Consider the following 72,089-nt stretch of genomic DNA (forward strand, 5'->3'; position numbering starts at 1 on the left):
TAATACAAGGGACCCAAAACCGAGGTTCAATACTTTAGAAACAAAAACCATGGACCAAAACCATAGGATCAAAACCGTCGGACTAAATACCATGGATCAATCATAAAATTTCCCACGTGCGCGCGCTTCTCTGCATGAAAGTGTGTGAATTTGACGTCCGCACTTTTTGTTCGGAGAACCTGCGGGTATGTCCGCACTTCTTGTTCGGAGCACCTGCGGGTCCGCTGCTTTTGTTCGGCGCATGTTTGGTCAATTTAGTGTGATCTAAATTGCTATTTATAATGTCAACGCGGGGTTCGTAAACTGACGAAGTGAAGTGTACTATATGTACTAGATAACCATTTCTTTAATCTTTTGTCGTTTTTGAGTTTTTTAGTTTATTTTTGGATTTATCTTTCCCTAATGTGTGATGGTGAGAGTGAAAGTGAAGTATGAAGTATGGACAGTGATGGTGGTTTCTACAGTGATTTCCTCAAACTTGAAAGTGCTCAAGAAGAAAGCTAAACTGAAATCAATTCTTAAGAGAAAGTAAATGCATCAAAAAGTGAACTAATGACAATGGCCCAGTATCCTTGCTGCTAAATGAAAAGAAAGTAAAAATTGAACTTAAAGCAACTCAAACCAAAAGCAAAGCAACTAATTCACACTACTCAAACTCTTCATATCCTTTACCCTTCAGCTCAATCTACCTTGTGGGAAGCAATCATGAATAAGTCAAGCAATATGCTATCTAAATGGCAAGAAATTAATTTGCATAAAAGAAACTAGTCACACTACTTTAACTCTTCTGGTCCTTTACCCTTCAGCTCAATCTACCTTGTGGGAAGCAACCATGAATAAGTTTAAGCAATATGATAACTAAATTGCAAGAAATTAAATTGCAGAAAAGAAACTAATCACACTACTTCAACTCACTTGATCCTTTACCCTTTAGCTCAATCTACCTTGTGGGAAGCAATCATGAATAAGTTTAAGAAATATGATAACGAAATCACACTACAGTTAGTGATATTCTGATTTCTTTCTAATAAAGACACTTCACTATAGAAAGAAACCATAAATTGATGAGCAGTATGATATTCAAATAACAAAGAAAATAAGTAAGCAAATCACAACTTGGAAAGGACAGTGCTGAATTTAAACTTCAGAAAATGAAAAGAACTTCAAAAAATGAAAGTTAGCAGGAAGGACAATATGATCTCATATGCCAATAGTTATCAAAAAGATGAAAATTTGCCCGGGCTGCCTAAGAAAACCTGCAGAAAAGCATTGATCAGTTGAAAATTATAAGAAAACAGAGATGAAAATCTAAACAGCAGTGAGTTAAGAAACATCAAAAGTATGTTATGTACAAGCTAATGATACAAAAACATAATAAAACCAAATGACAACTTTAAAAGGCTTCAGCGCGCAAGGGCCCTCTGCCACTTTGGCCGGTCACAAGAAATCACACGAATAAGCTCAGAAAAGTCTCCTCATATATTAAAACAACAATATGTATAAACGGTGGGGTGGCAACACAATAGTTCAGAATTTACACATAAAAAAAAACTCCTTTACAGCGTTCATCGACGTGTTATTTATAATGCCAAAATACTGAGACTAGCTAACTAACTCCTACGCTATTGACTGTATTGACAAAGACACGTAGATCCCTTCAGCCGAGATCTAGCGTAACTGTCATCATGTTTATTAAATCTCTGGAGTGGTGGCTGTTAGATTCCGGTTATAGAAGTGATCTCCAGGTGTGCTGGTGTCTTCGTGAGCTGAGGACTGTGCCACGTAACGTTCACGTGCTCAAAACAGAGATGTGCCACCACTGGACTCTTTGGTTGACTCTACCTTTGACCTTCATTGACCATGACCTTCCATGGATGATTTGGCTGCTTCGAAGGGACACGTTCCATGTATTCGTCGCCTAGAGCTTGCCCATGTGGCTCGTTTCTTCATAGGACACCTGTAGCACAGCTTTTAACAAAATAGTTGTGGAATCCTGTGCTGGCTGCGAAACCTGTGCTGGCTGCGGAAATTGACAAGTTTCCGCAGCTGCATGAACAAAAAAACTAAACCAAACAACAGTCATAAGTATAGTCAGAAAACCATGTAAAGAACTCTTTTTAAACTATAATGCAATGATTTAGCAGCTGCGTGGATGCAATGAGTGGAAAAGGAAGGCTGAGAGGGTGTATATGAAGGTGCAGGTTTGAGGCTCAACATACCCCCACTGTGAAGGTGTTGCATGTCCTCATGCAACCAAAATTGAGTTATTTCCTTCTAATCCATGTGTTCTGATGCTTCTGCAAGGACATCTAGCCCTCCTTTCTTCTTCCTTGATGCTAACATCATCCTTGGCTTCCTGACTAGGCATTTGAACTTGAGGTTAATCAATGCTCTGCTTAACTTTTTTCACTTCTTCTTCAGTTTTCTGTTCTTCTTTTGCCACAGTCCTAAATGGAACATAGTATTATCATGGAAAATCTTGTCTACTTTACTCTGCTCTTTGAGTGCTTCATTTTCTTGTATAATATGCCTATTTAGGACTTCTAACTCAAATATTTCCTGTTTCAAAGACTGAACTTGTGCATCAGGTGGCAGAGAGGTACTTGGTCCTGCAGCTGATTGTTCTAAGGTTTCCAGGTAATTGTATGCTTCTTGCTGATTAGAATCTACCTCAGGTGTCTTTCTCGGCCTGAACTCAAATTCTGGTGAAGGAGGACTGCTTTCTCTTTCCGGCCGAAAAGGGCTTTCCTCACGTGGAGGACTTGACTCAATGCTTGGTTGAGTTGGAGATTTCTCAAGTGTCTCTTTATCTAAATCAATAAAGTGAGACTGTTTTTCTTTGGTTTTATTCCCCTTCCCTTTTAGCCTAGTGCTCCTTCTTAAGTATGAACTAGTACTCTTTTCTTGTGCAGTCTGTTTTCCTCTTTGCTTTTTCTTGGTTATGGCAGCAGCTTGAAGATCTATTAATCTCTCTGACAGAGGTTGATAATCTTCTTCTATGGATTGCTCAGGGGATGGATAGACTTCTTGGATAGTCCTTTTGCCTTTTTCCTTTTTCTGTTCCTTACTTCTAGCTCTATCTTCTGTTCCTTTTTGGACTGTTTCTTGAATTTCTATTGTAGGGGAGTCTTGGATTGTAATGCTTTTTTCTTTCCTCCTACTTTTTCTTGGAATTTTTGGTGGACTGCTTCCAGAGGCCTCAGACGGCTCTTGGAAGTAGTTCCTTGTCAAGAATTTCCCCCAAGTATCCTTAGGTTTCTTCAATTGTTCCTCAATAAGAATTTTGATGAATCCATGGTGGTAAAGATGAGGTTCAATATTGCCTACATGTTTTTGAACTGTAAAACTCATATTTTTCAAACTTGATAGCAGAAAATGAGGCAAATTAAGAGTGTGGTCGTCCATGAAATTCATCATCAGTCTGACATGATACATATACATAGAGCCAAAACGACCTTCACATGTGATAAATTTCTGAATGACTAACAATAGACTAGACCATTCCTCTTTTAATACATTAACAGGGATGCCTCTTGTGAATACAGTGGTATCCATACCTTGGTTTTGTAGCATTGTTCTCCATATTTGATCTTCCACACTTCTATTTTTAAACCACCTTTCACCTTCTTGAGGTAGGCCCGTGGCAGCTGCTATTGTGGCCTCGGTCACTGTAAATTTCAAGTCTCCAACCTCCACTGTTTGTCCATTAAAGGACCTTGCAAAAGCTTTGGTCACTTCCTTGTTATAGCCCTTAAAATTCTGGATAAACCGTAGCCATCTGACTTTCTTCAGCAGTTCCTTAACTTGCGGATAACCCTCCAAGTATTTTGATCCTTCTGGCTCAGCTCTCAGTAATTTTCCCATTCTTTGTTTTAAATTCCACTGAGAGTTCTTCTGCGTGTGAGGGTTAAGAGGAAAAAATAGCTCTGTTCAGGGTTTTGGAGAGACTGTAATGATGGTAGTCAGGGTTTAGAGAAAACTGTAGTGACGACAGTTGGAAATAGAGAACAGTGAGTGAACAACGGTAAAAGAGTTCATAAAATGAAATGTAGACACATGCAAAGAGCATGATATAAGTGGAGTATGAGTGGAGTGATAAGCGGTTGAGTAACGGCAAGATTCCTTCGAGTCGAATGACTTTGTATGAGATCTTACATGTCTCAACAGACGGCTGCGGAATTACAGCTGGGAAGAGCCGTAGTACAATAGGTCACGTCTCAAGAGTACGGGTAATAACTAGAAGTGCAGTCACATTTGAGTTCAAACTCGGAGTAATCATGAGACCGTTAGGGAGATAAATGCAAGGTGTGTGGAGTGACATCACGGAATAAGAGTGATAGTGGGCTAATATATCAAATCATTGCACATAGGAAAGCCTGTTATGGTTTAATAACTATACGTAATTATGACTTGAATTGTTATTTGATAAAGATTTTTTATCATACCTTTGGAAGCTTTGTCAATTCTTGCTCAAGGCTTCTAACCAGTTGCTTGTCTTTGATATCTTGAGATGCCCCATGTCTTTAGCTCAATTACACCTGCATTTCATGATTATGGCACTAACGGTTGATTGTATTTTTGAAAACGGAGTGATGCTGGCTGCGGAAATCGGTTCTGGCTGCGGAAACTGCTTCTGGCTGCGGAAACGGTTCCCAGCTATGGAAACTGAGACAGCACCCCCTTGTCTGCACAAAGATAGTTAGAAAAGAACTAACTGAATAAAAATAGTCCTGAAGGGGACTTTTATTGATGGAGTGAAATGGAATGAGTGAAAGTGAAAATGAAGTGGAATGAAGTGGAATGGAGATGAAAAATGAGATGGAGGTGAAGTGAAATGATAAGTGAGATGAAGTGAAGATGGAAAGAGAAGGAGAGGAGATTTTTTGGAAAATATAGAGTGTCAAGTATCCCTGATTTTCACTCTATATTTTCTGCATAAGACCGCCAATCTGGGATTGGTTTTCAGGCTTATACACATTTTTTTTATTTTTTTTATTTTTTTTCATAAACTGAAAGAAACAAAGATTAGGCTAGTGGAAGAGAAGGATTCTTCTCCACCAACCTTATTGCAACATTCTCTTGGAATATTTTGACAAACTCCTCTTTTGAAAGTGGCTTATGATAAATTTTCAATCGGTGGCCATTCAGAATAAGAGGAGTCTGATGTTCATCAATGGTCTTGATTCTTACTGCTCCATTGTTAAAGACTTTATCAATCTCATATGGCCCAAGCCAATGAGTCTGAAACTTCCCTTTGAAGTCTTTAAACTTGGAATCAAACAGTAAAGCCCAATCTCCCTCTTGAAACTTTCTCTCTTTAATATATCTGTCATGCCATTTAGTTATTTGATGTTGAACTAGATCAGTCCTTAAAATTGCATCTTGTCTGATCTCATCTAGCTCATTCAGCTGCTCCATTCTGTGCTTTTGGGCTTCTGATAGATTCATCCCCAACTGGACTGCCATCTTGAAAGTCTTGACTTGAAACTCAATGGGGAGCAGGACTTCTTTCCCATAAACAAGTTCATAGGGAGAATGTCCTGTTGTGTTCCTCCATGTAGTTTTGTAGGCCCATAAGGCTTCAGGAAGCCTTTCTGCCAAATCCCTTCTATGGAGATGAACAGTTTTGGTGATGATGCTCTCAAGAACTTTGTTTGTAGATTCCACTTGACCATTTGCTTGAGGATGGTAAGGGGTAGATTTTCTATGCTTGATTTTGTATTCTTCCACCAGCTTCCCCATCAAGTTAGATGTAAATTGACTTCCTTGATCTGTCACAATTTCTCTTGGGACACCAAAACGAGTAAAAATATCCTCAAAAAGAAATTGAACAACTGAATTTTCAGTGGCAGAAGGCAATGCCTTGGCTTCTACCCATTTAGTGACATAATAAGTGCAAACCAATATATATTTCTTTTGTCTAGATGGTGGATTAATGGGTCCAATGAAATCTAAAGCCCATTTTTCAAAGGTTTCGATGAGTACCCGTGGCTGTAATGGCATTTCATTTGAAAGAGTCGGTCTCCCAACTCTCTGGCAGCTGTCACGCCTTCTAACATATTGTTTTGCAACTTTGAAGAGAGAAGGCCAATAATATCCTAAAGAAAGGATTTTATAGGCCGTCCTCTTGTCAGCAAATTGTCCACTGCATGGTTCATCATGACATGCCTTGAGGATGTCAGGCATTTCATCTTCCCGAACACATCTTCTGATCACACAATCTAGCCCTGTTTTAAACAATTCATTAGAAATCCATGAATAATTTGAACTCTCCTGAATAATTTTCCTTTTCTCATTAGGAAATAAGTGTGGAGGTAGCTTCCATGTAACCAAATAGTTAGCAATATCTGCATACCAAGGAGTTTTAGTAGTTACTGCAAACAAATATTCATCTAGAAACTTATCCTCTACAGGAGAATCTTCGTTAGTATTTTGGATTCTAGACAAGAAATCAGCTACTGTATTTTGTTTCCCTGGTCTATCTAACACAGTAATATTGAATTCTTGTAAAAGTAAAAGCCATCTTGTAACTCTGCCATTAGTAACAGGTTTGTTCATGAGATATCTAATTGCAGAATGATCAGTATGGACAAAAGTTTCATAGCCTGTTATATAATGTCTAAGCTTGTTGATTGCATGAACAACAGCTAAGAACTCTTTTTCAGTCACAGTATAATTTAACTCAGTGGGAGTCAAATTTTTACTGGTGTAAATGGCATAAGGAACTAAATCCTTTTGACCCAACACAGCTCCTAGAGCTGTATCTGAAGCATCTGTAGAAATATGGAAAGGAAGTTTCCAATTTGGCCCTCTCAAAATGGGTGCTTCAGATATTCTTGTTTTCAAAGTTTCAAATGCAGATTGACAATCAGGATCCCACTTGAATTCACAGTCTTTTGTAAGTAATTTGAAGAGTGGAGATGCTATTTTGGTGAAGTTTTCAATAAATATTCTATAATATCTAGTAAATCCAAGAAAACTTCTAACATCTTTTTGACAATTTGGAATAGGCAACTTGGATATGACTTCAACTTTTGATCTATCAACTTTAATCCCATCTCCTGAAATATGATGTCCTAAAGCAATCCCTTCAGTAAACATCATAAAGCATTTCTCATGACTTAATGAAAGGTTTATTTCTTTACATCTTATAAGGACTTTTTCCAAATTCTCTAATTCCTCTTCAAATGAATTACCATAAACTGTAAAATCATCCATATAAACCTCTACACAATCATGAATTAGATCAGAAAAGTTCCTAGTACTGCCCTTTGAAATGTTGCGGGTGCATTACATAATCCAAAAGGAAATACTCGGTAAGAAAAAGTTCCCCATGGACAAGTAAATGTGGTCTTGTCTTGATCTTCAGGTGCTACTTGAATCTGATTGTAACCACTAAAACCATCCAAAAATGAGAAATACTTTTTGCCTGCTAAAGTATCTAATACCTGATCAATAAAGGGTAAAGGAAAGTGATCCTTCAAAGTTGCTTTGTTTAATTCTCTGTAATCAATGCAAACCCTCCATTTACCATTCTTTTTAGGTACTATAACCAAAGGAGAAACCCACCGGCTATCTGAAATTGGGTAAATGAAGTTTACATTAAGTAACTTTTGGAGCTCTTCTTTCACTATCTCCCTAAGGTTTGGATTCATCCTTCTTTGAGGTTGTCTGATTGGTCTACTGTTTTCCTCAATGTAGATGAGATGAATGCAAGTCTTAGGGTCAATACCTTTCATATCGGTATACTCCAATGCAAATGCAATAGAATGTTTTTGCAAGATTTTGGTTAGCTCTTCCTGTTGTGATTTTTCCAAGTTTTTGTTGATATTCAATGTTTTTCCTGGAAAAATCTCAATGGCAGAACTACCAAACTCTTCCATAGAGAAAAGAGACATTTGTCTAGATGATAGACACTCAATGTCAGAATCCAACTGAAATTGTGTGTGGTCATTTTCTGAAGATGGTTCAAAGTTTTCTAATGTGTTCAGAATTTGACTATCTTCACTGATATCAGAAATGGTAAAGACAGGTTGTATAGTATCTTCATCATCAACCCACTCATTATCTCCTATTTTTGTAATTGCTTTTGCTGGAGGATACAGATTGAACTTCTTTGTCGAATTACCATCAGAAATATACATATCCCCAGACCTACAACTGATAAAAGCATCAGCTGTGGCTAGCCAAGGTCTTCCTAAGATGAGAGGATGTCCTCCTAGATTACTCTTGGGAGTTAAAATCATGAAATCCACTGGATATTCCCACAAGTCTAAGGAGACTGAAATATCTTCTAATACACCATCTGGTTTAATAATTGATCGATCTGCAAGTTGCAATAAAGTAGGTGTAAAAAGAAGATTAGGAAGTTTTAGCTGTTCCATAGTATGTCTACTCATGATGTTGATAGCAACCCCTAAATCAATCAAAGTATTTGGTATTTCTACCCCATTGATATGTGTTTTGACAATTGGACTACCGGGATCTACATATTTCTGCATAGTAATTTTTCCCATCATGATATCTGCAATTTTCCCTACCAGGTGGATTCTTCTTGTATCTCTTGGTTTCCTTCCTGGTCTTTTAAGACTCAACTCCTTTATTGTTTTTGCTAGAATAGGAATCTCTTTAATGGCTTGTAACAAGGGAATCTTGATATATACATTCTTCAATTCATCTAGAAAATCATAGTCAGGCAACAAGATTTGTTTTTCCACCCCTTTGTCAATTTGTAATCTTTCAGGAAAAGGAGGTGTGGATGAAGATGCAGGTTGCTCAACTATAGGAGTTGTGGGGGTTAACTCTTTTTCTTTTTCTTTTTGAGTACTTGGGTTTTGAAGAGATGCTTCAGAACCCTTATTGGCTTCAAGAGAATCTTCCTCAAAAATGCTTTGCTTTTGAGCATTTATAGAAGGCTTATCTAAGACTCTACCTGATCTGAGTTGTACATCATTGAGAGGAACAATCATATAGGCAGGAAATTGTTGACCTTCCATCATGTAGGCATTTTGAGGGTTTTTGTTATTGGGGTTTGGCAATGGCTGAGAAGGAAGTTGATTTGACTTTTGTTGGAATGGAAGCAAGAGTTGAGAATTTGGATTCTGTTGAGAAGGTCGTTGTTGTTGTGGAAATGGCAATGATAGTTGTGGATTTTGATTTGGAAGTTGTGGAGCTTGTTGGTTTTGAAAAGATGGGGGATATTGATAAAATTGAGCAAATCTCCCATAAGGATTTTGCATACCTTGTACCCATGATTGAAAATGATTTTGAGGTTGGGACCAAGGTTGTTGCCAAGGATTCCAATTTGGTGGGGGTTGAAAATTCATAGAGTTGCTAAACCCTTGATTTTGTTGCCCCTGCCAAGGTCTCCTTGCAACAAAACAAAGAGATTCGATTGTATTTGGATCTTCTTAAAAGACAGCTTTGAGCCCAGGAATTGAAGGACAATCCTTGGTCTCATGATTCTCTGAACAAATTACACATGTTTCTACAACTTTTGCATCCAAGGGACATTCCCTTAGAGCATGTTTCTTCCTACACTTTGGGCAAAAGATGGCCAAAGCCTCATCTTCTGCTTTCTGCTTATTGTGAATCTTAAGGGTGTCTAGTTGCTCACTAAGACTCCCTAAGATGTCAGTTTTGAATTCATCAAGCATGTTGCCAATCTCAACCCTACTTACTGATCCAGTTGCAGATTTGTTTGCTCTGATGAGAGAAGGATCTCTAGGCCCTTTTTGAGTTTTAGATTTTTCCCTTGAGAGATGGACACATAACTCTGCTATATCATGAAGTGGAAGTTGAGATATGTCTCCTTTTCCCATCATGTTCAAAATATCTATCCATTCATCTCTAATGGCTTTTAATAGAAGGGCTTTCAAGGTCTCCTCATCTAAGTTACTCATTTTTGCTCTTTTCAGGTTGTATTGAAATCTTTCAAGTAAATCCTCCAAGTTTTCATCTTCTCTTTGCACCATTTTGAATACCTCATCCTTGTGATTGGTGGGCATACAATAGTTCAGGTACCTATCCAAAAATGTTTGTTTCATATCATTCCAAGTCCTAATGGATTGAGTGAGTAATCCCATGAACCATTTCAAGGCTGCTCCTTTCAATGTTGAAGGAAACAGTTTGAGTTTTTGAGAGTCTTCCAGATAATCATAAGTTCGACACACGACCTCAAACTCAAATAGAAATGTTTCAGGGTCCTCATTCCTTAACCCATGGAAGTTTGGGAGGACAGATGGTGAGATGTTTTTCATTGTGGCTCGGGAGTCCTCATCGACTATAGGAAATCTGAATGAGTTATCCCCATCCCTATTTCCCCCAATGTTACCTCTACCTCCTCCATTGTTTCCTCCTCCTCCTATACCTCTACCTCTACCAAATCCAGTTGCTCCTTCCTCTGTCATGGTAGTTTCCCTAGAGACTTCAGAGTCTTCTGGTTCTTCTACTAAGGGTGAACGAGAAGGAATTTCTCCCTCTTCTTCTTCAGATGATTCTACTTCTTCAATTACAATTTGTCTCTCTGTAGAAGGAAGGAAAGGATCTCTTTCTAGTTTAGATTCGATGGAAGGTGTGGGAGAGTCGACTCCTGCCTCTTGAATTCTAGGAATCCTAAGGCTAGGAGTGTAAGTTGGAGATGATGGAGGTGTCTCTTGTCTATTCCTTGAAGTAGATGGAGTTGTAAAAATTGAACTCTTGGCTCTAGCTAAAAACCTTCCCCTAGAATCTCTTGCTCTATGCATGTCATTTTTTTTATTTTTCTTCAAGTTGGGCTAATAATTCTCTTTCTGATCTTCCAGGTCACTCTAGGTGCAAGAAGAGAGCATACTCAAGGAACTATTAAACCAATAACTTTCTCTTTTCTGATCCTCCAAATCACACTAAGTGCAAGAGGAGAGCATACTTTGAGAGGTTATCAATTTTCCTTCCTTCAAATTTTCTTGTTTTTTTTTTTAGAAATTGGCTACCTAATTTCACTTCCCCAGCAACGGCGCCAAAATGTTTGATCAATTTAGTGTGATCTAAATTGCTATTTATAATGTCAACCCGGGGTTCGTAAACTGACGAAGTGAAGTGTACTATATGTACTAGATAACCATTTCTTTAATCTTTTGTCATTTTTGAGTTTTTTAGTTTATTTTTGGATTTATCTTTCCCTAATGTGTGATGGTGAGAGTGAAAGTGAAGTATGAAGTATGGACAGTGATGGTGGTTTCTAGTGATTTCCTCAAACTTGAAAGTGCTCAAGAAGAAAGCTAAACTGAAATCAATTCTTAAGAGAAAGTAAATGCATCAAAAAGTGAACTAATGACAATGGCCCAGTATCCTTGCTACTGAATGAAAAGAAAGTAAAAATTGAACTTAAAGCAACTCAAACCAAAAGCAAAGCAACTAATTCACACTACTCAAACTCTTCAGATCGTTTACCCTTCAGCTCAATCTACCTTGTGGGAAGCAATCATGAATAAGTCAAGCAATATGCTATCTAAATGGCAAGAAATTAAATTGCATAAAAGAAACTAGTCACACTACTTCAACTCTTCTGGTCCTTTACCCTTCAGCTCAATCTACCTTGTGGGAAGCAACCATGAATAAGTTTAAGCAATATGATAACTAAATTGCAAGAAATTAAATTGCAGAAAAGAAACTAATCACACTACTTCAACTCTTCTGATCCTTTACCCTTCAGCTCAATCTACCTTGTGGGAAGCAATCATGAATAAGTTTAAGCAATATGATAACTAAATCACACTACAATTAGTGATATTCTGATTTCTTTCTAATAGAGACACTTCACTATAGAAAGAAACCATAATTTGATGAGCAGTATGATATTCAAATAACAAAGAAAATAAGTAAGCAAATCACAACTTGGAAAGGACAGTGTTGAATTTAAACTTCAGAAAATGAAAAGAACTTCCGAAAATGAAAGTTAGCAGGAAGGACAAGATGATCTCATATGCCAATAGTTATAAAAAAGATGAAATTTTTCCCGGGCTGCCTAAGAAAACCTGCAGAAAAGCACTGATCAGTTGACAATTATAAGAAAACAGAGATGAAAATCTAAACAACAGTGAGTTAAGAAACATCAAAAGTATGTTATGTACAAGCTAATGATACAAAAACATAATAAAACCAAATTACAACTTTACAAGGCTTCAGCGCGCAGGGGCCCTCTGCCACTTCGGCCGGTCACAAGAAATCACACGAATAAGCTCAGAAAAGTCTCCTCATATATTAAAACAGCAATATGTATAAACGGTGGGGTGGCAACACAATAGTTCAGAATTTACACATAAAAAAAAACTCCTTTACAATGTTCATCGACGCGTTATTTATAATGCCAAAATGTTGAGACTAGCTAACTAACTCCTACGCTATTGACTGTATTGACAAAGACACGTAGATCCCTTCAGCCAAGATCTAGCGTAACTGTCATCATGTTTATTAAATCTCTCGAGTGGTTGCTGTTAGATTCCGGTTACAGAAGTGATCTCCAGGTGTGCTGGTGTCTTCGTGAGCTGAGGACTGTGCCACGTAACGTTCACGTGCTCAAAACAGAGATGTGCCACCGCTGGACTCTTTGGTTGGCTCTACCTTTGATTTTCGTTGACCGTGAACTTCCATGGATGATTTGGCTGCTTCGAATGGACACGTTCCATGTATTCGTCGCCTGGAGCTTGCCCATGTGGCTCGTTTCTTCATAGGACACCTGTGGCACAACTTTTAACAAAATAGCTACGGAATCATGTGCTGGCTGCGAAAACCTATGCTGGCTCCGGAAATTGACAAGTTTCCGCAGCTGCATGAACAAAAAAACTAAACCAAACGACAGTCATAAGTATAGTCAGAAAACCATGTAAAGTACTCTTTTTAGACAATAATGCAATGATTTAGCAGCTGGGTGGATGCAATGAGTGGAAAAGGAAGGCTGAGAGGGTGTATATGAAGGTGCAAGTTTGAGGCTCAACAGCGCACCTGAGAGTATCTTATTTTCTATCATTTTGAGAGCTTGAACTGAGATTTTCCACTTGAGTGAGTTGCCATCAAGGACAACATTTATGCCATAGCACCACACCTGTGTCATAATGTCAACAATCTCCCCCTTTGGACTTGATGGCAACCCCAAGATCCTCAAAGTCATTCTCCCCCTTTGTCATCAAGGGAAAAGGGTTATGCTCCCCCTAAGAACATGTTGAAAACTCTATTCTGTTGTGTTGATCGTGCTCCCCCTGACTGTAGGCCAGATCTACGAAAATGTTCTTCAAGAACCATAATCTACCATACATCATAAATGACCTTCCTATCACCAAAAGACTCTGTACATACATTCATCACCCAACCAAGTGAGGATCATCCAGAAAACAACCAAGAACATTATATCATACATCCCAGGCATAGTGGGGAAACCAAAATAGGTCGTTACATGACCTTGACAAAAGAAATATAAGACATAGAGATAAAACATTAGCAACATTATTCAGATCAGCATCCATGTTCTTCTTCTGTACTTGCTCCTCCAAGATCTTCTACCATAATGCCAACAATGCATATTTAGAAGAATATATGCTCCCCTTGAACCTGTCATCTGACCAATCCATGTACGCGTATACCCCATATGAAATTCGCGTACAACAGACAAGATTCAACAGCAAGATGATGCATCAACTACTCCCAGCTTTTTCCTGATGTATTCAAATGTTTCCGTGGGCATTGGTTTGGTGAGAATATCAGCAACTTGTTCCTTAGAGGGAACATACTCCAACTTGACCTTTTGTTCAAGCACTTGTTCCCGAAGAAAATGATATTTGATAGGTATATGCTTGGTCTTTGAATGCATGACTGGGTTCTTTGAAATGCTGATTGCACTTTTATTATCACATAGGATGGAGATAGGTGGAGTACAAGTGATTTCAAAATCCTGCAAAGTTTGCATCATCCAAAGAAGTTGTGTGCAACAAGATGCAGCAGCCACATACTCTGCTTTAGTTGTGGATAATGTTATTGAACTCTGTTTCTTGATGAACCAAGATACTATTCTGGAACCCATAAAGAAAGCACCACCACTAGTGCTTTTTCTGTCATCCACGCTTCCGGCCCAATCTGCATTTGTATAAGCATGAAGTGTGAGATCTGTATCTCTAGGATACCATAAGCCATAGTTTTGAGTTCCTTGAAGATACTTGAAAATTCTCTTTACTGCCTGAAGATGAGTTTCCTTTGGATTTGCCTGAAATCTTCCAACCATTCCCATTTCATGCATGATGTCTGGTCAGGTACCTGTTAAATAGAGCAGGCTTCCAATCATGGATCTATAAGTTGGTTGATGCACTGCTGTTGAATCATCATTTGCACTGAGGCTGCATCCTGTAACCATAGGGGTACAAACTGGTTTCGAATCTTCCATGCCATACTTCTTCAAGATCTGCTTGAGGTACTTGGTTTGAGATAAAAAGATACCACCTTCATTTTGTTGGATTTGTAAACCAAGAAAATATGTCAGCTCTCCAAGCAAGGACATTTTGAATTCTTTCTGCATCACCAAGGCAAATTTTTGACTCATAGCTTCTTCATTGCTGCCAAAGATAACATCATCTACATACACAACAAGTATTAGCAATTTGTCATTTTCAATTTTTATATAAAGATTGTTGTCTGCTGATCCTTTTGAAAATCCTTGTTGATGAAGGTATTTGTCCAAACGATAATACCAAGCCCTTGGAGCCTGTTTAAGACCATAGAGAGCCTTTTTTAGTCTACATACAAGATTTGGATCATTCGCAAGGATGAATCCATCTGGTTGCTCAATGTACACTTATTCTTCTAAGTCTCCATTCAGAAAGGCTGATTTCACATCCATTTGAAATACTTTGAACTTCTGAAAGCTAGAGAGAGCAAGGAACATTCTGATGGCCTTGAGTCTAGCAATGGGAGAAAAAGTTTCTTCAAAGTCGATTCCTTCTTGTTGAGCATTGTCACACGGAATCTTTCAAGGGTGCGGACACGACTGACCTTCCTAGAAGTCTAAGACGTTCTAATGACAAACAAGACAAAATGGAGTGATCTTTCTCTAAATACACCTTTTACAACATGAAAACTACAAGTGTTTAGGCTTACCTTATTCCAAAACGCTGTTGTTGAAGTCCGTTCTTGACGATCCGGATGAGCTCCTCCTTCAAGTCAATTCCTGCAACCACAAACAATCAAACAATTACCAAGCACTTGCATTTCATATAATAAAACATATATTCAACATGCAGACCAAGGAACACATGAAATAACTCATTAACACAAGCTATTGAGAAAAATAAACCAGTTTGTATTAATAACGAAACAAAGAAACTCTTACAACCTGGCCTTGGTGTTGTGCAAGTTCCTCCCAGGGTCCATCAAGGGTTTTCCTCTACTTTGACAAAGCTCACCCTCTCCCAAGTAGAATCAAGTGAAGACAATCTCTCCTCACAAAGGCTCTAATGGAAGACCTAAATCCTGCAGCATTTACCCAAAGAAAATGTATAGCTCCAACCTCTTCTCCTTCTGGCTCAATGCCTTTATTTATAGTGCTGTAAAGAGGTTATTCAGGTCCACTATCAATGGGATCATCCCCCTCTATGGGTGGGATAGCTCCCTTATTGATGGGATAAGTTCCCCCTTAATAGAGATACATGAACCAACTGGAGGCGCATCCATTTCATCAAACCGACCTCTAGAATGTTCTAGAAGTAACCACAAGTAACTTTTTCAAGATAAAACTCGCGCATTTTGCCTTTTACAGAGGGACGCACCTGTCCCTTAACATACAGAGCGTCCATGGACGCAGATTTTGTGAACATGGTCAGCGTCCCCGCAGGTAAGGCTAGAGAGAACCTGCGACCCCAGAGATAAACATAGTTTTTACAAGACTTTCTCTCTTCTTTGAGTTTGAGATGGATAACAGAGGCATGAGACTTGCCTAAGAGGGTAGCATGACTGTTGATTTGAGCCATACTAACTGTAAGTAGTCAAGGTGACATTTTTTAGTGTAACAGATTGCCCCCTAAAGTGCGAAGCCTGGAATAGAATAGGGTTTTGTAATTCTAGGAAGGGTGAAGCGCTTTATCATTTCAAGGATTGCCTTGTGGATGGCCTGGTTGGAACCTGCAATTTTCAACACAAAATACATGGATAAGATTATATCATCACTGAGGTAGGCATTCCCATACTCAGATTCAAAACTTTAACTAATGGACTAACTATTCTGATACAGGAATGATCTTGCAGTACATCATTTTTATAGACTTTTGTAGACACAGTATGGACGCAGCCATCTGTTTATGATTAGTCTACATAGATAATGAATACAAAACTCCTCGCAGCCTGGATGGTAGAAACTAGATCCAGGGTCTTCACTTCTACTTCCCGAATTGGTACGATTCTAGCCATGTGATTAAATGATTCGATGTCGAACATGGTAGAAACCACTTGATTACCAGTCAATGATGTAAACTGTTAACAAGCGTGAGAGAAACCACCAGTAATGTCAATGGTTCTCAAAGTACCAAGCACAACCCGTGAAATGTGAATAGATGTTTTGATGTCGAACACTTCACGGAATCCTCTGATCGAAAGTCAATGATGTAAACTGACGTCAAAGGCGAGAAACCTGCCATTGATGCATGCAGACTTCAAGGTACTGTCGATTCCTAAGTCATCTTTCTAGATAATGTGTCGATGTCGATAGAAAGCGACCCGTTGCAGGCAAGCCCGCAACACGAAATCATTGTTCAAGTTGAAGAAATGTTGCTGTAAGGACTGACTCAGGGATGGTCAAATGGATGACAAGTATTTTGCAGATGAAAGTTTTTGCTTGCAGACCTCTTGAACACATAACGACACAACAGATGGCTTGGTGACGAATAACTCAAAGTTAACCCCTGGAACCCGGTTAAAGACTTTCAAAGTGATTTGGTCAACTGTGAGGTAAAAGATTTCCCAACCCAGGTGAATGAAAAGTGTCGTGTTCAAGAGTGGTAATAAAGTTTCTTCTGAGACAAAAGGTGACAAACAGGTTCATTCTTCTCTCTTTTCCCCCACCATTTCTGGCAAGTACCTCTTTATTTTTAACAAGCTTGAGGAGGATAACATATGCTTGATTATAAGCTCATCCTTCGGACGAGTCCAACCTAGTTTAAATTCGAACCCTAGGAAGGAGTGGTTCGTTCCTGTTTGTAATTGAACAGGTCCTCTACTGTAAAAGTTTAACGAGCCCAGTATAGGAGAAACTCGGCGTTTTTCAATTTTAGAGAGTCTGAAAAAACTAAAGGAGACTCCACGTTGAACTTTTTCGTATATTTGTGTCCCTCAAGCCCGAAAAAGTATAAAATAATACCTGGGGGAACCGCTTGATCTTGCGACCAAGGAGTACTTTCATAATAGTGTCGTTGACCTGAAAAGTAAAAAGCGATCAAGGACACGTCGTTTTATTTCCTTATCGAGTTCGAAACGACAAAAACCCGGCAATCTTTTCCTGATTTTGCGGTCAGAAAAGAGCTAAAAGGGGACCGTCTTTTAATTCCGTTTTAACGAGTGAAAAAGAAACACTCGGCGATCTTTTCATGTTTTAGGAGTCAGAAAAGGGCTTAAAAGATGACTCTGATATTTTTGTTTGTGAAAAATTACAATTTCCCTCGAAATCCCTTTGTCCTGCACAAAAGCGACACATTACTCATACCTGTTTAAAATAGGCAAAAATACATCGAAAAACAACTTTTCATGGTAAAAAATGAACTAATTCATCCAAAAAACCTATAAAAAGACCTTTTACCATGTCATTTTTACCGTTTCACTGTTGAGGTTGAAAAAGGAGCTTTTGACAAGAAACTTCCCGTGGTCGCTGCGGAAAATCTGACCGTCGGAATCGAACGCCGTCTCATCCAGGTATTTTACACATCCTACTCTGCATTTCTATCCGTTTAGAATCAATTTTTAGGTTTTAGTTTCATTTTTTGGGGGGTTTTGGTTTTGGAATGCGCCTCTCGGCGGACGCAGGTGCCCTTCGGGTGACCTGCGTCCCCCGACTTTTTCTCATACGGGAAAACGGTCGGAAGACGCAGCCCGCCTTCAGGCCAGCTGCGTCCGGGCGCCCTGTGCTACAAAGCCGGGGTGCGTCCTCCGAGAAACGCGCATTTCAAAACCCCAACTCTCTCAAAAAACCACCAAAAATTCCCAAATCAATTTCTAATTGCTATTTTTGATATGCAGGGCATTAATCATGTTAGACTGGAGAGAAAGAGAGCATGTAGAGGAAGATGAAGCTGCAATAAATCATCAACCTTCCCTGGATGCCCTAAGAGCATGCGGATTATACAAATATTGGACCATACCGGGCATGAGGGGCCAGGTAAGATTCTTGGAATGGCTGGTTGAGCGATGGAACGTACAAGAACAATGCTTTTACATAGGAGGGCACCAGCTCGAGATAGAGCCCTCGGATGTATACTTTCTCACTGGCTTGCCAAACAGAGGTGAGCAACTCAGTCTTGCGGGGACTAGGCCGGGTGGCCAATCCCTTGATAGTCTCCGCGAGAATTGGTGCACACCTGGGGCTCACCATTCAAAAGGCATAGAGATAAAACACATCACTCTACCGGAACTCAAAGTCATAGCGTTCACGGTTACCAGAATTTGCGGCGCGGCCGCTTTACACATTGCTTCCGGATCCCAAATGCGGATGGCAATTGACTGTTACCAAGGCACCATTTTCAACTGGTGTGAAGCTGTGTCGGCTCATATGAAGAGCCAACTGACCAAGGCAAAGAACGGACGACTAAAGACTTTTGGATATGGGCCTATAGTCGTGAGCTTTGCCTTGGAGAGAATTCCAATGCTGATCCCTCAGCAACTCACTGTTGATATCTTGGGTCCTCAGCAGCCAAAGCTGATACGATGGGTTGCGGTGATGGCCCGGCATCCTGACGAGGGCGCGACAGTAGTTCGATTCTCAGATAGTTATTTTGACTGGTTAGAGGGCCAGCTTTTTGTGATACAGGACTTTCCGTATGCCGGAATGGATTTCAGAGGTGATCCGGACATGGTTCTTCCACAGGGAGAACAATGGGACGACAGAGGTACTTTTTATTTTCACAAGTTTTCTAGTTATGTATTTTTTGTATTTTTTATATATATCGTCTCAAAACTAATAGTAAATCTTTCAAAATGCAGATGTTGGTCCACAGCGTCCAGCCAACCTCCGGCCTTATGATAGACTACATCCAGCTGCACCGGTACCGGCCCCACAGGACGCGACAGCAGAAGTACTAGCTGAGTTGGAGCATGATCTAGAGCGTCTCACGGCAGATATACCTGAGACTACTATGGACGACATTCCTATCAGGCTTCAGCGCTTCGTAGTCGCGGTCCCTGGACCGTTTAGGAGATTTTTGCGTAAGGTAGCCCGCGCAGTGGTGTCGTACAGAGAGCACCACCAGTGATTGACTAGTCACTTTTGTAGTCACATGTGACATTTTGACTTTTTGTACTATCATTTTGCCGATCATAAGGTGTTTTAAACCTATGATCGAAGACGATGTATATATTTTTTGACACACTTCTATCTATATATATCACTATTACCGGCTTATCTTGTTTAACATATGTGATGAAATGTTTTTAAATTTACTTGCATGATTATCGTAAATGTCTGTCCAACATTCGAGAAGCAATTGCATCTGCTAATGTATTCAAAGACCTTGGAATATGTTGATATTCAATGTAATCAAATTCACGTTCCAAGAGACGCACTCTCAAAAACAACCTTAATAACACAGGATTTCTAATGGCATAAACTCTATTAAGCTGTAATACAACAAGTTCAGAATCTAACCTCACTATCAAACGTCGAATTCCAAATGAAATAGATTCGGATAATAATTCAACCACTGCACTGTATTCTGCAATGTTATTCGTTGTTTGACCGAGGCTTACCCCATGCATAGAAACTAACTCGTCAGAGGGCGAATAGATAACCCAAGCTGCGGAAGAGATATTCCGTGTATTACGACAAGCACCATCAGCAAATCCAATGTATGTTTGGAGAGGCGTCGACATCTACAATATCAAGAGTAAAACCAAGATAAGCCAGAATAATGACGAAAAACCACACTCGCTAAGCTAAGCACACTGACTAAACTAACACACTTGCTAGCTAGAAAGGAAATCTAACCTATCTAAAAATTTCTCCATACCCATCATTTTAAGCATAATACCTCTTTAGGTAAAGTCCATTTCTGGGTTTACCCAAAGAGTCCCCATCAAAATCAACTAACTCATAAGCCCCTTTTGCTAGCTTTCGCTTTACAATGTAGGGCCCATGCCACATGGGAACGAATTTTCCGGCACCTAGCTTATCGTTAGCTTGATCATATAATAGTACTAGGTCTCCTTCCGAAAAACTTCGAGGGGTTACATTTTTATCGTACTGAGCTTTCATTCGTTTCGCGTGAGTCTCGATAGCTAAAGTAGCGTCACGTCGAGTCTCATCTAATTTAGCCAAGTATAATAACCGTTTCTCCTCTTCGGAAGTAGCTGGAAGTAATTCGACAGCCATTTGAAGTGATGGGATTTCGCATTCAATAGGTAACACAGCTTCTAAGCCATAAACTAGCTGGAAAGGGGTGAAACCTGTTGAATTTTTCACTGAAGTTCGATATGCCCATAGCGCCGAAAATAACATGTTATGCCAATTCGTTCGATGGATACCAATGATCCGTCGAATCATGATGACTAGAACTTTGTTGATTGACTCAACCAAACCGTTGGCTTGCGGATAATAAGGAGTAGAGCTATCGTGGCGCAAACCAAGCTGGCTTGTAAGCTCAGTCATCATGACGTTTCGAAAATGGCTCCCATGGTCAGTAATGATTGCTTGTGGGACACCAAACCTAGTTATGATATGATTGAATACGAAAACTGCAGCTGTCTTGCCGCTTGCGTCGAATGTAGGCATCGCCTCGGCCCATTTTGTAAAATAATCAACCGCGAGGATGATATACGCATGCCCCCCGGCCGAGTGAGGGTTACAAGTAATAAAGTCAATGCCCCATTTGGCGAATGGACCAGCGGCAATTATAGGGTGGAGAGGAGCAGGTGGAGCGCGCATCTTTCGATCAAACACTTGACAGTTGTGGCATGTTCTGACAGCAAGGATACAATCTTTAAACATAGACGGCCAGAAATAGCCAGCGCGCAACACCTTCTGAGCTGTGGCATACCCAGACATATGACCGCCACATGCTCCAGAGTGACAATCATTCAAAACTCTCTCAGCCTCTTCGTGAGTTAAACAACGTCGAAAAACTAAGTCTGCCCCCCGGCGATAAAGTGTATCTCCAATAATTCTGTATTGCTGGGATCGAAACCGAATTTTTCGACGGTCTTCCTTGGAAGCTTCAGGCCGAAAGGTTTGGGTTTGGAGATAGATGATTATATCCCCATACCACGGATCTAAAGTGCTAATAAGAAACAAAGATTCGTCCGCAATGGACTCCTCTGCCACAGTCTCTGTGTCAGCACTCGGGAAATCACACATCAATTCCGCAAAAACTAAAGATTTCTTAGACTTGGACTTCTCGAACTCCAAGTCGAACTCTTGCAGGATAACAATCCATTTAGAGTACTTGCCCCCTAGCAGTTGTTTTGTCAAAATATAAATCATAGGGTTGCAATCCGAAATAACTGTAGTCTTGCGGAGAAGAATGTAGTGACGAAAACGCTGGACAGCTTGAACGGCTGCCAGGGCCAATTTCTCCACATGCGAATATTTTAACTCAGTGGGATTTAAGGTTCTACTAAGATAATATATCACATGCTCTGCTTTGAATTCATCTTCTTGAACTAACACCATTCCAATGGTGGAATGCGAAGCTGCGAGGTATAAGAAGTAGTCCTGGTTGTAGTTGGGAGGATGCAATAACGGTGCATGGGTCAACGCGTGTTTTAATGCATCAAAAGATTGTTGGGCAATCTCGTCCCAAAAGAATTGTGCGTTCTGTTTCAACAACCGTGTAAAACCTTTAGTGACCTCGGCGTAGTTTGGGATGAATCGGCGTAAAAAGTTCGCTTTCCCTTGCAAACTTTGGAGTTGGCGCAAACTCGAAGGAGGAGGCAATTTGATGATAGCCTCGACTTTCGAGGGATCGACGCGAATGCCGGCTTTTGAAACAACAAATCCCAGCAATCGACCTGTTTCTATACAGAAAACACACTTGTGGGGATTCAACCGAATTCGATAATGCCTACACCTCATAAAGATTGCTCGTAGGTGGACAAGGTGATCAGCTCGTTGTAAAGAATGAGCAGGCAAATCATCGAGATAGGGTTGCACAATGTGCTTGATGTCATGAAATGCATAAGACATCGCCCGTTGAAAAGTAGCGCCGGCGTTCTTAAGCCCAAAAGGTAATTTGCAATAAGCAAATGTCCCCCATGGACAAATGAATGCCGTTTTTGGTTGATCGGCAGGTAGAATATTGATTTGATTATAGCCTGAGAAACCATCCATGAAGGAAAACATCTCACTTCCGGCACAATCATCAATAATTTGATCGATATAAGGCGTAGGATAGTTGTCTTTTGGACAAGCTCGATTGATATCCCTATAGTCGATACAGATTCTTATTGTTCCTTGTTTTTTATTGACGGGAACAATATTCGATACCCAATCCGTTAACGGGATCGGATAAATGAAACCTGCTTTCAACAGCTTTTCGACTTCTGCTTTAATCGCAGCCGCTTTTCGAGGGTGAATCTGACGCAACCGTTGCCGAATGGGTTTAGCATCCGGGTAGGTTTTGATTTCATGAACAACAATGGCAGGATCAATTCCCGGCATTTCCTCGTAAGACCAGGCAAACACGTCGCGGAATTCTTGGAATAGGGCCTTGTAAGTTTGGATTTCTTCTTCAGTACATGCGGCACCTATATGAATGTTCTCCTCGATTCCGGGCTTCACTGAAATATCAATGGGAATAGTACGAGAAATATTCCCTAAATTCAGCTCTGAATCAGAATGTTTCGTTGGATCCTGAGCGTCTTTGACATATTCAGCGGTAAAGATAGATGAAAAATCATTTTCAAATGCATCATCCTTAGGTAAAAACGAAGATCTGTGATGGAGATCTTCCCATGGTAGATCATCTACACTTAGGATTTCGCGAAGTTGTTCGTCAGATGACACTTCTTCGGGAAACGTTATCCGTTCTAAGGGTGAGGTGAAAAGTGACTCTTCACTGACCACATTCATTTGGTCGGTTGAATGAAAGTCGGTAAAAGACATAAGAGCTTCATAAGCAATCTCATACGGACTCAACGGCATAACATCACCGAGTGAGTCTAGCTCAGAGTCAGAGGGAACATACCAAGGATCATCATAAATAATGTTTTCTGACGTGATCATATGAATTGTTGCAAACGAAGGGTCTGCATTGAGTGGAGGGAGAGGAAAAGTTCCCAGTAAACCGGAATCCTTAACTAAACCTACACCAATGTCCCTATAAGGGATTGTCGTTTTACCAACATGCTGGATAGTTTCTGAAGAGGTTGGGTCGGATGAAAAGTATGTCAGCTGATCAATAGTCACGATCTTACCGTTATGTGGAAACTTAATGACTCTGAAGACCGATGAAACGACCGCTGTCATAGCATATGACCAACTTCGACCCAAAAGAAGGTTGTAGTCTAGAGGGGCATCAACCACTTCCACATCCAGACTAACGGTTTTACCTTCGACCCCTATAGGCAATTCTTGTAGAATACCAAACGGACGGAACCCACGGCCATCAAAGGCCTTAAGGATGGTGGGGGATTGGTTCAACGAAGGAGAACCAAGCGATCTCCAACATTGAATCGACATAATACACGTAGAAGCTCCCTCATCAATCACAGTCCGATGAATAGGCCTGTTTTTGACTATCACTGGAATTTGGAAAGCCATTTGATGGGGGAGACGCGGTGTACTACTTTCTAGATCAAAGATCATTAGGTTCGGGTCCTGAACATCGACAGCTCCAATAGCCGACAAAAGCAATTTTCGTTGCGCTGGACATGATTGCAGCACTTCGAGTGCCGACATTGCTGAAGGTGAAACAGCTAAGTCTTCAACAATGTTGTAATTCTGGGCTGCTCTCGCATGTGGATTGAAAGCAGACCTTCGAAGTACACCCTTGGCGGGCGGCTTAATCACTAAGTCTGGGTTAGGTTTTTCGATCTGTAGTGGATCGGAACCAGGAGCTGAGGTTGATGGGTTAGAGTGAGAAGATTCTGCTTCCTTACCATCAACAGGAGCCTTACTACCATAATCTTGCGATCGAGTCGCAATCCTGACATGAGACATCATCAAAATGGGTTCTTCACTGGCATTCGAAGAAGAACCTATCATCTTATTCTCCTGCTCTGGAAATGGATTTTTTAACACAGCAGGAGTGGGAGAACCTTTGACTATTTTCACTACCTCGGCCCGATGAGGGCAGTCTCTCGTAAAATGATCTTCTTCACAAATAAGACAAGGATATCGAGGTTTGCGCTTTTCGTCATTGGTTTCCGACTTTTCCGTTTTCTCCTTTGGAGCCTTGTCTGCTTTAGCCTTCTTCTTTCCTTTCTTCTTTCCACCGTTTTTGGATTTGGCCGTAGATGACTCTACAGCGTGAATGTCGGCGGTAAGTTCAGGAGGAGAAGACTCTCCTGTCGGAGAATCAGGCAAAGTGATAATTGGAGTATTGGAGGTCTTGGAAGACTTCTTCTTACTCTTCGTAGTCACGATACCAATCATACCATCAGCGGCATGAGATCCCGAAGGAGCAGCAGCGATTTGGTTTGACTTTGGAAGATCCGGAATTTTCTCGTGTAACGTACCCGACTGAGTGTAAACTAAGTCAAGGTATTGTGCCTGAGCAATGACTTGCTCCTCAGTAACTACTCCGGCCTTAGCTACATCTTCAGTAATTCTTGGTAATAATGATTTGACAAACCATTCAGCTAAGATTTGGTCCGGGATAAAAACTTTCACTAATCTTCTTCGACGTCTCCACTCATGGATGTGATCAGAAATGTACGTGGATGTCGATTGTTTTAGCGAAGTTAATAATTCTGTACCATTATCGTATCTGACTGGTAACTGAAAATGAGTTAAGAACGAGGTAGCTAACTGGCTAAAGTTGTAAAAAGAGGCCCGTGGTAACTCAATGTACCACTTGGCTGCGAGACCAATGAGTGTACGCTGGAAAAGACGTAAGCGGATGGAATCATCTGAGATGGAATTTGATGCACACCAGAGGTGGTAAGTCATCACGTGATTAGACGGATCCTCTCCAGACTTACCTTCGAACTTGGGTATATCGCTGGGCAACTTATTTGGCATTGGCGGCCAGAACTGAAGATATTGAATTGGATCGTTCGTTAGGCGCGTCAAGTCGGGTAAATCTAAAGTCGCAATAAACGGTAACTGCCGGTTAGGATCTCTAAAACTCTGAGTCACAATACCAGCCCCAGGAGGAGGATATCCAGGATAACTAGGAACAGGAGTCGCATTGGGGATATTATATCCTCCTGGAAAACCAGGATTAACCGGACCGTACTGGGGTTGCTGAGGTGGTTGATAAGTGTACCCAGGATACGGTTGATACTGGTAAACCGGTTGTTGGGCAGCTTGCCCAGGTTGATACTGTCCCTGGTACGGAGGTTGAACAAATTGAGGTTGAGTAGTAACAACCGTACTTGTACCAGGTTGGCCTGCAGGCATCTGGACTGTGGTTTGAACCGTGGGTCCAGACAACGGTACAGATGTCTGAGGAGTGGTTACAGGGACAGTAGAAACCGGAGCTGCCGATACTCCAGAAGTAAGCATGGTAGATGAAGCGGTAGTTGCTGCAGCCGTGTGAGGTGGAGTACCAGGTGCAATTGGCGGCTGAGTAACTACGGAAGTTACAGGGGTCTGAACACTTGACTGGACAGGTTGCGGTTGCTGGGGTGGACCAGGAACTGCAGGTTGTCCTGCTTGAGGTACCGACTGTATACTTGGTTGCGACATCTGTTGACCCTGTGACGGATCCCATGTTAACATTCCAGGGTATTGACTCGTAACAGGTTGAGGATACTGAGATCCATAGCCGTATTGAGGATAGGGTTGATAACTGTAAGGTGCAGTCCCATATGATTGCCCTTGAGGTGGTTGATAACCTTGACCAGGGTATTGACCCGTAGGTTGATAACCTTGAGGTAAATACGAATACTGGGGTTGACCTTGACCTTGAGGTTGGTATCCTTGAGGTTGATACCCTTGGGGTTGATACCCTTGGGGTTGCCATCCTTGAGGTTGCCATCCTTGAGGTTGATATTGATACTGAGGTTGACTTTGGGGTACATATTGAGGCTGGGGTTGATACCCTTGGGGTTGATACCCTTGAGGTTGCCCCCCAGTCACGAATGAAGTACCTTGAGGTTGCCCCCCAGGCATTAACGAAGGTTGCCCCCCAGGCGGTAATTGGCCACCTTGAGGTTGGTTAATGGGAGTTGAACCTGACATCATATAAACGTCACCTATACTCAATGGTACATTACCACTGTTTCCAACTAATAACCCATGATCAACAGGTTGAGGAGATGCTCCCGCAAAGGTACCAGAAAGTGATTGATACCCAGTAGGAACAGAAGGACCGCCATGTAAAAATGATTCAGGACTTTGTGAAAACACAGATGACTGACCAGACATATTTACAGGAGAATGAATTCCTCTAGGTGGAACCGGAGTACGAGGTGTAGAAAAACCTACTGAGTTGTCTAAAAAATTGGTTAATGCAAGGTACCAAGATTCACTTCTAGGAGGACTGTAAAAGATGGATTCACGCTCCCTTAGATCAAGGGTAATTAGATCTTCAGAATCAGAAACGCCTATTTCTTCCTCTGGAACAAGTTCTTCTATAGCAATTAATCCAACAGGAAGATTTTCGGTGATAATTCTTTCTATTCTTGGTGAATCAGGAACACTAGGAGTTGGAGTAACAGGTTCGGAAATTTCAGGTTCTTCGCCTGTTTCACTGGCAGATGAAAAACTACCAGCAAGCTCGGAAACTGTAACAGCTTCGGGATTGTAACCTGTTTCTAAACTTTGGTAATCTGGATGGACTACCAAGGAAGATTCTCCTTCTTCAGGTGATCCTACTCTACTGCCACTAGGAGGAGTTACAAGGACCTTTAACCCTTCTAAATGACCCGGAATGTCTTCAGGAGATTCACCCCGCGATTTACGGAGTTTTCTTAACAAATCTATTCCGGTAACAATCTCAGGAGACTTGCCCCAAAGTCTACGGGACTGTCTCGGTAATTCCGCCACAATTAAAGATTTTAACTACAACACACGAAAACAAAGTAAAAAATTTCAAATCAAACCACCTAAAGTCTTCTAAAGAAGCAAACAAATTTGAAGCACACGCCTAAATAATCTAGAGCGTCAAACCACACACAAACAGTAGTCTTCCGGACCAAAAGCGCTAGTTGGTGATTAGGCCCAACCTCGCAGGATTCAGTACAGAAATGGTGGGTGGAACAGTTACCCCGGCAACCTGCTTAATGAATAGACTGGACCAAGTTCCTCCACTTTAACCGTCTCGAAGTGAAGCGAACCCCCCAGAAAATCCAAGTGAGTATAACCGACGTCTGCTCCAGGTACAGTGGGACCTTCCCTCCACCGTCACCTTGGGTAGAATCCTAGATATTATGGCCACTAAGGTTACCAATCACAACAATTACACCTGGGGGAACAGTCTAAACTCCGACAGCACGCAAGGGCAGAGTAGCAAGCTCCAATCCCCTTACCGGCTCCTTGACAACAATCCAAGGTTTACCGATAAGTGACCCCTGGCTCCTCGACAATGGTTAATCCGAGGTTTACCGTTTGTAATACGTACTGCCTGGCGTCGTTCCCAACGAGGGAGGAATGATCCCCTCACTGGTTCGGACACGAGCTCGTGCTTCTCCTTTAAGAGGAGCTTTCCCAGAATGTAACTGAAACAATTGGATTTGTTCTACTCAAGATAGACTATCTGTTTGGTTTTGTAGTCTTGGAGAGTTAAGTACTCACCTACTCCAAGACCCTAGCCTAAGCTATGTTGGTGCTTCAGAGCCCTAGAAAAATAAAGATTACTAGATTGATTTTAATTTAAGCGTTACTTTTAAGGTTGTTTCTTAAGTCAAAAGGTGATGGAAGTGAAACTAGTGGTGTGTTGACTCGACTCGAAACCACTACAAAATGCACCTAGAATGATTTATCCACTACTTTACTTTTTCGATGAATTGCTTAACTAAAAAGTTGAGAGAATGCAATCTTTATAAAAGCAACTTCTTAATTGAAGACAATCAAAGAAACAATTCGTTTGTCTTTTCCAAGCATAAAAACATAACCTCTCTTTACATGCACGAAAAAACTCTTTTCTTCTTTCGAAAACAAAAAGCTACTTGAAACAAGACTTTTTAAGAAGATGTTTTTGTATTTTTCTTTTAATAAAGCAAATAAATCTAATATAACCAAAAATCAATCTTAACAACTCTTAAAATCTATGAAAATGCACTCATAAGCAAACTAAAGGCAAATTTACTCTAAGCAATCTTAACGAGGCCAAAACTAACAATGATTATTTCTAAGGTGTTTTACTTGATCACAATCAAATCAAGGACTAGCTTATTGCAGAATCAAAAACTAGCCAAAACAAAACTCTAATCTTTTTGTTCTTTTTGTAAAATGGAAATCAATACTTTATAAACAAGTAATTCGAAATTTGACCCAAAACAACTCAAATGGCAAGTTGCTCACAAAAGGAGACTTTACGACAGGCCCGACTTCTAAGAAGGTTGACTAACCAGAGAGATCTAAGGCTGGACAACTTTCTACTATCAAAGTCACTACAAAGCCTTTCCAAAAATCAAACCCTAGGTCTAAACTTCGTTGAAAACCACTAAAACACTCAAAGCTCACAAAACTAGTTCAGGTGAAAATTCTTGACAGGGTACTAAAGGATCTGGGCAGAAAACACTAAGGAAAAACAAAATCTAAAAGCAATTTAAAGCAAAAATGGAATTTTCTTAAGTTTTACAGGAAGACGCAGGCAACCCGTTGTCACAGGTGCGGCCCCGCTCTGTGCAAACGGCAACAGCGCGTCCAAAGACGCACTGTGCAGTACTAAGAGGGTGCGTCCTTCTGGAAAAATGAAGAAAAACCAAATCTAACTAAATCTAAAGCTAAGCCACCCAAATACTAATTCTCACAGTCAAAAACCAGAAAATAAAAATGATTTTCTCAAAGCAAAGTTCATATAAAGGAAAAGACTCTCTCATTAATGGATTCCCCAGCGGAGTCGCCAATTTGTCACACGGAATCTGTCAAGGGTGCGGACACGACTGACCTTCCTAGAAGTCTAAGACATTCTAATGACAAACAAGACAAAATGGAGTGATCTTTCTCTAAATACACCTTTTACAACATGAAAACTACAAGTGTTTAGGCTTACCTTATTCCAAAACGCTGTTGTTGAAGTCCGTTCTTGACGATCCGGATGAGCTCCTCCTTCAAGTCAATTCCTGCAACCACAAACAATCAAACAATTACCAAGCACTTGCATTTCATATAATAAAACATATATTCAACATGCAGACCAAGGAACACATGAAATAACTCATTAACACAAGCTATTGAGAAAAATAAACCAGTTTGTATTAATAACGAAACAAAGAAACTCTTACAACCTGGCCTTGGTGTTGTGCAAGTTCCTCCCAGGGTCCATCAAGGGTTTTCCTCTACTTTGACAAAGCTCACCCTCTCCCAAGTAGAATCAAGTGAAGACAATCTCTCCTCACAAAGGCTCTAATGGAAGACCTAAATCCTGCAGCATTTACCCAAAGAAAATGTATAGCTCCAACCTCTTCTCCTTCTGGCTCAATGCCTTTATTTATAGTGCTGTAAAGAGGTTATTCAGGTCCACTATCAATGGGATCATCCCCCTCTATGGGTGGGATAGCTCCCTTATTGATGGGATAAGTTCCCCCTTAATAGAGATACATGAACCAACTGGAGGCGCATCCATTTCATCAAACCGACCTCTAGAATGTTCTAGAAGTAACCACAAGTAACTTTTTCAAGATAAAACTCGCGCATTTTGCCTTTTACAGAGGGACGCACCTGTCCCTTAACATACAGAGCGTCCATGGACGCAGATTTTGTGAACATGGTCAGCGTCCCCGCAGGTAAGGCTAGAGAGAACCTGCGACCCCAGAGATAAACATAGTTTTTACAAGACTTTCTCTCTTCTTTGAGTTTGAGATGGATAACAGAGGCATGAGACTTGCCTAAGAGGGTAGCATGACTGTTGATTTGAGCCATACTAACTGTAAGTAGTCAAGGTGACATTTTTTAGTGTAACAAGCATATCCTTTACAAACAAGTCTGGCTTTGTTTCAAATAACTTCCCCATTTTCATTCAACTTGCTTTTGAATATCCATTTTGTCCCTATGACATTCTTGTCTTTTGGTCTAGGAACCAACTCCCAAGTGTTGTTCTTTTCAATCTGCCCAAGTTCTTCATCCATTGCCTTGACCCAACATTCATCCTTACATGCCTCTCTTACATTTTGTGGTTCAGTGGAGGAGAGTAATGCCAAATAGCTTGAAGCTTCTGCAATTGTTCTTCTTGTTTGTATACCTGCCTCTTTCTGCCCCAGAATTTGAGTTTCTGGATGATTCTTCTGAACGTATCTGGATGGAGTCTTCTCTTCTATCCTTGTCTGTTCTTCTAGTGCCTCTTGAGCTTCTTCTTCATCATAAGTCTGATTGGATGTTGAAGGATAGTGCTCATCATCTTCAAAATCTTCGAACTTTACTTGCCTAGGAATGTTTCCTTATTCATCCACCACTACATCAATGTTGTCAACAATTCTTCCAAGTCTTTTATTGTAACACTTGTATGCTTTGCTGTGGGGAGAATATCCAAGGAGAATGCCTTCATCTACTCTAGGTTCAAACTTGCCAAGATTTTCATCAGTATTTTTAATATAGTATTTGCTTCCAAAAATTTTGAAATGTTTTATCGTAGGTGTCTTACCATACCAGAGCTCATGAGGAGTTTGAGTGTTGTTCACCCGGACATTTATCTTGTTTAGAATAACAACTGCAGCAAATGCAGCTTCACCCCAAAAAGTTGCGGGAGTTCCAGATTCATCCATCAGAGCACGAGCCATTTGTTGAACTATTATGTTCATCCTTTCCACTAGTCCATTTTGATGAGGAGTCCTTGCAGTAAAGAATTCCCTTCTTATTCCATGTTCTTCACAAAAATTGAAAAATTCATTTGAGGTAAACTCCCCACCTCTGTCAGACCTAAGGCATTTAATTTTGTGATCTGATTCGTTTTCAACCAAGGCTTTGAAAGATTTGAATTTTTCGAAGGCTTCGTCTTTGTGCTTCATAAGTCCTATCCAACACATCCTGGAAAATTCGTCAATGAATAATATAAATTATTCTTCTCCTCGAGGTGACCTTTTCCTAGATAGACCACATACATCAGTATGGACTAGTTCAAGCGGCCTGCTAGCTGATCCTTCCTTCTCAGGAAAGTTAGTTCTGGTTTGCTTACCAAACTGACATGATTTTCATATTGTATTGTTTGGAATTTTGATGTCTGGAAGACCATGAACTGCTTGGTACTTTCATGCTTTCATTATCTGTGAGAAGCTTAGATGCCCCAATCTTCTGTGCCATAGCCAGTGTTCATCATTCTTGCTTAGATAGCATTGATGTTGTCCTTCTTTGAATATGTATAAATTATTTGGAGTTCTTATGCCTTTGATCACTATTTTTCCTGTATCAAGATCACGAACACTACATCCATTTGATCGAAATATTACCTCAGTTCCTTGATCGCACATCTGACTGACACTCAATAGATTATGCTTTAAGCCATCAACATACATGACATTTCCAGCTTTGACCTTTTCTTTTAACTGAACAGAACCTTTACCTTTTATGAGAGCAGGGGTGTCATTTCCAAAAGAGACCTTCTTCTCCTTCTCTAAGGCACTATATGACTGAAGTTTTTCTTTATCACCCGTCATATGTTTCGAACATCCACTGTCGATGTACCATTGATTTTCTTGCCCTTCCGCATATAAAGCTATACCACATCTCTCTGGTTGTGGTTCCTTCATTCTCCATGTTTTGGCACTTGAGGCTTGCTCCTTCTAAGTTGTCTACTGAAACCTGCTCCTGCATTCAGAATCTTCATGACCAAAATTGTTACAAATAGAACATTCTATTTCATTTTCAAGAGCAGAAAAGTTATTGTAGGTTCTTTTCATGATCCCAGTCATACTCCTCTGTTTTTGAGCTTCTCTAGTCATGATTGTCTTATAGGCAACACATTGAGCTGCTTTGTGACCAAAGTTATGACAAGAGAAACATTGGCCATTGAAGAAACTCCTGCGATTATCAAATCTACCAACCAAACAATTGTAGTTTCTACTGACATCCATTCTTGAGGCAAATTGAGAAGGTTTAACCTGTGGCTAGTTGTAGCTTCTGTTCATCCTTAAGGTGGATTGCCCCTTATTTACCTGGTAGTCTTTGTTCATTCTTGAGGTAAATTGTCCCTGATTTACCTGGTGATTTCCATTGGGTCTTTGCTTACTCCTCCTTGCTGCATCAAGATAACTTTTGGAGGTGGATGGTTTCTGCGCTTGAGATGCTTCTTCATTATATCTCAAACCTGTCTTGATTAGTGAAGAACGCTGCGCATTGATAATCTCATATATAGTTTCAGATCCTTTAACAAATCTAAGATTAAGAGCTTTTGTTTTCTCAATCTCTTTTCTAAGACCCACAATTTCACATTCTAACTTTTCATGATGTTTTTCCCTTTCAGCCAGTTGGAATTGCAGAGTATCAATAATCATATTTTTCTCTTCTAAACAAATTTTGAGTTTAGAAATCTATTCATACAGACCTTCTTCATCTATAGCATCCATGAAATCATCATCTTCAAAGGCCATTAAAAGTCTATAATTATTACCTTGTTCATCTTCATCACTATTTGAAAGTCCATCATTGTCTTCATGAGTGTAGTAGCTTTTCTTATTTACATTCTGTTTATTGTTCCATCTAACAGGTTCCTTACCTTTGTCAAGCTTATCTTTATGAGGAAACTTGGCAGCATAGTGACCAACTCTTCCACAAGAAAAGAATTTGAAAGGTAACTTACCTTTGAATCTTCCAGCACCCCGTTGAAGGTTCTTGACAAAATTTGATTCTTCCTCTTCTTCTGACATATGTCTTGACTCATAGTAATCTCCTTTGCCTGAAGCCTTGAATGCAACTTATCTCCTATTTGATGGTCCTCCTTTCCTCATTTCGTAAGCAGTTAGAATTTCGTGCAGCTGTGACATGGTAAGGTTCTGTAGATTCTATTTTTCTTCTATTGTAGAAACCTTGGATTCAAACTTAGAGGATAAAGATCTAAGAACCTTTTCAACCACAACAGCCTCTTTTATTTCTTCACCCAAGTTTTTCATACAATTAACAATCTCATCTATACGTAGGAAATAGTTAGCCACACTTTCATCATTGTACATTCTGAGATTTTCATATTGAATTCTGAGGGTTTGAAGTTTTGCTCGTTTTACCTATTCATCTCCTTCATAGCTCAGAACAATCTTATCCCATATTTATTTTGCAGATTTGTACTGCATAACCTTGACGAATTCTGATTGAGATAGACATCCTAATAGAGTATTGACAGCCTTTGCATTTGTTTCATATTGCTTCTTACTAGCTGGATCTGTAGGAGTTGCTGAAGGAAAAGTGTACCCTGTATCTATGATATCCCAGACTTCTGTACCAAGAGATTGAAGATAGGCTGTGACTCTTACCTTCCAATAGACGAAGTTGGTCCCATCAAAAATTGGTGGCCTGATTGATGCTTCTCTCTCGTAGTTGCTCATGATGATAGATCTTCCTTCAAGCGATCAAGCTTCTTCTGAAGGACCTGCTCTGATACCAATTGTTGGAAATAATACTGAGGGGGGGGGGTGAATCAGTATTATCAAACTCTTTTCAATTTATACAAATATTTGCAGTTCTGACTAATGAAACTTGTGTATAATTTCCAAAGTTACAATTTAATATATTCTTCAGATGTTGACCATTAATATGTATGTCAGTACCATATAATAATGAACAGGAACAAGAAAAACAGACAATCACACCAAAGAACACCAGATATAAGGTGGAAACCCAATGTCGGTGAAAACCATCTGCTGCAATATGTCTCTATCTTCTTTCAATTAGAAACTTCTTTTTACAATAATTCTGTACTGGTGCAATCCTTTACCAATACGCAAGCTGCAACCTGCAGAGAGCTACAACCCTCTCTCATTTTCCATACTCTCCTAGAAGGGAGCTACAACCCCCTTAGCTCTTGTACTAGCTGAGCTACTAGTACGTAGGTGCTCACCTACTGAAGGCTTCAACCTTCTCTTTTCTTCCAGGGACCACGTTTCATAAATTTTCAGACTGGATCCCATTTGGGGTTTGAAACGTTGGCAGAGTGAACAAGAAACTGTGGATAATCCGGGTCATGAAGCTTCAAACATCAAGTACATGTGCATCAACCAATCTCCTTTCCACAATCAACTACTGAATCAACCACTAGCTTCTCAGAATGCAGTAACCAGAAAACAATACCAATAACCAAACACCAATTCTGAACCTAGAACATTGTAGTAATAGGCAAAAGCAGCTAAAATAAGTTTCAAGAAAAGTCTGAAACTTCACCAATAGAAATATGCGGATATCCGCACTTCGTCTGTGTCGAAACTGCGGACCTCCACACCTACACCTGTCGCTGGACTGCACACCTCCGCACTTGAACCCGTGTCTGAACTACACACCTCCGCGCTGAACCCGTGTTTGTACTGCACACCTTCGCACCTAAACCAGTGGTTCACCTGCAGACCTCTGAGTAGAGCCAATTTATTAGTCCTCCAATATGCCCCAGACTGTCAGATCCACAGATCTGATCATGCATCAAAGTAGATCTTCCTTCTAATGCTCAGATCTCTCCTTGAATTAGCTATCACTCACCAACCGATCACCAGAATTTTAGATCTTGATTTTCTTTAGATATTTCACACGCATGAGTGCACAGCCAAATGATCTCCTTTCCTTTTTATAGACAAGCCCTTACTCAAACCATGGACCAAAACCATAGAAAGCCAATACAAGGGACCCAAAACCGGGGTTCAATACTTTAGAAATAAAAACCACGGACCAAAACCGTAGGATCAAAACCTTCGGACTAAATACCATGGATCAATCATAAAATTTCCCACGTGCGCGCACTTCTCTACATGAAAGTGTGTGAATTTGACGTCCGCACTTTTTGTTTGGAGAACCTGCGGGTATGTCTGCACTTCTTGTTCGGAGCACCTGCGGGTCCGCGGCTTTTATTCGGCGCACCTGCGGGTATCTCATTTTATATCATTTTGAGAGCTTGAACTGAGATTTGCCACTTGAGTGAGTTGCCATCAAGGACAACACTTATTCCATAGCGCCACACCTGTGTCATAATGCCAACAGTTTTCTCTAACCTCCAGTTCGTTCACATGCACATGGTTCCCGACGTGGTTTGACTCCATGGTTAGGATCTGACAGCTTATGAAAACCCCGATGGTTTTCACATCTCCGGTCACATGACCATGCGGTCCCGCTGCAGTCTAACGATGGCGGTTAGGGACTGTGTTATAGTTTTACAATGTTTTTTTGTTGTTTTAACATATTAATATATGTCGAGAGTTAGACATAGGGTTTTAGGCTAGGTTTAGGATTTATACATAGGTTTTTTAATACATAATTTTCAATGTATTTGCAATGAATGTTGAAGATTAGGTCTTAGGTGATAGGTTAATGCATTAGGCTTAGGGTTTTATGTTTTAGATGTAAAATAGGATTTAATACATGGAAATTTATCAACCCTTTTACAACCGATGTCACAAAGCGACATTGGAAACTTTTGTGACATATAACCAAATGCACATTGTCAAAACAAGTGGTATTTGCAACGAAAACCTGACGACAAACCATATCGATCCTTTGCTATCAACGACACCCATGTTGACATGAAAACTTGCAAAGATGAATGATAAGACACATGTCATTGACCAATCCTGGTGGAACTGTCAATGAACACAACTTGACAGCCAGGTACAAACCCCTTTCCATTGAACGCCATGAAAACCATAAATATTACCTGAACAACCTAATCCATAACCGATACTATCAAACTGTCGAAGCTGAACTGAATTGACGACGACACTTGAACACTGATGAAGGTACTAAACACCTATGCGACTGAATCAGCAGAATCCTCCCATATCAAGATTTTGGACCACAAAAGTTTGACTAAACAATTAGTCGATGAAGGTAGATCTCCCTCTATTTCCACCTTGACCTGATGATGTACCAATACATTTGATCAATCACTTGCAAGTGATGACCCTGATGATGCTAACCATGGCACTTTCTGAGTTGGTGACCTATTTCATCCATATGCAGTATACACAACTTGTGATGATGGGCAAACAACCTGTTATCAACATGGAAATTGAATTCTTTCCATGAAGAACCATGAGTTAGTGATTCATAATATTTGAAAACAATCTCTACTAGATGTTGTTTAATACCATCATCATGTATAAAAAATCTATTTTGCGGAATGACAGAGACAATCAAAGATACTTTTGACATGAAACCAACTACTTGAATTGACATACTTTCCTGCTTCATGTTTACTAAGTGAACTTGCTGCACTGAACCTATCCAACTGTAAGGTGAAATTTGCTGCAACTTAGTTTGATTCTAAAAGTATTGATTTAGTTGTTGATTTGTTTGAATCACTTTTCCTTCATTTATTACATGATGTTTCCATTGATTAGCACTTTCCTCTGATGCATAAGTTTCCCTTAGTTGTATTGGATACTTTGATAATGCTTTAGAAAAGGCTTTGATATGAAAACAAATAGGTTTCCTCTCCACTTGAAAAGAGGTTTCCAAACTATTCGAGACATGACATGGCGAAACAATATAAGAGAAATCAAACACTGACTTTCCCCAATACTGACCTGTATCCCTGCAACTGTTAAGTTCCAAACTTAAGCTGGTTTGATTCATCCTGACATTAGGAAGAGGAGCTTTAGGCACAAATTGTAATTCATGTTGTAATCCCTGCTCATGAATAAGATGTTTGGTTTTACATAGAACTAGAATTGTTTCTATCTCTTTAATCAAACCATCTTTAAGCTAAGTTGCATAACTTAAACAAGAATCATGTCAATTGTTATGTTGATCCTTTACACACATGATTACAAACCTCTTGTTTGAACTTATTAATCGCTTCATCTGATTAAAATTAACTGAATTCAAGTGATTTTTGTTTTGATGTGCCCTGGCAATAAATTCAACCCCATCTTTCTTAATGTGATATTTATGTTCTCTCCTGTAAAATACTACATCACGATCATAAAGATAAGGACTTCCTAAGACAACTCCACATATGTCTGCTGGAACCACATCTAATTCCACTTCATCAATGTAATTAGCTGTTATGGCAAATCTTAATCGACACTATTTTGTGACTTTTATTTGAGTTGATTTATTTAACCATCCTAATGGGTAAGGTCGTGAATGATTCCGTGTTTCCAAACCCAAATTTTTAACTAAATATTCGAATATTAAATTCGCCTATGATCCACTGTCAAACATTGTGTCTATCTTTGTATGCTTAGAATTTATCCTTATGTTAAACAATTCAACTCTTTTATCCTCATGTGAAGAATTTATGTTTGATGAAGATTCAATAGTTTTCGAACTTGAATCAATATCAGAAGTTTTACCTGTCGTAACCATGGCAGTTATCCTCCTTTCATCACCTGAATCTGAACCTAGATCTTGCTAGACTGCTACAATGGCCTTCTTTTCATCCTTTTCCTTAAGGAACTTTTTGGGCTTAAACTCTGGATGAAGTTTCCAGCACTTCGATTCATCATGACCGGTTCTCTGTCAATGAGAACAAGTAGGTCTTTCCTTCTAAACGATTGCTGATTTCTTTCTCTTCGAATTGATCTTCCCCTTACTGTCACTGGAATATTTGGTTTCCAACTCTTTGGATGACTGTGATGAAAAATTGAATGGTTTAGCACCTGATTCAATATGTATGGCCTGAACACACACTTCATCAAAATCATCAGGATTAAACATGAATAATGTATGCTGCAAATATGAATGTAAATTGCCAATTTATTTTAACAAAGTTTCACATGTATCCAATGAAATACCAAATGCCAATGATTTCTTTCTGAACTCTTGAGTAAACTCTTGAACACTCTGCCCTTTACCTTGCCTCAGATGCTACCAATCAATAACAACTTGTTGCATGTATCCTGAAGGATAGAATTGTTTCCTAAGACATTTTAAAAACTTAGACCATGAAGAGATGACTTTTCCTTTACGTTTTACATCTAGCTGAGTTTTACTTTCCCACCATATTAAAGTTGTTCACCCCATTCTAAGTGTAGTTAATTCAATTTTAGTTTTGTCGCTAGAAATGTTCTGAACGCGACAATACACTTCTAACTACTTAATCCAGTTATCTAGATTTTCAGGATTCATTTCACCATCATAAACAGGTAACTCAAATTTCACATCAAGTTTCAAAAGAGATGTTTTCTTAAGTTTCTTTTTCATTTCAGATTATGCACTGGAAGAAGAAGAAGATGATGATGATGATGGAGATGATGGAGGTGAAGGAGGTTTATCAGTCTTCCCTTTACCTATGTCTTTCTTTGATGGCTTTGAAGAAGAAGCTACATCTCTCACCTTCTTGTCTTCGTATAATTCTCCCAACATCTGCTGCATAGTCAAGAATGCCTGTTGAAACTATTCTTCACTCATCTTAGTTTTAGTGTTTTCACCTACATCAGATCTTGACATGGTCGATTTATGATCGACTCGTCTCTTTCCAATCTCTGGATCTATCTTCTCAAGGATTCCTTCTCCTCGTTGCGACTTTGACTTGGTTAATATTCAATGGAAAATTCTACAAACGAAACCTACTCTGATACCAAATTATATGATTTGAAATGATCATAAACTAAAACTAATGTAGAATTGATTAACCATTAATGAATTGAATGATAACTGAAAGTGCAGAAATCGAGGAAAACTTGCTTGAGAAGAAGACTTTATGACAATTGATTAAACATAAAATTGATGCATAACAGAAGTGAAAACAGTAAAAACATAGCGATACCAGACAACAAGATTGATGATGGAGTTTTTCCCTGATGGACTACATCTCCAAGTTCGCTTTCAAGATGGGAGACCGTTTTTATTAGGAATGAGAAGAAGGTGTTGATTACACAAAGATTTGATCAGTATGAATGTGCATGCAGGCACTTCTGATCACCATCATCAGATATCCCACTGGACTAGCTTTCCAATGCCTCTTACAGTTCCCAATTCTGACTCTGAATGTTCTCGTAACACTGAAAAAAAAAACTGCCTATGACCTCCAGAATCTGCATGCAAAAGTCAGAAAACCACTCTTTGGGTTTGTTGTTGTAGTTTGTCGAATTAGTTTGTTTGAAAAACTACAACAACAAACCCAAAATAACCATAGGCTAACCACATAACCGCTGGTGTTTAGGTTAACCAGGCAGAGGTTGAACTATTGCATGTGAGCGCTAGCGGTCTAACCACCAGATGCCACCTCTGTGGTTTCCCCCGCAGTTATGGCAATGGTTGCGCTAATTGTTTGCATGTGACTATGATCCGGCAGTTATCCTCCATGGTTAATGTCAACTTTCCATTGCAAATGCTAACTCCCGGTTAACATATCTGATGTCTGTTCACATGGACATGTCCGCAGTTTTATCCACTCCAATGAGGAATGGTGGTTTGATGCCGCAGTTTGCTCTAACATCATGTTCGTTCACATGCACATTGTTCCTAACATGGTTTGACTCCGTGGTTAGGATCTGATGGCTTATGAAAACCCCGATGGTTTTCACATCTCTAGTCACATGACCATGTGGTCTAACGATGGTGGTTAGGGACTGTTTTATAGTTTTACAATGATTTTTTGTTGTTTTAACATATTAATATATGCCTAGAGTTAGACATAGGGTTTTAGGCTAGGTTTAGGATTTATACAAAGGTTTTTTAATACATAATTTTCAATTTATTTGCAATTAATGTTGGATATTAGGTCTTAGGTGATAGGTTAATGCATTAGGCTTAGGCTTTTATGTTTTAGATGTAAATTAGGGTTCAATACATGGAAATTTATCAACCCTTTTACAATTGATGTCACAAAGTGACATTGGAATCTTTTGTGACATAAAAATGAATGCACATTGTCAACACAAGTGGTATTTGTGACGAGAACCTGACGATGAACCAGATCGATCCTTTTCTATCAACGACACCCATGTCAGCGCAGTCAAACACTAAGGAATGGCTCATTTACGAGTTAATAAAAGTCAAAGATGCAACATCAAAACTTGCGAAGACAAATGACAAGACACATGTCATCAACCAATCTTGGCGGAATTGTCGATGAACACAAGTTGACAGCCAAGTACAAACCCCTTTCCACTGAATGCCATGAAAACCATAAACATTACCTGAACAACCTGATTCATAACCAATACTGCCAAATTGTCGAAGCTGAACTGAATTGACGAGGACACTTGAACACTGATGACGATACTAAACACCAATGCAACTGAATCAACAGAATCCTCCTAGATCAGGAATTCCACCTGTTAACATCCATCCACTCTTATGCCATCATGTCCATTATGTATCATCTCTGCAACTATTCTCGCATCTATTGAAGATTGATATCATATACCAATAAGAAAGGATCGAAAAATGGTGGATCAAAAGACCTTGCCACCCTCACCAAAATGGTAGAGGCAAATTCTCATGTCAAGGGGGTAGAACCCCTACCAGGCTTGATCCTTAGAGATCAAGTTGTTGAACATCATGCATACTAGTCATAGGGAATATAGTAGTACCTGATGCATCCGTCGATAGTACTAATTAACCATAACCACTTTCCCCAACTCATTGGCCAAATGAGAGGTATTTCCCAAGAGTCCTAGACTGCAAGGGTAGGATGTATGTTGTGGTATCCACAGGGGAAGGTGGACCACTCCCCCTATGCTCACATGTAGGGTATGTACTCTACAGGGGAAGGTGAACCACTCACCCTATGCTCATATAGCTCCAAGACCAGCAACATTTCCACATATCTTCTTGAAATTTAGTTCCAATGGTGTATTCACTAACTTGCATTCCACCATGCCACATCTTTCTAACAAATTCAAAATATATTTTCCTTGAGATAGGAAAATATCACCTGAATCTTACCAGAACTCCAATCATAGGAAGTAATGCATTAGCTCTAGGTGCTTCATCTCGAATTCAGAAGTCAACTCCCTCTTATAGTGATAAATGTGAGGGTTTTTACTAGTTAGAAATAGATCATCAACATATAAGACCAAAATAAGTGGCATGTCCTTTTCAACCTTAAAGTATAAGTTCGGATTAACATTGATCCTTGTAAATCCCAAATTCATGAGATAGCTATCAATCCTCTCATACCAATCCCTAAGGGCTTGCCTTAACCCATAAAGGGATTTCTTCAACCTGAATACATGCATCCTTCTATCCTGCTCTTCAAACCCCTGAATTTGTTCCGAGTAGACTTCTTCCTTAAGTGAGGCATGTAAGATTGCAGTCTTGACATCCATTTGATGCAAGCTCCATCCTTGATTTGTAGCAATTGAAATTATATATTGAACAGTGGTGTATCGAGCAACTAGTGAAAATATTTCATCACGATCAATTCCTTCCTTTTGAGAAAAACCACGAGCCACGAACCTTACCTTGTATTTTTTAGCATTTCCATCAGTGTGATGTTTAATCTTAAAGATCCATTTTGAAGTGAACATGGTCTTGTCCTTGGGTATAGGAACCACTCCCCAAACATTGTTTCTCATGATTGATTCAGATTCCTCAACCATAGCATCTTTCCATACTTGGTGCTTCATAGCTTCTTCGAAAGTGCAAGGTTCGGTTTGAATGATAGTACTCATACAACCAAGTATCATTGTAATCCAAAATGAATTTTGGATAGACTCCTAAGTCTAACTGTTCCTCACAGAGGAAAATGAAAGTCCAAGGAAGTTCCTGAAAATAGCCCCATTGCAGAGATCTTTTCATTCTGAATCTACTGCAACTTGAATGGGAAAAAATGGACTTAGGATGCAGAAGTTATTGCAGAAAGAAGATGCCCTTTGTTCTTTAGAAAAAGAGGCAAAATCCCCTAAAATGGGCAAAAAACCCTTATAAAGGGAAATCAAATTGGAGAGGGTCCAAGCACAGATTTAAGCGGAAAGGGGAAGAGACCCCCGATTGCCGATCCCTGACATATTGGGTCGGAGGTAGGCTGGTGCATATAACATGAGGAAAGGACCCGGGCTGATGCGACATTGCGATCGCCGATCGACAGATCGGCATCGACGATGGCATAAGACAAGGGACAGACCCCCCAGGCCAACGCGACTTGTGATTACGATATATCGCATTGCAATGTTGCCACGCGACGATGTAAAAGGGGCGATAATGCACGCGACTAGCGACTAGCGAAAGCTGAACACAATGGGTTTATACACCCGACCTGATAAGTTTTGAGTTCCACCGTAAAGGGATTTTGTCGGGTTTCAATGTATTGGCACATTTCGGCATAAAAACTGAAATACAAAGAAAAAATCCCCCAAAGCGATAAAGCCAGACTCGAAGGGGAATTATAGGCACGATCTATAAAATTTGAGTTCCGTAAGTGGGATTTCAGTCGGGCCTCAAGTGGTAAATGGTATTGGGCCAGCTTCGCCCGATCCCATACAATGAACGACGCATGGCTGGCAGAGGAGAGAGGAAAACCGCCTTTTCGGGCGAGTAACCTCCGTACCCTTAAGCCACCAGAAACCGCATATGGACCATTGGATCAGCGATCCCGTAGATTGATGGTGGGGCTTGCGATAACAGCCAAAGGTGGATGGGGTGTGATTATAGGGCGGATGCGACATAATTTGAAGTCCGATAAAAAGGATTTTGTCAGGTTTTTCACGTATTTCCCGTGAATTTGGGATTTTACCCAAAACGCCTATGTGATGCGATATAACACCTAATGGCAGACCCAATAGGGATTTTAGGGGTGATTGAATGGAATTTCACGTCCGGATTTCACGTCCGATAGTGTATTTTCCAGAAATCTCTTTGTAATGAAATTTTCTTCGTTTTCAAGTTTTTGCCTAAGAGAAGGCCTCGAAACCTCTATAAATGCTCCTGATCATCATGCCATGCTGTAGCAGGAGTTTTTACAAGAAATGATGCATTTTGAAGCCATAGAGCTGCAGAGCCAGATGGCCAGTCTAATTGACAAGGAGCAGAGAAGCCGTAGAGGTATAATGAATCGCAAAGAAACAACTGGGGTAGCCAAGAAGATGGAAAAGTACCTCAAAGGAGGCAGAGAGCTCAATTGAGCAAAGGCAACGCAGAAAGCTTAAGGCAAGCGAAGGAAATGCAAAAAGCTAAGGCAAGTGAAGGCAGCGCAGGAAGCAAAGGAGTCACTTGGAGGTCAAGTGAAAAGCCAGAGAGCTGTAAGTTGCAAAAAGCCAAAGCCAGAGCCAAAGAAGCCAGAGCCGAAGAGCCAGAGCCAGAGCCAAGAGCCAGAGCCGAGAGCCAAGAGCCAAAGCCAGAGCTGAGAGCTAGAGCCAGAGCCAGAGTCGAGAGTTAGAAAGCTGAAGAGCTTCAAGAGCCAAGGGATAAGATGGTGTTCTGAGCCCAATGTTTCTGTGTAAAACATTCGAGTTGAGTGTGGAACTTGTAAAAGAACTGCTGCCATAATCCCAAAGAGCCTAGTTGAGTTGACTATAGCTCAAGGAGACGTAACCCAAGAGTTTTAGGTGAACTCCATATTAAATTGTTGTCTTATGTGTTTGCTTATTGCTGCATTTGTCTATTGTCATATGTATTTACATATTAGCACGAACAACAGAATTTTAAAAGCACATAAATAGTTTTAAAATAAATACCATCATACACCTTATTTTCAAGAACTTATTAATTCTGCATTGGTTAATCAATAAGACTTGGGAATATTTTAAGCCTTGGAAGTGGGAAAGGTTCTTGTAAGTTAGACAAGAAGCCTAAGTGCCCCATTTTCAGATCAGGTGGTATTAGAGCCTGAGATTGATTAACCCCACCTTCAAAGAAGGTTATATCAGAATGATTGATTGACAGAGCAAAGATTGCTTGTCTGAAAGGTGTTTGGGCAGTCAAGGATTGATTGTCTGATTGATGTATGCTTGTTTGCAGACTGACTATTGTTTGAGTTTGCAGAGGTGAAGGGAAAGCTATTAATAGCTCAGTCCAGGAAGGACAAGAAGGAAGAAGGGCTGAAGGAATTCTTCTTATCCCAAAGGACCTAAAAGCAATCCTTGAAGCACAAGAGGTTTGTTGCAAAAGGTTACTTGAATAAGCTATTTATTAATCTTTTTTTAATTTCTTTTGTTCATTGGCATAATGAGAACTTCTACAATTGTATCCTCAAATTCCTCCTTCATCACAAGACTCTTTGATAGAGACATGAAGCGAGATTTTTCCACCATGATGGATATGGTGAGAGAAATGTATGAGGATGGAAGGGAGAGGAGCATACTTGGAGAGCAGTTGAATTCCATGAAGGAAGAGAAGCAGTTGCTTTCTGACAGACTGCAGAAAATGGAGAGGCAACTTCATATTGCAAATATGAACCTGAAAAGGATGCATGAGTTGGAGTCTCAGCTCCTTATTGTCAAAGAAGCCTTGGTCAAGTAGAAGCTTGAAGGAGAGGTAAACCATTCCAGTTTGTCTTCAAATTCCTCTAAGAATGCTTATATTGGTTTTTTTGAAAAACATACTAGAGGCATAGGTTCTAAGCTAATGTCCAAGATGGTCTATGAAGGAAAGGGGTTGGGAAAGCATGCACAAGGTATTTTTGAACCAATAATTGTTGAGGAAAGGCCTAAGTATTTGGATCTTGGCTCTGGACAGTGTTATGGAGAGAGCTCCAAAGCTTCCGTGAAGGCCATTGAAACAGCTCCAAGAAGGAGTTGCATTGCAGAGTGTGAAGATTGTATTCAAGAGGAATGCAATGGCTTGAAACATCATTTACAGGATGCAGGTGTTCAGAAGCACACACTTGAACTAGAGAGTTGTGGAAACTCTGACAGCCTTGAAGAGATTGATGGTGTTCCAAAGGGAGCCACTTCTTCATTTGCTTCACCTCCTCATGAAGGCAATAAAGGTGAAAGAGGCAGGTATAAATCTGGTTCTAAACACATTCCTTTTGATTTTGCAAAGCATGGTAAATTTCCACATAAGCATGGGAAAATAATTGCATGTTCCTTTTGTGGTTTGGATAACCATCATGTTTCTAGATGTTGGAAGAGAATGGCCACATACAGGAAACTTTTGAAGGAAAATAAGCAAAAAGCCAAAGGTCCATTGGACAAGGAAAATCATGCTATCAAGAGGATGAACATGTGTTTCACTTACTGCCATAAGCAAGGGCATCTTGCTGAAAGGTGTTGGACTCTGAATCCAAAAATGCTTCCACAAAACCTGAAGAAAGTGGAAAGAGAAGATGGCAGAAATGGAAAGGAAGTTTCCATGGATGATGTGTTTCAGAATGATTCACATGTTGATGCTAATGTGTAGACAAAGGAAAGACCTTTGAACTGGATTGGTATGAAATGGTTAGAGTTATTTTCCAATTAAGGATTGCATGTCTATTGATACATCTATTTGAATTTCTTTGTTGATGAGATGCAAGTTGCAGTTTTTACCAAGATGGTGAATGGAAAAAGGTTCAGTAGGAGACTCACTTTGTTGCTGCAACATTATATTTCATTTCAGCTTTGAAAGTACAGTGTGCTTAAGTGAAAGTTGAAGGATGAAATGCATGCATGAGCATGATGTGCATGAACACAGGGATGTTGATGTTTTCCTTGTATTTGAACATGTATGTGTAATATACTTGACGGGTTGATTGCTTTGTTATAACATGCATGTAACGTTGACTTGAAGAAAGTTGACTTGGTCTCCAAGATGGAGATAGTGATGAAATGTTTCATCTTTTGAAAAGAGTCCTAATGGTATTTTTCTACATGCTTGACTTAAAGGGTCATTTGTTTTAAAGGCATGTTTTATGAGCTTGCTTCCTAGTTCATCATTTGTATGTAGATGTAAGACATGGAGGTGTTCACAAGATGTGAAATCTGTTTCTTTTGTTGAAGCAAGAGTTTATTCCATCCAGTTGTTGTCTATATTTCTGTTGTTGTTAACAGTTGTTGTTGACAACTTTTCAAATAGGTACAAATGAGAATTTTGTGGAGCAGGTGTACTTCACATTTGTTTGAGCCACCTTGGATCAATGATCAAGGCAAAGAAGTTCAAACTACCTTCTATGACCATTTCAGCAGGAGTTCTGCAGGAAGGCAAGGAGGAAGAAAATTCTTCCCAGGAGGACCAACATATCCAGGAAGGAAAGTGGTCAAAGGCTTTTGTTCAGAAGCACTATGCAAGGCAAGTGTATGGAGGCTTAAAGAAGAGGGCGATGTTACTCTCATGTATTGTTCAGATCATTATATCAGTCTTTTAGAGACCAAAAGTTCTTTTAGTGGGAACACATGATCCAAAATGGATTTTGGATAGACTCCTAAGTCTAAGTGTTCCTCACAGGAAAATGAAAGTCCAAGGAAGTTCCTGGAAATAGCCCCATTGTAGAGATCTTTTCATTCTAAATCTATTGCAACTTGAATGGGTAAAAATGGACTTAGGATGCAGAAGTTATCACAGAAAGAAGATGCCCTTTGTTCTTTAGAAAAAGAGGCAAAATCCCTTGAAATGGGCAAAAAACCCTTATAAATGGAAATCGCATCGGAGAGGGTCCAAGAGCGGACTTAAGCAGAAAGGGGAAGAGACCCCTGATTGCCGATCCCCGACATATCAGGTCGGAGGCAGGCTAGTGCATATAACATGAGGAAAGGACCCGGGCCGATGCGACATTGCAATCACTGATCAATGGATCGGCATCGGTGATGACATAAGACAAGGGATGGACCCCTCGGGCCAACGCGACTTGCAATTGCGATATATCGCATCACAACGTCGCTTCACAGTAATGTAAAAGGGGCAATAATGCATGTGACTAGTGACTAGTGAAAGCCAGACCTGATGGGTTTTATAAACCCGGCCTGATAAGTTTCGAGTTCCGCCGTAAAGGAATTTTGTCAGGTTTCAATGTATTGGTGCATTTCGGCATAAAAACCGAAATACAAAGAAAAATGCCCCCAAATCAATAAAGCCGGACCCGAAGGGGAATTATAGGCACGATCTATAAAATTTGAGTTCTGTAAGTGGGATTTTGAGCGGGCCTCAAGTGGTAAATGGTATTGGGCTGGCTCCGCCTGACCCCATACAATGAACGATGCATGGCTGGTGGAGGAGAGAGGAAAACCGCCTTTTTGGGTGGGTAACCTCCGTACCCTTAAGCCACCTAAAATCGCATATGGACCGTTGGATCGGGGATCCCGTACATCGACGGTGGGGCTCGCGATAGTAGCCAAAGGTGGACCCGATGTGATTATAGGGTGGATGCGATATGATTTGAAGTCCAATAAAAAGGATTTTGTTGGGTTTTTCACATATTTCTCGTGTATTTGGGATTTTACCCAAAATGCCTATGCGATGTGATATAACGCCTAATGGTGGACCCAATAGGGATTTTAGGGGCAATTGAATGGAATTTCACATCCGGATTTCACATTCAATAGTGTATTTTCCATAAATCTCTTTGTAATGAAATTTTCTCCGTTTTCAGGTTTTTGCCTAAGAGAAGGCCCTGAAACCTCTGTAACAACTCCTGATCATCATGCAATGCCGCAGCAGGCATTTTTATAGGAAATGATGCATTTTGAAGCCACGAAGTCGCAGAGCTAGATGGCTAGTCTGACTGACAGGGAGCAGAGAAGCCATAGAGCCACAAAGGGATAATGAATCACAGAGAAATAGCTAGGGTAGCCAAAAAGCCAAAAAATTACCTCAAAGGAGGCAGAGAGCTCAATTGAGCAAAGGTAGCACAAAAAGATAAGGCAAGCGAAGGCAGCACAAGAAGCAAGGGCAGAAGCAAGAGAGCAAAAAGTGAATGCGCAAAGCAGCCGAGGGAGTCACTTGGAGGTCAAGTGAAAAGCCAAAGAGCTGTAAGTTGCAGAAAGCCAAAGCCAGAGCCAAAGAAGCCAAAGCCAAAGAACCAAAGCCAAAGCCGAGAGCAGCCAAGAGCCAGAGCCAGAGCTGAGAGCCAGAGCTGAGAGCCAAGAGCTAGAACCAGAGCCGAGAGCCAGAAAGCCGAAGAGCTTCAAGGTCCAGGGGATAAGATGGTGTTCTGAGCCCAATGTTTCTATGTAAAACATTGGAGTTGAGTGTGGAACTTGTAAAAGAACTACTGCCATAATCCTAGAGAGCCTAGTTGAGTTGACTAGAGCTCAAGGAGATGTAGCCCAAGAGTTTTGGGTAAACTCCATATTAAACTGTTGTCTTATGTATTTTCTTATTGCCGCATTTGTCTATTGTCATATGTATTTACATATCAGCACAAACAACAAAATTTTAAAAGCACATAAACAGTTTTAAAATAAATACCAGCATACACCTTATTTTCAAGCACTTATTAATTCCACATTGGTTAATCAATAAGACTTGGGAATATTTTAAGCTTTGGAAGTGGGAGAGGTTCTTGTAAGTTAGATAAGAATCCTAAGTGCCCCATTTTCAGATCACCTTGATATTTGGTGGGATTTTTACTTTCCTGAAATGTTCCTCTTGGGGAAACATGTTTTTCAGCATCTTGAGGTGTATCCTGGAGCCATAGTGGTCTTTTCCTTGAGGTAGAAGGATCAAAAGGATTTTTATCAAGTGGATCTATCGGGCATGGGTTCATCCATCAAAGGTTCTTCTTGACTTTTAGAATAATCATCGTCCTTCCTTGTGATAGGGAGATCCATTTCTTTTCTGAGGGAAGTGTCTTCATCAAAATTAACATCTTTATTCACTTCCACATCTCTTTGACTAGGTACATAAATTTGATATGCCTTTGAATCTTCACTATATCCAACAAATACACCTTTCTTCCCATAGGCTTCCAACTTATTCCTTTTCTCCTTTGGTACATGAAAATATACAAGACAACTAAAGATTCTAAAATGAGACATTAGGTTTCTTACCAGTGAAGACTTCTTTGGGTGTCTTGAAGTCCAAGCTTTGATGAGGATTCATATTTTGAACGTACACACTAATGTTCGTAGCTTCTCCCCATAAAATCTTTGGTAGACCTTGATCATGACTCATGGTACAGGTGGCTTCCATAATTGTTCGATTATTTATCTTGGCAACTCCATTTTTTTGTGGATTATGTGGAATGGTGGTCTCCCTCTTAGTACCTCCCTCTTAACAAAATTCATTGAATTTATTAGATTCATACTCGGTTGTCTTTATCTTCTTTCATGTATGATTCTCCACCAAAGTTTTGAAAGAATGAAACCATTTAAATACTTCATCCTTCTTCTTTAAGAAATAGATCCAAGGCTTGTGGGAGAAATCAACCACAAATATCACATAGTATAAGTATCCTCCCAATGAAGTCATGGTTAAAGGACCAGCGATGTCAGAATGGATCAATTAAAGAATATCATATGTCTTGCTCACACTAGAAGGGAATTGTCCCTTTATATGTTTTTTGGATGCACAACCTTAACAAACTCCTTCATGATTCATATGAAACTCGAGCATCCATGTAACCATTTTCCTTACACTAGGTAAGGATTTGTAATGTAAGTGAGCAAATCTCTAGTGCCATAGCTCACATTGAATAGAGGTGTCATTTTCCAAAGCTCCCAAAGGACTTCCACCAACTTGATAAAGACCATCAACCCTAAACCCATGAGTAAAAGAATATATAAAGTTCCTATCACATGCATGTACATCAATGAAGGATAGCTTAAAGCCTTTGTCTTCCATCGTAGAAATAAACACCAATTCTTTCTTCAAATCATGCCCATACAAGAAGTCCTGAAGATGTATGGTTTGACCATAGTTCAAGTGAAGAGTAACATTTCCTATCCCTTTCACTAGGTAGGTAGCATTATCTCCAACAATAATATTTAAATTAGTCTTCCTCTTAACTAAATTTGAGAGAACCTCCTTATATCCAGTGAAATTCCTTGAGGCTCCATTATCAATTAACCAATGATCCAAGGTGTTCAGAGGAGAGGCAGTAGATAAAGCAGAAATGAGATAATATTCATCTTGTTTTTTAACAACAATGTTTTCAATGGTACCTATCATTTCTTCTCCTCTTGGGAGGTCGATTATTTTCTTCTCGAGCAACAGAAGCATCCATTTTTCCTTTGTTGATAGACCTGTTTTTTCTTTTGATTGTTGTTGTTGTCCCTTGGAGGATTTTTCTTGTTAGGACATTCTCTAACATAGTGTCCAAACTTGTTGCAATTGAAGCATCTTCCTTTTCTTTTCCCTTGAATCTCTTCTTTGATCCTTGACCCTAGCTTCTTGAATTAAATGGACAAGCATTATTCCTCCTTTTAGCATGAGTGGAGAAGGTAGTAGGTTCATTTCCATCTCAAGTATTACCCCTCTCCATCATCCTTGCTTCCTCTTAAGTGCATCTAGTCAATAGTTCATCAAAAATCAGTATCTTGTCATTATTGAGAATGGTCGTGATAAATGTTTCCCACGACCTTGTAAGACCTCCAAGTGCAATAAGGTTGTAGAGCTATAAAAAGGGTCTCTTTCACCTCTAATTACCTCACATTAATATGTCAATCCGGGAGCGTTTCGTTATTTCAAAGAGTGTCTCAGTTTGAGGCTATCATTTGTCAGAGTAATGCTGGTAGTACAATGTTCAGAAATACAAGAGTAAACGGATGCTTGTCTACAACTTGACAACTTCAAAAGAGTAAATCACACACTCGAAAGACTAAGTAACTTATCAGTCAAGGGTTCAGTAGCAATAACCCATCCCTTTGGAAACTGATGGAAAAGGAAATCAGAGAACAGATCGTGGATCTGGGTGCCAGACAGTAAATGCTAATGCTCACTACAGCCTTAGATCGTCTCCCACACCAAAATAACAAGTATCAAGAAATGGAACGGAAGATAATAAAATGGAACGGCAAACAAGAAATCGAACAACAAGTTTGTAATGGAACAACAATTCTTAAATGGAACAATAGCTAAGAAATAGAACAGCAACTAAGTCTCACAAGCAGTAACAAACTTAATCTATCAAATCAAATGCAATAATCCTAATCAAACGACAATCTTTCACTCTTAAGGGTGAATTGAACAGCACACACTAATGGAACAACACTGATTACTGATAAATTATGGAACAACGCTTGAAAACCATATACACACACAGCACACTTAAATAGTAATCTGATCCAAAATATCAATCTCAGTTAGATGGAATATGACTGCGTTTCAAGATAGAACAACATTGTTTATAAATCCAACAATCATAAAGAACATAACTCCCAAGATGAATTCTGTGACGTGAATGAACAGGTGCACAACACAAAAACCCTGTAATGGAATAGTAACAGTATTCTGTTAAGACTAGTAATATTAGATCAACTCTAAAAAGAACGGTAAGATGATGCAGAGTCAATACAATAGTTCTGTCTGTGGAAACCTTAATGAATTAAACATAACAGAGCATGTGATGTAAACTTATAAAACACATCAGATTACCAACTAATGACGATAAGCAAATCACGCAGAAACCAACGTAATAATACAGGAGCAAGTGTCCTCCAGGGCTGGTCCCTTAGTCTCCAGGGGTACACCGCTTGAAGTTAATCCAGGCTCAAAGATGAATTAATCACCAAGTTTGTATTAATGCATAAAGCAGAATTACAATAAACCAGTTCTTATCGAGACTCGATGATCAAAGTTCTGATCTTAACAGAAATTACATAAAAACATAATCATGTCTAACTCCCGTTGAGCTAACAGTGTTGTCCCTTTTATAAGGGTGACGGCGGAGATGTCTAAGTACAAAAATAGATAAAACAACAATCCCTTAGGATCAAGGATCATGAGGGATTCGCCGAACCGTTAATCCTCAATCATTTCTTTCCTCTCTTGCGCCAAGCTGATATCTCCACCTTCTTTTTTGGGCCGGTTTTCTTTGATTTGTTTTGGCTTGTTTGCATTCGGTCTCCCGTCAAAGGGACAACAGTTAACCGGTCCTTGTCCTTTCCTTTGGAACGACAGCTTCTCATTTTCACTCCTTCCTGCATAAGGAAATGACAATTGTCAGTGTTTTAGTCTTGCATATTAATCTCACATGTTTTGTTATAATTCTTTATCGTTCTCCGAGTTCATGATGCAAAAAGTTTCATAAGTTCTACTAAAAAGATACTGAAATAATCATAAAAAACATACCTTTTTTAGTACTCCACACACCCCCCTGCTTACCCTGTTTCATGCCCTCATGAAAACGTTGTAGTTGACATGCAAGGCAGTGAGAGAATAGGTTGGAGATGGAATCTCATGTGGAGGCCTAAAACCATGATGAGTAACTAGGTACTCAAAGAAATGGCCTGTCTGACCCTCAGGCATCTCATACAGGGCTTGGTATCCGGGGGCAGGATGCCAAATAATTGGACTCCAGAACCTATATCCTAACCAGGATGGCCCTTCCCTCAAAATGATTTTGCCATAGAGGTGCAAGTGGTTGGCAGCTAATTTAAAATTCTCATACTTAAATGGTTCCCTGAGATGGATATTTGGATTAGAGATTTGATACCGAAATTTAGATGCATCAATGGCAAGGTCTTTAATAGAGGAAAAGTAATCTAATCCTTTTCGAATGAGTGCCTCATGCATAGGTCCTAATGATTCAATTACACCTGGAGTCTTCATGAGATTTCTATGTGCTCTCCACAACTGCATTGGGTCCCTAGGCTCAGCCCTTACCCACAAATCTAAGCCGTTTTCTTGCCTCTGAAAAGTATTATAGGCTTTAAGCCATTTAATTTGATTAACCCCAAATGAGATGAATGCCTGCAATTGGACATATCCAACAAAAGGGCCAGGGTTCAACTCAATTTCCTGGTCTAATGCAAGGTTATGTAAATAGAACTCACATAGTAGTCTCTGGACTCTTACCCCGTAGTGCTTACAACAGTCTATAAAATCATTGACAGTGTTAATTTGTATGGGAGCACCCGCTTTAACAGCTTTTATTTTTAATTGCAAATATCGTTCCAGTAGAAACAAGGCATAATTCTTAGCAGGGGCTCTACATGCTAAGACGTCATTGTATAAAGAACACAAGGTATCCATCTGCTTGATAACAGTATCTAGCCTACGAGTTACCTTTGTGACTTTCTCTTGTTCCTTCTGCCAACCTTCAAAAGCCTGGATTTCAAATTGATTGATGTTCCTAAGCTGCTGTTGTAGCTCTTCATACTTTTCGCAAGGGACCGTTTGCTTTCTAAGCTTTTCTGCTTCTTGTTGAGCTTGCTTCAACCCCTTTCGCAGGGTTACTGTTTTTGGATCTCTTCTCCATGCAACAGTGGAGGTCGGGAGTTTTACCTGAACTTTCTTATTGCATTGCTTTGAGTTCAGAACCCTTATTACTCCTGAAAGTGGTGCCTCCATCTGAATTTCCTTATCATAGGTCATCATGTCATCCATTTCTATTTTAATGTGAATATCAATCTGTTGTTGTTCCTTTTCAATTGGAACAACAGTCTGTTCCTCAGCATCATTTGGAACAGCAGCTTGGTTTTCGACAAGGTTTTGAACAGCAGGATGAATTCTGATCCTCCGCCCCTTTGCCTTGTGGGGTTTTGCTGGAGTGGTCACCTTTTTCCTTCCTGAAGTTGTTTTCACCCTTTGCCTTGCTTTCAAGATCCTAATCTGCTGATGGAGCTGAACTATTATGTTCAATAATCTTTGTTGTTCCTTTCGCAATTCTTTGATTTCCAAAATTTCCTTAGAAGGAACAACAGGTTGTTCACTATGGCCTGGAGTGTGACTAGTCCCTGGATCTTCCTTTTGGGGTGTTTCTTCATTGTTCTGCTCTGGCTGTTCTGGGGCAGGAACCCTAACTTGCTCTGTCATTTCTTGGTTGACTTCTCTTTCTGCCGCTGCTTCCTCCAGAATTTCTTCCGGTGTCTTCTGTTTAGGAATGGATTGTTCCTGTTCAGTATCTCTTGTCGTTTCTTTATCATGAATAGACAGATTCTCTTCTTATGCCTCCTTTGCATGTGGTTCTTCAGGTGAATTTTCCTCCTGGGGTTTCTTTTCGTCATGGAGCTCTGATGGGCTGGAAGGTTGGCCATATTCGCCCATATTGGCCAAGACTTTGGCCAATTCATCTTCTCCCACTGGGTCCTGTAATGGACTACCTTCCTGTTGTTCCATTTCCTCCTCCTTCTCAGATTTCTCGGGTTCTGTTTCAGAATGTTCGGCTCCTTCATTTTCTTCTTCAGATTGCTCGGCCTCCTCTTCAGATTGCTCGGCCTCTTCTTTCTCTTCTCCTTCAGATTGCTTGGCCTCTTCTTCTGGCCATGAGGGTTGCTCATTGTCAATTTCTACTGGCCGGCTGGTGTTTTCCTAAAGCCTCTCCAGCCTCCCTCGTATTCGTGCTAACCGGACCGATTTCCTGCGTTTTTTTGGTTGTTCGAGTGTACCGGTGGCATGCTTACGCTTTGCCAATTCCTTGTGTTTTTCTGGACGCTCGGATGTACTGGTGGCATGTTTCTGTTTTGCTAATTCTCTGCGTTTTTCTGGACGCTCTAGTGTACTGGTGGCATGCTTACATTTTGGGGATGGTGCTGTCAACCCCCCATCTATCATTGCAATTAGCTCTTCCCAGCTGCTCTGCTGCTGGGTGAGGCTATGACTGACAATTAACCAAATCAACCCATGATGACTAATAACTGACTCTACATTTTGTGCCTTTTTTATGCTCCGCGCAATGTCATGAAGTAACGAATTCAAAAATGCAGGTAAATTTACAGAGCATTTCTGCTTTAGAACAGCTAAGAGTTTAAGATGTCGTGGTCTTACCATGTCTTTTCTTCCTTCACAGATGATGTAGCTTTGAACGGTCCTTTCCAATTCTGCCCAGGGCTCTCCTAGCATTGCTGGTAGAACTCCCTTTCCTTTAATTTCCAGGCTTTGGCCTTTGTCCTGGAAGATTTCTAGAATCTTCTGCAATCTCTCCTTTTTTAATGTCCATACAGGTCCAGTGGCTGGTAGTCCCGAGACTTCTACGATTATGTCATCGGTAACTGCTATATGTCTCCCCCTCACTGTAGAGTAATCCTCTTGCAAATTCTGCAGGAATTCAATTGCCACCGTCTCGTTAGACTCCTGCAAGCGGTTGAGATAAGTCAGCCACTCTGCTCTTTCCAGGATTTCCTGGGTAGCCGCGGAGACTGTCAACACCTGCGGTTCCCTCCGGATCAATCTTCCTCCCATGGTTTCACTGTAAACTCTCAATGGAACGGCAGCTGATCATGCTGTTGAAACACAGAGAGGCTAACAGACGCAAGACTTGTTCAAAAAACAAAGCATACCATAGAAATGGCTTATGAACAGCGATTCGTACAGAAAAAAATAAAAATAGTATACCGTTAAGCCATGCCATACCCTAGTACACAACTTTCCCGAATAGTGAGCTGACACGTAATCCAGGAAATAATGAGGTTAACCTCCCCCCCGTAATGTGATAGGCTGTCCCAGCCGTCAAATAAAGGAGCAGCGCCCGCTCTGAATCAGAGTCATAAAGGAACAACGTATGGCAATATGCCATGTTTACAAAAAAACAGCAAATTACCGAAATCGAGAGATAACGTTGGATCGCTTATTACGTAAGGCTGTTGTGATATGATGCGAGGCTGGGAGGATAGGACAGTCGCCGTACATTCCAAGTCTCATGCGGTCATTGTCAACTACTCTGCCATGATTGGTGATAATAAATTTACATGCGTTATATAATTCAGGGAATGACATATGATTAATTACTAAGGTATAAGAAACAGAAGGGTGTTAATAACTCACCTATTGGTGTAAATAATGTGACTTCAATACCATTAACAGTGCTCTACTGCCAACAGGTGTCCATAACCTTGGCAGAGTTGTTTATTTCAACCATGGAACCATGATCCTTTTTGTATACTTAGGAAATGTTGTGATGTCAAAATGTAGGCCATTATGCTGGCTTGGTGACCAATTAACCATAATGCCATTCACGAGGAAGGAGCGAAAAGTGGACAGGCCAGCTCGTGATGAGACATCCTGTTCCAAGGGTTGTTTATTTGATGTACCTTTTGGACCATATCCCTGGTGTGGTGGCCATAGTGGGAATGCCACTTCGCTTTCGTCCTCATGATCATTGTAGGCTGGCTCTTGATGAGACCCCCTATCCTGCATTTGACAATTTATAAGTCATGTTTACTCTTTTTTTCTTTCTTTTTCATAAAGTACTTTCCCTTATTTATACAGAAAGGGTGGTTCAACACTCCTTAAGAGTAGGAATGGTGGAAGAAGTCTTAACATCTCAATAGGAAGATATAAACCCTTTGCTCTTATTCCTAAATAATAATCAAAGAGGATTAAAAAGGGATCAACATGATAAGGATAACCAATCAGAGCAAGATTAGTAGAACAATGAGAGCAAAAGATGATAAGTAAGTGTGTCCTTCCTTTTGTCCTCTTACCAATACAGAGCCTTATAAAGATAGCGATTTATGATTTGCTGATTTCAGTATGTTGTGATTTTGTATCCATTGCATAAGTGCATAGCTGTCTTCCAAAAGACTTGAAAGAACAGGAGCAATAAGCATCCTCAATTTAAATCAGCAAAAAGAACAAACTGTTTCACAAGGAGAGCAAAAGCATGCAAGTGGTGTCCCTTTTGGAAAAAGGAACAACAAAAGACCATAAATAGCAGAAAATGTCGTTCCTTTGAAAAAGGAATAGTAGAACACGCAGTTGTTGTTCCTTTGGAAAAGGAACAACAGAACATTCCAATGCCGTTTCTTTGAAAAAGGAATAGCAGAACTCAAAAATGTTGTTCCTTTGAAAAAGGAACAACAAAAGACGCAAAAATGTCATTCCTTTGGAAAAGGAACAGCAGAAATAAAAAATGTTGTTCCTTTGGAAAAGGAACAACAAAACATGCAAAAATGTCGTTCCTTTGGAAAAGGAACAGCGGAAATCGAAAATGTTGTTCCTTTGGAAAAGGAACAACAAAACACGTAGATATGTCGTTCCTTTGAAAAAGGAATAGCAAAAATCGAAATGTTGTCCCTTTAGAAAAGGAACAGCAGAACAAGAAAATGTCGTTCCTTTGAAAAGAACAACAAAAATCAAGAATGTTGTTCCTTTGGAAAAGGAATAGCAGAAATCAAGAATGTTGTTCCTTTGGAAAAGGAACAGCAGAAATCAAGAATGTTGTTCCTTTGGAAAAGGAACAGCAGAAACACACAAATGCCATTCCTTTGGAAAAGGGACGGCAAAAATCGAAATGTTGTTCCTTTAGAAAAGGAACAGCAGAACAAGCAAATGTCGTTCCTTTGGAAAAGGAACAGCAGAACACACAAAAATAAAGAAAAAGATCCTAATTACAATGAGATGACGGATGATCCAACGGAATTTCCTCTTTTGAAAAAGGAACAGCCGGGGGAAAATGTTGTTCTTTTGAAAAAGGAACAGCAAAACATTAATTCAAAAATATGTACAAAAAATGATTCAAAGAAAAAGAACTTATGTACAAACTGTAAAAAGAAATGAATTCCTTAATGAGTTACAGGTGAGGAAGACTTCTCTTCCTCTCCCAAAATCTCCATATCAGGGTCTCGATGTAGCTGCTGGCAGAAGGACTCCCGAGTGAGTGGTTTGCAATAGAGATGAACTCGGTGGCCATTTGCCTTGAAGGCATATCCAGAACCGTCAATAGTGATTAGAGTAAGGGTTCCATTGTCATGTACCTTTTGGATTTCGTATGGTCCCAACCAACGAGTCTGGAGTTTCCCAGGGAAGTCCTAAAACCTGGTTTCATACAAAAGAGCCCAGTCTCCCTCGTGGAAGACTTTATTTTTAATGAGAGCATCATGCCATTTAGCTCGCTGCTGTTGAATCAGGGCAGTGTTTTGAAGTGCAGAGAGCCTAATTTCGTCTAACTCATTGATCTACTGAAATCGATTAATCTATGCCTCAGTTAGATCTAAGCCAACTTCTTGTGTTGTTCATAATGTTTGGATTTCAAATTCTATGGGAAAAATGGTTTGTTTTCCAAACACTAATTGATAAGGTGAGTAAACAGTGGTTCTTCTCCATGTTGTTTTGTAAGCCCATAGTGCTTCAGGTAGTCTGGCAGCCCAATCACGTCTGTGTGACGCAATGGTTTTCGTTAGGATTGATTCTATTATCTTATTGCTGCTTTCTACCTGCCCATTTGCCTGTGGGTGGTATGGAGTAGTAATTTTATGCTGGACGTGATAGTTGTTGAATGTTGCAGCTATTTTGTTCCCAGCAAACTGTGGTCCACCGTCTGTAATTATTTCTCTTGGAAGGCCATAACATACAAATAGATGGAACAGGAACTGTATGACAGAGTCCTCTGTAGCTCTTGGCAATGCCTCTGCTTCAACCCACTTGGTGACATATTCTATTGCCACCAAAATATATGTTTTCTGGTTTGATGATGGGTTAATCGGTCCAATGAAATCAAGAGCCCATCGCTTGAATGGTTCAATGACTAACTGTGGTTTCAGAGGCATCTCATCAGACTGACCAGGGCATCCTGTTCTCTGGCAACTGTCACAGGCTTGGACAAATTTCTTCGCATCTTTGAAAATCGTGGGCCAATAATACCCTGTCTGCAGCACTTTATGTCCAGTTCTGCACTCAGCGAAATGTCCACCACATGGTCCATCATGACAAGTTTTTAAAATGTCAAAGATTTCATCTTCTCGAACGCATCTCCTGATATGCATGTCTGCCCTTGTGTGAAACAAATAGCCCCCAATCCACGAGAATCGAGCACTCTTCTGAACAATCTGTTTCCGCTCATTAGGGGATAGATGTTTCGGTAGTTTACCTACTACTAGGTAATTGGCAACATCAGCATACCAGGGTGTTTGAACAGCAACAACAAACAGATGCTCGTCCGGGAATTGATCTTCAACTGTTGCTGCATCGATTGGCTTTGGCATTCTTGAGAGAAAATCGGCTACAGGATTTTCCTTGCCCGGACGATCCTTGATTGTAATATCGAATTCCTGCAATAAAATCAGCCATCTAGTTATTCTGCCATTTGTGACAGGCTTATTTGCTAAATATTTTATAGTAGAATGATCTGCATACAAGATAACAGGATATCCAGTAATGTAATGTCTAAACTTATTGACAGCATGTATTACAGCTAGGAATTCTTTTTCAATAACAGTGTAATTTAATTCAGCAGGGGATAAATTTTTGCTGATATAATAAATAGCATATGGTTTTTTATCCTCTTCCTGCCCAAGGACCGCTCCAATGGCTGTATCTGAGGCATCAGATGATATCTGGAATGGAAAATCCCAATTTGGTCCTTGAAGGACTAGGGCTGTGGATACGAGCTTCTTCAGATCCTTGAAAGCACATTCATATTTTTCTGTCCAAAGAAAATCAACGTTATCAGTTAGTGCATATAGAGGTGCAAAAATGCGCGAATAATGTTCTATAAATCGCCTATAATAATCAGAAAATCCAAGGAAACTGCGTACCTCTGTTTGAGTGGTAGGAGTGGGAATAAGCAAAAGTATTTGGATTTTGGCTGGGTCTACCTGAATGCCAACTGTTGAAACGTAGTGTCCTAGGATAAGTCCTTCAGTCATCATCACATAACATTTTTCGTGGCTTAAACAAAGCCTGGTAGCAATGCAGCGTTGTAGGACTTTTTCCAGGGTATCCAATGCTGGATCGAAATCATCTCCGTATGGTGTAAAGTCATCCATGTATACTTCAAGTCTGTCATTTATTAAATCTGCAAAAATGCTAAGGATAGCCCTTTGGAATGTGGCAGGAGCATTGCATAAGCCAAAAGGTAGAACTCGGTTGGCAAATGTTCCCCAAGAACAAGTAAAAGTAGTTTTATCTTGGTCTTCAGGGGCAATCTGAATCTGATTGTATCCATTGAAGCCATCCAGGAAAGAAAAGAATTTCTTTCCTGCTAAAGTGTCTAATACTTGGTCGATGAATGGGAGAGGAAAGTGGTCCTTTTGTGTTGCTTTATTTAGCTCCCTGTAGTCCACATAGATTCTCCATTTCCCATTCTTTTTTGGTACCACCACCAGCGAAGAGACCCATTTACTATTAGAGATAGGATAGATAAAATTGACATCTAAAAGTTTTTGAAGTTCAGCTTTTACCACATCTTTTAGATGAGGATTAAGTCTCATTTGAGGTTGACGAACAGGTCTGGCATCCTTTTCTATATAAATGTGGTGTGTACATAATTGGGGGTCAATTCCTTTCATATCAGGGTATTCCCATGCAAATGCTTCTTTATATTTTCTTAACAAATGGATGAGCTTCATTTCTTGTTCAGATGTGAGGTTGGCATTAATATTTAAGGTTTTTCCCGGTTCAATTTCCACAATTTTACTATTTGCAACAGAAGTAACAGGTATTGTTTGATCATGTGTATCTTTCAGAGGATCTTCTTCTAATTCATTATCAAATGCTGCTTCTATCATGTGACACTGTGTGCAGGATCTAGATTCAGTTTGACTAATGAAATTACTAATGGCATCATCTTCTGTTTGGTCTTTAAAATCAAGTGCCTCTTGTATAGTTAATGGAGATCTAATGTTATCAGTAAGGTATGATACATGGTGCTTATTAGTTTTGATTATTGTGACACTTGGCTACGCTGGAGGATATAGAACTAAATTCTTGATATTTGGTCCTTTGGCTATGGTCATATTTCCTTGTCGGAAGCCAATATAAGCATCAGAAGTGGCAAGCCAAGGCCTACCTAAAATCAGCGGGTGTCCATCAAGTCAGGTTTTGAGATTTATTATCAGGAAATCGGTTGGATATTCCCAGGAATCAACAGAGACCATGACATCATGTAGAGTACCCTCCAGCCTAACCACAGATCGGTCGGCCAATTCTAGCAAGGTAGAGGTGGGTTCTACAGATGTAATGCCTAGCTTTTGGAAAGTAGTGGTTGTCAAGATATTAATTGCAGCTCCTAGATCAACCAAGGCATTAGACAGGGTCTGACCATAAATTTGGACAGTTACAATTGGATTTCCTGGGTCTTCATATTTAATGGGTGTTTCTTTCCTAGATAGTAAGTCAGATAAAGTGCCGACTACTTGGACTCTTGGATTATTTTTTATATTCCTCCTTGATTTCTTTATGCACAATTCTTTGATATTTTTTGCATATATCAGGATGTCTTGAATGGCTTGGAGGAATGGAATTTTTATGTACATATTTTGTAATTCTCCCAGAATGTCAAAATCAGGATATTGTATAGGTCGAGGTATGACAAATCGTTCTGGTAAGGGAGGAGAGGATGTGGTTGGTTGATTATGCATTTGTTGTTTATTCACATCCTCTTGCTGTGACAAATGTTCTCTTGGTAACCGATCTTCAATCTGAACTGTTTTATCTCCCTCGGTTTCAATAATACGCCCAGATCTTAACGAAAGATCATTACACTCCCTCAGATCAGCTCCTATTTCTGGTGTTTCTATAACTTGGAGAGATTGGACCGGTCTATTATTTGGATTGGGGTTGGGTTGGGCTGGAAGTTGCGGTCTCAGATTAGACTGGGGATTTTGTTGCAAGGCTGGCAGTGTAGGTTGAGGGAGCGAGATAGTTCCTACTGGTTGATGCATCGGTCTCTGCCAATTTGTCTGCCAGGCTAAACTTTGTGAAGTAAGGGGAGTCCATTGTGGAGGATATGAGTTACCTTGCCAATATGGTGGAGTATAAGGAAAATTCGGCCAACCAGATTGGCTTGCCTGATTCAACCACGGGTTTGAAGAAGGAAACGACTGTGGTGACCAATTTGGAAACGGGGGTTGGGATTGACTTTGCCACATACTATATTGTTGAGCATTATATTGTGGAGGTTGAAAAAAGAAGTTGGGTCTAGAAACATACCAGATTGTCTCGGCTGCCACTGACGGCACTGGTTGAGAAAATACACCGATTCTGGTTCTTCTTCTGCTTCCTTATATACCGCTTTCAATCCAGGAAGTGAGGGGCAGCTCTCCATAAGGTGATCTTTTGTACAGATGGCGCATGTTTGGACTGTATCCAGTGGACACTCCTTGTGATTATGCTTTTTCCTGCATCGGGGACAGAAGATCGCCAAATTCTGTTCTGCCTCCATTTGCTTTGGTTTGGCCTACATAATATCAAGTTGTGTAGTTAGTGTCCCTAGAATATCAGTTTTAAAATTTTCCAATAAATTTCCAATTTCTACACACGTTACTCCTTCTGTCGAAATTTTATTATCTCTTACAAACCGATCATGTTCTGCCGGTTTTACTCTTGTGCTGCCTCTCAAGATCCTGATACATAAATCAATAACGTCAGCAAAATTTTCTTGATAAATATCCCATTTTCCCATAATGTTTAATGTTTCGATCCATTGTTCCTTCATGCCCCTTATCAATGTTGTTTTTAACACATTATCAGGTAAAGGAAGTGATGCATAAGGAGATCTTTGTAGATTATACTGGAAACGTTCCACATACTCCTCTAATGTTTCATTCGGTCTAGTTGTCATCTGGAATATTTCATCCTTCAGTTCTCTAGACCTGCAATAATCCTGGTATTTTTTTAAGAAAGATTCTTTCATTTGATCCCAGTTATTTATAACCCCGCCACCTAATCCCATAAACCATCTTAAAGCAACCCCTTTTAATGTAGAGGGAAATAATTTCATTTTCTGGGGTTGGTGGTGTAATCATATCCCCTGCACAACACATCAAATTCAAATAAAAATGCATCCGGATCTTCTGATGTAAGGCCATGAAATGTAGGGATATGTTGAAGAGGGATTGCTTTCATAGGCGCATTTGCTGCAGAATCCACTATAGGGTATTGTAATGTAGAGGTTTGAGTGTTTGGATGATTTTGGGCCATAGGGTCGAATATATGCCAATAACCTCCAGGGATATCTAGGAGAGTATTCATAGGTTGAGAGGGAATGGCTTTGACAGGAATAGTTTTAATAGCACTTCCTCTATCTGGGATAATGAGAATACCTGATGTCTGAGGAGATTGGGTTTCTTCAACAATGATTTTTGCAGCACTTCCCTTGTCAGGGTTGTTTAATGGCTGAGTTGTTCCAATAGGAGATCTTGGTTCCTCGGTTTCCCCTATCTCTCCTTCTCCTTCACAAAGATTGCTGAAATTCCCTTCCTGCAATAGTTATGGGGTAGAATTTTCAATTTCCTGAAAGTCCTACTCTTCAGTTTGACTATGCACCTCAGCAAAGGCTACAGATGGTGATCATGTGCCCTGAAGGGAACTAGTAGGTTGTTTAGAAATGATTTTCCTAGGTCCTACTGATGGTTGAGATTCTACTTTCTTGTAGATTTCGTCTATGAAGGTCGTTCGGCCAAGGGTCACCGGCCCCTTAGTTTTTTCTGGCTTGGGTAGAGGTTTGGTATTTTTTTCTGGTTTTTTCTGCTTAGTCATGCACTCAAATTAACTACTAAATTCTATTCAAACAAAGAAACATCAAATCTGTTAGGAAAGCGGACAGAGGAGCAGGGCTTTTACATGCTCCGTACGTAGGTTCTTACCTTCCATTTTAAAAATCCAACTCTTCCCTAGCAGGTTCGTACAAATGGCTACACTCTTTCCCCGGAAACGGCGCCAAAATGTAGAGCTATAAAAAGGGTCTCTTTCACCTCTAATTACCTCACATTAATATGTCAATCCGGGAGCGTTTTGTTATTTCAAAGAGTGTCTCAGTTTGAGGCTATCATTTGTCAGAGTAATGCTGGTAGTACAGTGTTCAGAAATACAAGAGTAAACGGATGCTTGTCTACAGCTTGACAACTTCAAAAGAGTAAATCACACACTCGAAAGACTAAGTAACTTATCAGTCAAGGGTTCAGTAGCAATAACCCATCCCTTTGGAAACTGATGGAAAAGGAAATCAGAGAACAGATCGTGGATCTGGGTGCCAGACAGTTAATGCTAATGCTCACTACAGCCTTAGATCGTCTCCCACACCAAAATAACAAGTATCAGGGAATGGAATGGAAGATAAGAAAATGGAACGGCAAACAAGAAATCGAACAACAAGTCTGTAATGGAACAACAATTCTTAAATGGAACAGTAGCTAAGAAATAGAACAGCAACTAAGTCTCACAAGCAGTAACAAACTTAATCTATCAAATCAAATGCACTAATCCTAATCAAACGACAATCTTTCACTCTTAAGGGTGAATTGAACAACACACACTAATGGAACAGCACTGATTACTGATAAATTATGGAACAACGCTTGAAAACCATACACACAGCACAACACACTTAAATAGTAATCTGATCCAAAATATCAATCTCAGTTAGACGGAATATGACTGCGTTTCAAGATAGAACAACATTGTTTGTAAATCCAACAATCATAAAGAACATAACTCCCAAGATGAATTCCATGACGTGAATGAACAGGTGCACAACACAAAAACCATGTAATGGAATAGTAACAGTATTCTGTTAAGACTAGTAATATTAGATCAACTCTGAAAAGAACGGTAAGATGATGCAGAGTCAATACAATAGTTTTGTCTATGGAAACCTTAATGAATTAAACATAACAGAGCATGTGATGTAAACTTATAAAACACATCAGATTACCAACTAATGACGATAAACAAATCACGCAGAAACCAACGTAATAATACAGGAGCAAGTGTCCTCCAGGGTTGGGCCCTTAGTCTCCAGGGGTACACCGCTTGAAGTTAATCCAGGATCAAAGATGAATTAATCACCAATTTTGTATTAATGCATAAAGCAGAATTACAATAAACCAGTTCTTATCGAGACTCGATGATCAAAGTTCTGATCTTAACAGAAATTACACAAAAACATAATCATGTCTAACTCCCATCGAGCTAACAGTGTTGTCCCTTTTATAAGGGTGACGGCGGAGATGTCTAAGTACAAAAATAGATAAAACAACAATCCCTCAGGATCAAGGATCATGAGGGATTCGCCGAACCGTTAATCCTCAATCATTTCTTTCCTCTCTTGCACCGAGCTGATATCTCCACCTTCTTTTTTGGGCCGGTTTGCTTTGATTTGTTTTGGCTTGTTTGCATTCGGTCTCCCGTCAAAGGGACAGCGGTTAACCGGTCCTTGTCCTTTCCTTTGGAACGACAGCTTCTCGTTTTCACTCCTTCCTACATAAGGAAATGACAATTGTCAGCGTTTTAGTCTTGCATATTAATCTCACATGTTTTGTTATAATTCTTTATCGTTCTCCGAGTTCATGATGCAAAAAGTTTCATAAGTTCTACTGAAAAGATACTGAAATAATGATCAAAAACATACCTTTTCTAGTACTCCACAAAGGGCAAGTTACCTGTCAGCTGTAACTTCTCCAATGGATAGAAAATCATTTTTTACTTGATTTATTCTCATGAAATAAGCTTGTTTAGAATCCCCTTTGTCCATTTTAATATCTCTTAACTTGTTCTTGAGAAAGAGGGTTTGATTTTCATTGTTGACTTTGAACATCCATATCAACTTATCATACATTTCCTTGGAAGTTCCCAAATCAGAAATATAAGAGACTAAATGATTTTGAATGGAGTCAACTAAGATTTTCTTAGCTTTGAAATCGCCTTTTCTAAACTTTTTTCTAGTTGCAACAATTGGATTTGAAGGAGGCTTTACCACCTTCTATTGCACATAATCCAACACTTCATGTTCCTCAAAGGTCAAATCAAGAGTCATCTTCTAGGCATGATAATCCTATTTGTCATTGAGCTTATCCTCAGCCTTGAAATAAGAGGTAGAAGCCATGGAGACTTGTCCAATAGTCCTTGTTCAACAACAACAAGTATTCCAATGGTGATTTCTTACTTCTTCATTGGGCTTATCTTCACCTTGGCTCTGATACCATGTTAATTTTTATGGTATGTTCTATGCTAGAAACGATTATTTTTAATGACTTATTAGCCCAATAACAATTCCCTTTAGATTCCAATAGCAAACACATTAAACTTCAGTAGAAATCACTTAGTATTCACTTTAGATAACCATTGAAAATAATTGTAGATAAAACATCATCAACAATGCACAAGAAGACAATCCAAAATAATGAACATAGAGATTTAGGCTAATGCTGAGGAAAAACCCCACAAGGGGGAAAACCCAACCAATCCCTCTTATTAATTAATATCAAATGTTCAACAAAGAGAGAAGATCCAATTTAGTACAATGATGATAAACAAGAAGCCCAAAACTATTGAAGATTGTAATTAGTGTTGGTATTCATAATTGTATTTAGCTCATGACATGATGTAATTCTTGTACTTGTCAAAAGAAAGAAAAATAAAATTTTGTAAAAGAAAAATATTTATTTAAAGCATGGGTTTCAGGCTCAAATTATTTGGATCCTAGGTCAAAGCGCTTGTTGTGTGCTCTAGGGTTTTTGTCTTGAGTCAAAGTCATGGTTATGATGTAAAAGACCTTATTGGGAAATTGTAACAAGAAAAGAAAATTTATTTTTATATTTAAAAGAGTCTAGAGACCCTCCAAGATCAAGAAGGGCAGCAAATATAAAGTCAACCTAAAGAGGCTCACTTCAGCCCTTGTGAAAACTATATATAGAAGAATACTTCAACCACCTTGGATGAAAGAGACATCACACATACATATGATCTGATATACAGCTATAAATAATGTGAAGGTCTTGAAAGGTAGGTAGAAGGCCAACGAAGAAGAAAAGGGTGTTTTTCACCTTATATTAACTCTCTTATGTGAATATTTTATGATTACTAGGTTTTATATGTTGAGAAATATAGGGCATTATGATTAGGTAATTTATCTTCTTGTGATAACTGCTTTTGAATGCTTTTTAACCCCTTTAGAATAGATTCTTCTTTGAATTGGATTATTATAGTGTTCTTCTTTGTCAAACAACTAACAAACCATAAAGAACAATGAGACAAAGGATACAAGATGTAGGCGATCAACCAGGGCCAAAACCTCTCCAACCTGAGAGGAAAACCCAGAAGAATTCTACTTCTTATAGAATCATCAATTGATGAATTCCAAGACGTAGACCCTTGATCAACAACCCCTCTAAGGCCAATTCAATGATTTATCTTTGAATAACTTCACCTTCTAGCAACTTCGATCTACTCAGCAGCTGCAACAGCAACTATAAATTTTACTTTCCCAGAAACTACAACTTTGACTTGCCCAGAAACTACAACTTCAACTACAACCAGAAACTGCAACTACAACTGTAACTAGAAATTGCAACTACAATTGCAACCAGAAACTGCAACTACACCTTCGTTATGCCCAGAAATTGCAACTTCTCTCCTTCGCTTGGGTGGATTCTCTCTCCTAGATAATTTGACTTCCAGAACAACTCTTCTTGGTGACTAAACTTTAAGTCTACAACTCGGCTTCACTGCAACAATATGTGTCCTAATTCATTCGCACGTGTGGAGAGAAGTAACCCACAACCAAATCCAAAACTTTAACTTTTTCTCCTCCTTTTGTCTTCCTTTTCTTCGCACTTCCTTTTGTCCTTAAGATCAAACATGTGTTAGTGTGAGTGTGTTATCCAAATGAGGCTGAATTCTCCTTAAAATAGGATTCACCTAGGGTCGAATTACTTCCTTTAGGCTGAGTTGAACTTTGTGCCATGACGAGGTCTTGGAGGGTCTTTTGACTCGATTATGACTCAATACTTTTTTCTTTACAATATGTGACATCCCCAAATGGGTCATTCATACATGGCAATGACTCAATGAATTTATATCAAACCTAGAAGCACTCAATGGGTGCTTTTACCTATAAAAATAAATTCTCTTGAGAATGAAACCCATGCCTCAAGATTTACATTAAAAAATTTATTTTTCTCTTTTCATTAAATACATAAAATCATGATTACAATTTTCATTATGAAGACCAAACCTAGTTACATATTTCAACATTCCCTCTCAACTAGGGAGGTATTCATAAACTACACAAGGTACTTGGACATTCTCAATCTAAAGAATTATCATAAGAAGAGTCAGATTCTAACCCATCTGTATAGCATCATCTCATCCAACTGTTAGGTTCCTATACCAATAGGTTTCATTTTTCATGATTGACTATGGAAGTGCCAAATATGTTCATCCTTGCATGCTGCAAAGGTTCCATATTTTGTATAACAAAAGAAGAAAATTAAAAAATGTAAAGAGGGTATTCCCTAAAAGAAAAATCAAAGGGCAAAAGAGTAAATTGGTCAACAAAAGTAAAGAAAATGAACCCCAAACCAAAAGACCAAGAATATGGCCAGTCAAAATGCCACTGCTATCTTATTTTTGCAAGTTCACAATGTGAAAATACTGTTGTTTGTCACACTTGATGGGTGGCCCAACAGTTCAATCTGGGCCACTCCATATTTAAATTTGCTGATGTAGAATAGAGAATGAATATCTGTCCAAACAGTTTAAACTTGGAAGATGAGTAGACAAATAGAGAAAGTAAGGAGCCCAACTGCTTAATCTAGGCCCTTGGAAGAGATAAGGATAGACTTAGATAGGAGGGCAGTCAAAAGAAAAGAGGATAATCAGGGTTTGCCAGTTCAAGTGCACCCAATCAAGAGGAAGAAAACATGTTAGGTGTATTAGGCTGGGTAGGCAGTTTGAGGTTGCAGAAGCAGGTGGGTGCTCATTCTTTGCCTTGTCAGGAAAGACTTGTCTCATCAATGGCATTGGTACCATGGCAGTTGTTTGGTGGCATAACAATGGAAGCATGACTAATTTCCCCTTCATCCCCCAGAAATATTTGACTAACATCCCCTCAAGGACCTTGGGATCTGCCCAATAGTCCAGTTTCACTTCATTTTATGAGAAATGTTAAATTGATCTCTGAATTGACTTAGTGAAAAGAAGCCACATTTATTGTGTAAAATGATCATTCCATACCCCTTTCATCTTCTTATGTCTAAGTTCTTACTCCACATACTTAGCATTCACCCATACAATTTCAGTTCATAAGGTCATATTAACCTCTAATTTTATTATTTAGCTCCCTAAACTCATTTTCCTATCCCTATAATACAAAAACTATATAAAAAACCCCAAAGGAGTGTAAATATCGCCACCCCTTGGCACTATAGCCAAATAACCTAAGTTTGGGAAATATTAGGTTCATTTGGGACTTATATATTAGCCCTTCTGCGTATATACCTTGGGATTACTTTAATATCCGGTTAAATTAATAACCATGCCCCCCCCCTCACACATAAACCATACTTTATTAACCTTCCGCACTCATATATTTCGGGGTTTGTTTGATATTTTAATTAAACAAATAACCATTACCCCAGCGCCAACACATACCCATATAACCTAAAGTTTTGAACCCCGCATATATTATAAAACATTAAAATATGTGCGGGCCCCCTCATTCCAGAACCCCGCAGCTTTCAATGTTCTGACCGCCGTCCGATCCAGGGCTTCGAAATCTAACGGTGGGCGGTCATATCGCGCCCCCCGATCTGCCGGAGATTAGCATCCGGGGGATGGGCGGTATTGTTGTCGTACCCCTGCCACGCGTCGATCTCCCGGCGTGATCGGAGGCCCTCTCTGCAAAAACCGCCCCGGGCCAAAAGTGGTGCGGGGAAAATCGAAAACCACCCGCCCCTGCTCAATGACGTCAAGCCCTCGTCACCCTCTCACGTCGCGACATGTTGGCCCGTCGTTGCCCTGTACCACTACCACCTCATCCGCAAACGTCACCACCCCGCCACCGTGTCATGCCACATCACCTCATACACGTCGATTGCCACGTCACTTCCATACCCGCTACGCGCCAAAAATACGTCATGCTGACGTCATCCCCGAAAAGCTCCAAAAGCACCAAAATGTCCCAAATTCGATAAAAAGTCGTGAAAACGACTATTTTGTTTGTTTTCTATTGTGCGCCCATGGAGCCATTTGCATGCGATTTTACGTTCAAATTGCCCACCAACCTGCACATTGCGTCCACCCACGAATTCGTCGCCATAGCTCGACTCCATAGTTCAAGGCACCCCTGCAAACTGTCCTCGGCGCCATAAAAAACAGGTATTTACCCGCTGTTGACCTATAAACCTTTTTTTTCCACAGTTTCCCCATTAAAGTTGATTAAACATCTGAAAATCTACACTAAAAGGCACTCGGCCCCCTGAAATTCCACCTATTACCTCACTTGTCAACCCCTCGTTCAAAGGTAACCTGGCAAACTTGCCTGCCTCTGCAAATTCATCGGTAAATGCATTTTGAGCTCGTTTCCACCTGCAGGATCCCCAAATTGTCTTGGCATTCACTTCCTTTGCCAAAATTCTCTGTAAAATTTCACTCCTTTGGCTAGAAATCCCCAGTTCCCCTGCAGTTTACCCACAGAGCCTATCAATCCAATGTTTTCATTTAAAAAGACTGTCTAAACTCTACAAAATTTACTGTTTTACCATAAATTACACACAGCGAAGGCCAGTTCCATATCTAAGCCCATTCTACAGCTTCCTGACAAAGTTTCCAAGGCAATTCTCACTGTTTAGTTCATTCACCAATCCAAATTTCAAATTACAGCCACAGAGCATGCAACATGGCCACTCCAGCAGCCTTGAGCATTTCTCCCCTTAATGCACCTCACAAGGAACTTGAAGCATTACCCCTGGCTGATAGGGACCACCTAATTCAAGATTTGGTTGGGGAGAGAAACCACTTGCAGACCTTCTGTCAGCTGAGAAATAGTTACCTGAACAACAATGATATTTATGGAATTTGGGAATCAAATTTGCCCATCTACTTTCTCCCCTCTGTCAATATTTTCCCTGAAATCATTCGCCTCTGCTGTGAAAACTATGACCCAACTCAAAGAGCTGTCAAGTCTCCATCTGGGAGCACGATCTTCCAAATAACTCCTGACTCAATCAACCAAATACTAAGCTTCAAGCAAACTCAACTTTTGATGCCTCTCTCTATGAAATTCCTGCTTGATGAAGGTCCTAAGCTCTCCAGCTCAGAGATAGCCCGAATTGCCAAAGTTTTCATGAGAGCAGACCACCAGCCTACAGGGCCACCTCCTTTCCTCTATGAATGTTTCAATGAAGTGGGCAAATTGCTAGTAGATATGATATCTTATGTATCGGGCTTCAAGACAAATGAATACATTGATCTAACCATATTGGTCTTGCTATCTTCATATAGCCTAGGGCAGCTCCCTGCTGTCAAGTATAATTATGCCAAATTCATCTCCAACAAGATACATGACCAACTAGTAAGACTGGATAGAGAGGGAGTCTTCAAATATTCATCTTACATTTACCATCTATTCATGTACTATCAGCCAGACTGCTTTCAATGCCCCATCAAAAGATTGGACTCTAAAGGAGAAAAGAGGTATGTGATCTTCTGGACCTCAGTCTTTCATGAAGTCAAGAACTCCCCCTACTCTTACTGTGAGTTTATTGACCTATTTGTCTATCCAGTCTCTCGTCTCCTAATGAGAACTCCTCCTATTAGGCTATCTTATGACATGCAGAAAATATTACAGCGTTCAAAGAACTAC

The sequence above is a fragment of the Pinus tabuliformis genome, chromosome 8 (assembly GCF_031772625.1).
Source record: "Pinus tabuliformis cultivar Carrire ecotype Pingquan chromosome 8, CPIR1, whole genome shotgun sequence".
Classification (NCBI taxonomy): domain Eukaryota; kingdom Viridiplantae; phylum Streptophyta; class Pinopsida; order Pinales; family Pinaceae; genus Pinus; species Pinus tabuliformis.